This window comes from Thermobia domestica, chromosome 14 (genome assembly GCF_964235325.1).
Source record: "Thermobia domestica chromosome 14, izTheDome1.hap1.1, whole genome shotgun sequence".
Taxonomy (NCBI): Eukaryota; Metazoa; Arthropoda; class Insecta; order Zygentoma; family Lepismatidae; genus Thermobia; species Thermobia domestica.
The window spans coordinates 175,406,345-175,475,538 of NC_137467.1; the positions used below are offsets into that span (position 1 = coordinate 175,406,345).

The 69,194-nt window shown below is 34.5% G+C and overlaps 1 protein-coding gene across 1 annotated transcript; it reads left to right on the forward strand.

The window, feature by feature from the left end:
• The first annotated feature begins 12,868 nt into the window (after positions 1 to 12,868).
• LOC145670487 (uncharacterized) lies at positions 12,869 to 49,096 on the forward strand. The gene is made up of 3 exons (XM_081739209.1): positions 12,869 to 13,107; positions 18,986 to 19,528; positions 45,443 to 49,096. Exons 2-3 carry the CDS (start codon positions 19,062 to 19,064, stop codon positions 46,950 to 46,952), a joined length of 1,977 nt encoding a protein of 658 aa, XP_081595335.1. The 5' UTR covers positions 12,869 to 13,107; positions 18,986 to 19,061; the 3' UTR covers positions 46,953 to 49,096.
• Positions 49,097 to 69,194: the final 20,098 nt, after the last annotated feature.

A 69,194-nucleotide genomic window follows, 5' to 3' on the forward strand; every position in this document is an offset into this window, starting at 1 on the left:
GCAGCAGCATTAGGCGTTGATCAAACAACAGTCTCCAAACGCTTGAAAGCCATGGGAATGATTCAAAAGATGTCACATTGGGTTCCACATGAATTGAAAGACAGAGACGTTGAAAGACGAAAAACCATTTGCGAATTGCTGCTTCAACGACAGAGCAGAAAGGGGTTTCTGCATCGAATTATTTGGGTGATGAGAAGTGGATCCATTACGAGAACCCTAAACGAAAAAAGGCCTGGGTGAAACCAGGTGAACCAGGTCCATCACAACCAAAACGAGATATTCACTGTGCAAAGGTTATGCTGTACATATGGTGGGATATGAAAGGTGTGGTGTACTATGAGCTGCTGCAACCGGGTGAAACTATGAATGGAGAACGTTATCGACGACAATTAATGCGTTTGAAGCAAGCTCTGGCCAGAACACGACCAGAATGGGAGAACAGACATGATAAACGTATTGTTCAACATGATAACGCTCGCCCACATGTCGCAAAACCGGTCAAAACCTATTTAGAAAATGTCGGATGGGAAGTTTTACCCCACCCGCCGTATTCACCAGATGTTGCTCCTTCGGACTACTACTTGTTCGATTGCATGAACAACGATTTGATTGGACAGCGGTTTACTTCTTCAGAAGATATCGAAACATGGGTCTCTGACTGGATCGCTTCCAAGGATGAGGACTTCTTTCGCCACGGAATCCGTACATTGCCTGACAGATGGGCGAAAGTGGTGGCTAGCGATGGACAATATTTTTCTTAAGGTATTTATGTATTTTGTGTTTGTACTACAGCTTCAATGTGTGCGTACCAACCGCACGACTTAATTCCTAGACCAAATATAACCAACTTTTCTTATCAGCAGTAAAACTGTCATATCGTTATTAGCGGCCAGATGCGGTTTGTCAACCAGTTCGATGTTGCTGGTATTACAAAAGCTTAATCGTGCTCCCTGTCGCTAGGGTAAATAATGAAGTCTCGAACTATCCTCCTTTTTGAGTGTTGCAAACCCATAAGCATATATATATATAAAACAAGAATAACCATGTAAAATAGAAAAAAATACGTACAGGTCATTCATCAAGTAATTTTCTCTCCTATTAATATAATAATAATAATAATAATAATAATAATAATAATAATAATAATAATAATAATAATAATAATAATAATAATAATAATAATATGAAAGTTTTTACTTCGGAGCCGTTTTGCGCTATTGTGCAGTTTCGGTAATGCTCGCAAAATAGAATAGGTCCTGGACCGCATGTTTCACCGATATTGTATTTTTACCCGTATGAATCGGGTTTGCCCGATAGAATCGTATAAATAGGGTTGACCTGATAACCCCGTTTTTATGAAAACAAGCTTAATCTGTCATTATTGAAAATGATATGTTGTTTCACTTTATTATCGTAACATCTTGTAACTAGTCTATCGCGTCAAACGGTCCAAACAGGCCAAACACGAGTCAAACGGGTTTATCAGGTCTAAAGATCGAGTAAACCAAACGCAATGGGTATCGGGCGGGTACTGTTTAACCGGAAAGTTCAAGCACTAATTATAGGTTAAAATCATACTTAAGAGCTCTAATTGTTTGTATTCACTTTTCTCCTTTTTTTCTTTCTTTTTTTAGTTAGCCGACCAACAAACTTGCGGGTACATAAATATAAATGCTCAAATCAAAATTATTGCATTATATTATTGCAATGAGCATAAACGTGATTTGCTATTAGGAGTTAGCGTGATGCTCTAATTTTAGTCTTTTATAAATACTATAATAATATTATTATTATTATTATTATTATTATTATTATTATTATTATTATTATTCGACAGGCCATTTGTCTATAATGGCAATTTAAAACTTTTTTCATTAAAAAAGAAATGATTAAAAAGCATTCTATTAAGTACCTAGATCCTTATATGTATTAATGTATACAAGTTAATATCTAAGTAATAAAGCTATCATTATTAATTTCCTGTGTATGGTATCCTAATTTGTGGCTTGTCCTGTTTTTATACAAGTAACGAATCACATTAGAAAGAAATGGATCAATTATTGACCTGTCTAACTATACCATAAAGTTAGCAATAATGTACTTACGAGCAGAGCACACAAACAGGCAACATCTTTATTAACCCTATTACTAATATTGCGTTCACCTCGGGTGCTTGGGGTCCTGGGTTCGATGCCAGCCGCCGCCAAGTGAACTTTGTGGTGGACAAACACCATGTGCGTGGGTTTTCTCGGGGTTCTCCCGTTTCCTCCCACTTTCTTCATTCCACCATTTCATTCATTACTCATCGTCACCGTCTCCTTTAGCCTAACCGGCATAACCGTGGGACGTAAATCTCAAAGATTTTATTTCATTTCCTATTACTATTATTATTAGTGTTAGCAATAATAATAATAATAACTAAATTGGTGGTGCAACAGCCCTTAGAAGGCCAAGACTTATGGCACTCATTCTTGTGGGGCGATGTGTTTAGAGGTCTACACGCGCTCGGGCTGAGCCCACGGGCTCAAGTCCGACACGACCCGCTGACCAGACTTGAGCCTACAAAGCTTGTATTATTTCGGGCCCGGGCCGGGCTCGGGCTGTAAGTTTTAAAATATACAACCATATTCCTCGGACCTTTTCGGGCATAACTTTGTAAATATACTGTACAAGATATTTATTCGACCGTTGCTTCTGAAGAACTTTTAAAGCACAACTTCAAAATCAAATCTCTAATTCCTGTAAATAAAATGCAATTTTGCGTTCATTATTAAGTTTCTGTAATTCGGACTTATTTTATTATGACATGAGCTCGGGCCCAGCTGGGGCCTACATGCTAAAACATATTTAGGTCTCTAGTTGGACCTTACATAAATTCACGGGCCGGGCCGAACCGGAGCTAAAAATTAAGGCCCGTGCAGACTTCTAGATGTGAAGTCAGCAGATCGGCTACCCTCGCCGTTAATGCTGGCTTCCTGGACTGCAGTTCGCTGCTTTTTTCTTTCAAGTAGCTTCCAATTGTCCTCAGGACGCTGGGTGGACGCCGCAGCGATAACACTGTCTGGTGAGTACGAATAGTCACACTTATCATTCCTCTGACTAGACCCAGGACTGCTTGACTTCGCTGATCTCATGGAGAGTGATATTCCAGTGTGGCTAGGATGTTGGTAATAAAATAATAAATGCACATTGAAATAGTGAGGAAATTAGCTAAGAAACTTAGATAAGTACTAAACTGACTCCCTGGATGTACGGTTCATGAGGGGCTATGCCTACCCAATGTCGCAATACAACAAGCATCAGCAACTCACTGAAAATTTTCGAGTTAGGAAGATCTCGTTTTTAAACTGTGTTGCTATTCCTTTACGCAGTGCTCAAAGTGGAAGATATAAGAAAGTATACCCCGTATCCAGTATCCAGCCCTCATCTATTTAGAGCATTGTCTTTACGTCATTTATGGAAATAATATAATGCAAAGGCTTGGATCGGGAGTAGAGAAGATTTGCTCTAATCGATAACATTTACACACTTCCCAACATAATTAACATCAAAGTAATTTGTGTTTTACGCTGTAGAAAGTAGAATGAAATAGCTTTCATATATTGTCACATGACGTGGGCTGATTGCAAAGCCTAGCTACCGAAATATACGTTCTTCAATCACGCTGTAAAAGCTACAGATACCAGACGAGATAAACGCTGTACGACGCTACTATGATAACCGTAATGGGGTTAGCCATACGGAGAGCTTTATACAGTTCTACCTGCGTTGGAACGGCAACGCCGGAATCTAGTTACAGTGCAGAATTTATGGCAGGGACAACTAAACCCTTAGATCTTGACCTCCGAGAAAAAAAATAGTTATATTTTGTCGTGTACATATTAAGAACAAATAATAAAGAAACTAACAAGGTACACTCTTGAAGTGTCCCATCAGGATTCGTGGAAAGTTGATTGAAATGGCGCAATGAGTATTGTACTAATTTTGGCGACCTATTTAAGGGCCTTCATTTATGGGATTCAATCATACACTATTATAACGCTCGGACACAAAATTGCTTTTAGTTTCTTTGGGTGTAGCTGGACATGAATATGGGCATATGCAAAACAAATAGGATCAAGTACTTCTTCTCTGACACATGTTACTCAACCCAGCCGCCATCTTTAATCCGCCATATTGGATTCAACATTCGGTTTTTCAAATTGGAATAGGTACAAATGATACATCTAATTCATGTACAATTTTCTCGGAAATTCACTGATGTAGTGAATTTTACCGTAGCTTATACTATTTTTAAGGTATTACATGTTAAACTCTTCCAGGCACTTTGCGAATAGATAATGCATAGTAATATCAGTTACGCTTACGTTTTTGATGTTGACATATCAAAACAATTTCTAACTGGAAAACTGCTGCAGGTATAATAAAACTCTTTATAATATTGGTATAATAATCTTATTACTGTCGCTTGCCTGCTTGTTACACTTCGCGATTTACTCTTAAAACTGGATACAAAACATCATAATTTTGAAGTTCCTGGTCTTTTCGAATGCAAATAATAATTAATTACTTATATACAGTAAATTATTAAATTGCCCATATACATTATACCTGTAATTAAAAAGGAATATATTAATGTTTGGTCGCGAATTTTTCCTAGACCGCCGGGGCGATTTTTATAATTTTGGGCGCATGAGTTGACCTGGACTAGAAGAGAGTTTTGTTACATTACGTTGATTAAAGGGCGAATATTAAGGGTGTAGAAGGAATTTAAAATTTATCCCTAAAATATAGTATCACGAATCCATAAGGCCCGTATCCGGGGGTCTAGGGGGAACAGGCCCCCCTAAATTTTCGCTGGCCCCCTAAAGTTTTGCTGTCCCCCTAAAATTTGCACGGTAGGCTTCCAAATGAACTTTAATATGGAGATGAACTATAAATGGTTGGATCGGGCCCCCTAACTTCAGACGCGTTCCCCCCCCCCTACATTTTTCGGATGGCTACCAGCCTGAGTCCATGAAGTTAGAAAGATGAAACTTGATATATAAATTGCTCGTTAACTTCAAGGGAAACATGTATCAGTGTTTTTGGAAATGTCCGTTTTAATGGGAGGAGAAAGCACTTTCCATCCATATAAATAGAAATCATTGTAACAATGTTTGGGCGGCTATCTTCTCTTCGACCCATTTCAATGATTTTTTGGTATTTTAATGCACCCAGGTCTAACATAGGATCTGATCATATTTGCTCTACGAGCGTAGGGAAAAGGAGACGATATATAAAATAATCGAAAACGACCGAAATTGGTGTTCAGTCCATAGTTTTTGACGTCGCTGAGATGAATAGTGACCTTCGAGATACCATTTAAATGTAAATTCATCTTCTTTCGGCGTGGGGAAGAGATGACATTATGGATCTTTGTCATTACACTTCCAATCTAATATGAATTCTATGGAGTGGAGAAGGAGTTCAAATATTTTCCTTAAAACTTTTCTCTTTCTTGAGGGCATTTAATAGAGAGACGGTCGAGACAGGATTTTCCTGACAAAATTCCAGTCGAGACACGGCTCTTTCAATAGAAAAATATACATTTTTCGAGTCGAGACATCACTTTTACAGCACATTTTCGAGACGACACAGCCACAAATCTTGTCTCGTGCGCATCCCTAATTTCAGCTATTTAAATACATAAAGCAAACATCATTCAAAATATTCATATAATATTGAATTGCATATCCGTAATAATTGCAAAGATGCTTATAGTTACTTAATAACAAATATATTAAACTAATTTTCACTGGTTGCCATGGGCGCCCGAAGTAAATTTTCTAGGGGATATCTCCCTATTTGCTATATTACGTTTAGTATTACGTGGATCTGGGGGAATGAGAAGAATTGTCACTGCATTATGCATTTTCGTGAGCCAAGGGACCTCGGCCCCCCTGCCACCTCCTTCGGACGTCGTGGTGGTTGATCTGAGGAAAGCATCTGTCCACTAATCGTCAGGCCTGGGTTTGATTTCCCACCACCCTTGTGATCAGAATATTCTACATTTTCCCAGCGTAAATAAAGGTATAAACTATTTATAAATTCATGATTTAGAAACAATTTAAAAATAAAATCTTATGTTCTTGAGCTGAACCACTGAGGATTTTATATGTAAAGTTGATGTTCTTCTTGAGTTGTTACCTCTAAGATTATCTGAATTTAATTTTTGCATGATAGTGTCATAAATGGTTTTGAAACAAAATGTTTAACATCTGTCGTTTCTTGAAGACTAGTGGCCGAAAAACTGTCCATATGTTATCATTGACTTCTCCAAAACTATGTGAGGCAGCATTGCAAACAATTGCAAATTATGTTGATAACTATGCTGATACAGGTGTAATTTTGGGGGATGAAGTATTTATTTGAACAGCATCTCTGGTTTATTTTACTATCTGGAAATATCATATCCTTAAGTTAGGATCTAAAGGAATAAGGGTTTCAGGATTTTTTCCTATTTTAATCCTGAAAATATAAGAGATATGTTCGGAACTAATTTCAGAAATTAGCATGTCCGCCATCTCAGGTAAAAGTCACATAACTACATAGAAATTCCGAAAGATTGGTTACTCTGCAATAGCATTGCAAACTATCTATGTACTACTCAATTTCCTTTACCATTTAAACTTTAAATTGTACTCTGCAACCTAGCTAGCGACGCCACTAATCGAACTCTGTTGATCAGTGTGTGAATTGACTATTTTTCTCAGGAGGATTAATTTCACCCTTTTATCACCAAATCATGACATATACACGAATATATATAACGCAATATCTAAAAACTATTACTCTAATAAGGGCAATTCGTATGATTATTACTCTAAATTAGGATTTCTCAACCTGCAGGTTGCCATACCTAAGGGGTCGCGAGAGGCTTTCATTTGGGTCACGAAGATAAGCGGAACTCGTATAATTAGAATCTAATTCAGGAAAATATTTTAAAATCTTATTTTGAATTGTGTTCTAATAGGTGTATTTCTATTATTTTTTTTTACATACTCTTAAGAACAACAAAAAATAGATCTACTTAATATTTCAACAGGTGCAGAGTTGTTTAAAAATCACGATATTAAACTAATGAGAACTGCGTATTGAAATAGCAGAAAAATAAAAATGGAACAAAACCTGCATATGGAAATAAAATTAAAATTGAAAACACCATCGCCTTCTCTATTTCCTATACTGAGTGTCGACTCACCAAAAATAACATAGAGATCAGTGTACGAATATCTTTCCTAATTCCGCCGCATGAGTGTAGTATTAAGTGTAACTTGTTTGTATAAATCTGATAGCGGAAAATACATTGTGGGGTTCAGTGTTTTCGCAAATTAAAATGTATTACTGTTCTATGCCCTTTTCTAAGGTACAAAGATGTCTTTTAGAATGCGTTTGGATATCGTTTCATGAAATACTATCGCGTATTCAACTACAGGAAAATGGTTAAGTAAAATATCAAAGCATGGTGATACTAAGGGAAGTAACTGAATTCTTCTATATAGATCTGTAGTTTGTTGTCAACATTCTGTAAAAGCTTTTTTTAAAGTAAAGTTTGGAAGCTGAAACAAGACTTTGTGCCCAATGTGCTCTCTTAATATTAATAATAGACGACTAGAAAAACCACCTACAAAATGGCGAACTTTCATAGTCTCAAGCAGTGCTATGTTCATTTAAGGACTATAAGACTTCATTGAGGCTGCAATACCAGATTTAAATAAATCGGTACATACATTAGAAATATAAGCCATTATGTTTGCCTATGGTTGCCAGATTATGTAAAGGAAAAACTGAGACACTAATCCCAGGCTATATATAAAGTCCTACTCATTTGGTCAGAAATAATTATTACCTGTCTTTTCCAGATTACTACTCACAATTTTCCAGTTCATTCTATACACAGTAACACAAATGAAGCCCCACATTCTATGTAAAGAATGTGAGAGGTAACATAAGAAGAGCTGCCTGGCCCTTATTCCGAATTCTGATTTTTTGTGTTTAACAGGTCTTAAATATTGTGCCAATTATGACACACCTTCTTCACATTTATGGTTGAAGAGAGACTTTTTTTGTTCGTTGCGTCATTACCTAAGTGAGAAACACTACCTTAACAGAAACACAAATTTAGCATTTTATCAAGAAAATATACATTTACACAAAATTTAAGACAATAAACAAAATGTAAATCTCTTTAAAGACTTACACAAAGCTCCCCAAAAGTTTGACAGAAAAACAAATCCGTTATCAAATTTAAACGACATAAATTACCTTTAGGCGTTTAACTGCCACTTATGTTAGAGTAAGTTGTTATGGAATTTTAACCTGAAAAAAAGTTTAAATACATAACTATTGAATGGGTGAACAACATATTTAGAAATAATCATCCACACATGGGGAAATATACCGGTATTAGACAACTAAGCTCTGCAATCGTTGAAGTGAAATTTCACTTGAAACTTCGGAAACCTTCCGTTTTTCATGTGAGACATACTAGTTCTTGCAGGTTGATTTTTTTTTTCAATCTGAAGAAAGAAAACCAGGACAAACAGGCGTCCCAAAGCCCTTTTCGGGACAGTTAATTCTTTCATTGAAAACCGGGATTGTCCCGGGAAACCGGAACGTCTGGCAACCCTATGTTTGCCAGTTCTGCGGAAAGCACTTTGTAGAACTGTTAAAGTGAAGAAAAGCACAAATTGCTGTTATCAGAAATAATAATGAAAAAAATTTGAGAAACCACAGGGCCCAAAATTTCAGTCAGACGCACTCGCCAATCCGAAAATGATGGTCACGCACAAATTATGAAAGCCCTCCCCTCTCAGCGGCCTTTAGTTTGACAAAGAAAGAGACATCAGGACATAACATTTCAAAACTAGACAATTATATGTTGAGGATAATCAATTTTGAATTGGACAATTTATACACATTTTATAAAATATTTTACCTTAAGACTTCACGTTTGTGTACCGCGTTTTCCAAACTTCACGTTCCGTGTTTTCTTTCACTCAATTACAATTTTCGTCATTTCGTCGTGCGACACAGAAACTGCTCAGCTCTGTAAGTTTAGGCAGAAACCGTTCTTACTGAACATTGATCGCCAGCTCTAAATTTCTAGTCACCAATGGCGACATGGCGACCGGAAATTTGGCGAACTGCACTATTAACATATACAGAAAGTATAAACAAGGCGTTCTGATTTCCTTGCAAATTCAAACCCATTTCCAGAAAGACAACTGAAACTCTAAAAATGGGTATTGGACAATTTCCACTGTTTCATATTATTATTATTATTATTATTATTATTATTATTATTATTATTATTATTATTATTATTATTATTATTATTATTATTATTATTATTATTATTATTATTACTATTATTATTATTATTATTATTATTATTATTATTATTATTATTATTATTATTATTATTATTATTATTATTATTATTATTTACTAACATTGAAATTTGGAGTAATTGATGAGCGTCTAATAGATGCAGGGTTGGTGTCGGATTTAATGTTTTGCCACACATAGGCAAAAAAGCATTTGCCGCCTCTCATGCCGACATACAAAATTTTCACACAATATAATTTATATATACATATATATATATATATATATATATATATATATATATATATATATATATATATATATATCATTGTAACGTCACGACTCACGATTATGCCGGGTAGGCTAAGGGAGATAGATGATTAAGGCAAGTGAATGATGATGGAATGAAATGTGAAAGGAAACGAAATACCTCAAGAAAACACACGGACACCATGTTGTTCATCACAAATTTACTTGAAGGGGGATCGAACAAGGGACCCCATGCACCAAAGGTAAGAGCTCTACTATTGAGCCACCCTGTCCCTATATATACTTTTGTACAAATTTTATCGAATTTTCTTTGGGGGCGGCCTATTATTTACAGCACAGGGCGAACATATATATATATATATATATATATATATATATATATATATATATATATATATATATATATATATATATATATATATGCACAGTGGCGTATCCAGGATATGATCAAGGGAAAGGATAAACCATAGTTTGCCTTTTTATGTAGTGTAAAGCAGGAATGAAGCCCATTTCACCCAATATATACTTGAGCATCAAGGGGTGCTATAGCCCCTAGAGCTCCCATTGGATCCGCTTCTGTATATATATATATACACCTTGAATGGTATGAGATATACGATATTTCTTTCCAAATTCAATAATTTTTAGTCATTGTGGCGATACATTTGTTTCTGTGGTCTTGCAAAACTGACGGGAAGGAATCTACTAGACTAACATCTCTCACCTTTTTACATTTACTCATGCATATATCCACTTTTCTTTAACAGTTTTGTTTTTCATTATATATTTCGTATTTTCACCATCTTATCCTGTCCATCTTGGCAATTGCCCGCGTTCACTTCTCCTTATATTGACGTTATGTTTATCCGATTATGAAATTTAATTATTACAGTATTCTTTCTATTCGCTTTACTACTTTGTGAATTTACTATTTCTTTTTGCTATATTTCTACTTTTTACCCTTTGTAATAATTATAATCCTTAAACTGAATAGTAATTCGAAACTTTGCTCAAAATCATGAGCGCTGGGAGCATAAAAAGGAGGTGGGGTCAACTCTCCTGAGAAGAAATATAGACCAGTGATGCCAACCCGATTGAAAAGTCCCATATTGTGGGATTTTTTGACAATGATTTCTTGAAATGGGATAAAGGGAAGTTTCGCAAAAATTGGAAGTATTTATGGGATTTTTCATATCTATTCCATTGACGCCAATAAAATTGTCTATGAGCGAGGAGTAGACAAATTAGCCTTTAATAAACTTCATGCCAAATGTTGTTACTATAAAACGTACGGTATCTTAGTGTTAAAGTGACTTATGCATTGAGATATGAATCTCAACAAGAGATGCCAAGGAACGTTAATTGTACTCTGGTATTAAAAGAGTGAGTGAGTGAGTGAGTGAGAGAGAGAGAGAGAGAGAGAGAGAGAGAGAAATGAAAGGAAGAACAGAATTAAAAGAAGAGAAGAGAAACGTCTAACTTTCTAATTGTTTCATACGAAATGACTGAACATTGAAGTTTATCGAACATGACTCAACATTGGACATTCAATGTTCGATGACTGAACATTGAACATTCAGTACAAGGCGTAAAGGAAATAATAAACTTACAACAAAATGTACATATATTCATCGACATTTTCAATTGTCTATTTCAATTAAGGAAAATACTTGTTCATAAACTGTTTGATTAATATTGGCAATTAGAAGTTTTTAATAATTCAGTCATATTTTGAACAACATGTCTGGAATATTCACTGATTTCACTGTTCATGCTTTCTAAGTTTAGAAAATTTTGTTATTAGTATAGCGTGGGAAATTCAAGTGCAAAATGGGAATTTCTTCCTCTCAAGGTGGGATTTTACGTTTCGGGTTAGCACCATTGATCAGTGAAATTTGAAGTGAAGGAGAACGATAAGAGAGATCAGTGATGCCAATTGAAGGGGAATTTCCCTTGGCGCAGGGAAATTTTGAGTAAATTTTGGAGAAAAGGGAAAAAGGGAAATTGCTTGTAATCTCTCAATATTGCAGGGAAATTTGAACCTCTCTTCAATCATTTATAGATTGAATGTATTTACGTAACTGATTAATCTCATTAAAATTCAGTATAAATTCAACGCCGTATTTATTCCAAACATAATCCGTTGCACATATTTCATATAAATTCTCACAAGTTATCTTGCTTTGCATTCGTTAATATTTATCAACATTATACATCGATCAACATATTCAGTTAAATTCGAAACATTACAACAATGTTTATTTAAAATCTTTTATCAAAATTCTTCTTCCCATTGTTGAATTAAATGCAATGCAATAAGATGAAATATTTCTCAATTAAATTATCAGTTAGGTTTAAACTTTTAAAACTGTTTGGTTTTCCCAATCAGAAGGTGTTTTTCCCAACCAGAAAATTGGTTATGAAGAGGATTAATCGATGTAAGGGAAAAAAATCTGCGTGTCGTGAATGTAAATATGTATATATGGGCGAATACTGGGTCATTAGTGTGTGTGTGTTTGTGTAAGCTTGCGAATTTTCTGGTAACTGTATGCACAGAATTATAAATTCTTAAGAATTACGCATCTCTAAACTTTGATTTAGTTTGTATTGTGCTTACGAACATTCCTCGTGTACAGCCAAAGACAGTAGCAGGTAGAGTTTTTTTTTTTTTTTTTTTTGTAACTGTTCGTATTCATTTCAGTAAATACGGGAGTGCTGTTCTTAAGTAAGTACATATCAAATATATACTTAATATTTTCTTTGTACCTTAGGTTACATTAATATTAAAATCTATCATGATATCTAGGATAAAAATTAAATTTACATAATATTTATTTTATATTCTTTATGATTTATTTAGGTTGTCCGTCCTGACCGAGGTATTTATATGGTTTTCCTCAGTCATACCAGGCAAATGCAAAGATTGCACCTTTAACATAGGCCCTAGCCTACACCTTTCCATATTCTTCCCCCTCCTCTATCGCGACGCCTTAGATACCTAAACAACAAATCAAGTTCAAATTCTGCGTAAGCTCAAAGGAAGACAGTCAAGTATCTGCTTGTGTGTCGTTGTAAGATTGGGGTGAGGGGGTGGAAGCGAAAACGATTAAAAATACGCTTACTAAATACAGTGCATGAACGGTATGGATGAAGGGAAATATTCTCCGGAAAAGGGAAAACGGCTCTGAAGGAATTGGCATCACTGAGAGAGATTGATTTAAGGACATTGAAATCCAGTGATATGAAGGAGAAAGATGCGGAAAATTTAGTTTTTATATAAAAAAATCCTCCTTGAGATACACATAAAACAATATATATTGAATACATATGGGACGCGGAGTTTTCTGGGGAAGAAGAAAATAAAATAAATGAATTTATATAAATGATACATTTATTATGTGCCAACGCGAACCTGTATAGGTGCTAGTGTAGTTTCGGCGCGACAAAATTTAGGAAGATTTACAGGTAAAATTCAATACTTTGCTTCAAAAGGCAATGCCTAATTCCTTATTGCGTGCGGGTTAAGTACAGGCACAACACTGTAAATAAATGTGGACGTTTTAATTAGGTATTTCAGAAATTTTCTTGGGTTAACTTGAAAATACCCGCTCCAGCTGGTATACTTCCTTAGCAACGAGAAATAACATTACTAGTTTTAGGAAAATTGATCAAAGCTTCCCAGTCTTACGCAAACTCGATCCTATCACTATACTACTTATCTTTGTCTTACATTACTCTCCCCTACTCTATTGTTCCAATTTAATGTTTAAGTTTAGAGTTAGCCCTCCAGTTTCAAACCTCCAAAAAAGCAATTAAAACACTAAAAATGTTAGCTTAGAATAGTTTAAGTTAGTTTAGGTTAGGTTTGGTTAGTTTCAGTTAGGTTAGGTTAACTGATAAAGACTTTAGTTCGACTACAACAGTGACTAGACCCGGTTCTCATAGAAGCTTCAAATATAATTTAGATTTAGTAATCGTAATTCTTTTAACAAAAGAGACACTGACCAAAGCTAAACTTTACTTTATTTTAAATTATAATTTGTAACTGTTTCGGATATCTAGCATATCCTTCTTCAGACACGATCGAAATTAATGAAAATACAGACATATATATATATGTTGTTATAACAGAGTTTAACTTCTTTAACCGTCATATCAAATTATAAATTATAATTTAAATTATAATTACAAATTATAATTTAAAATAAAGTTTTAAGCTTTGGTCAGTGTCTCTTTTGTTAAAACAATTAATCCAAAGCCATGAATAGCCTTACTAATCGTAATTCTCATATAAATTAGATACTCTTCATTATTTTTATTTAATTCAATAAAACTCAATGCGGGAATATCACATTCAACGCATCGATTCGCCGTCCTATACGACTACCATGCTGCTGAAAACCTTCCGTGTGTTGCAAATAGTACTATTCTTTTCCGTATTAAATATAACTAATGCCAAACTTATACACCTAAACATCACATAAGAACCCAAATCATTATTTCTTACATTATTCCTCCTCTAAATTTTCCTAATTTTTTTATAAAAAACGGGGGACAACTGTAAACTAAACCCGAATTTAAAGCGGTTCTACTTAACAACGGACAGCTGTAGCGTGTATTGTGAAGTTTACCCAAAAAACATATTCGTAAAAACAAATTTCTGCAGGTGTGAAAATTAAATTGAAAAGAATACATCTGAATTTTTGGTTTGCAACTGTAGGGTTCTGAAAAATCATTACAAGTGTCTTACGACGGATAAAATAAGGGAGTACATATAAAACGTGACGTTATTAGGTGTTATTTTCCACCGGCGGTGTATTTCTGCACAGTGTACGTAAGTTGTACTTTATGTTGATAAATAGAGCATTACTTGTAGAATACTATGAGAAGTGCTATTGAAACTCGTATACTTGTCAAAACCCACTTCTTTCGATTACTGTTATTTACGTGTATACCCACAATCGCTAACTCGCCTACTTCCTTTGGACACTTCATCACTATGGCGGGAAACCAACAGCTTCGTCCTGCCTGGACTCGGTCAAATAGCATTGCTGCTTTTACTGTCCACATTGCACAAGTTGGATTGTATTTGTGCAGTAAAGTTATTAGTGCTTACATGTGGAACCCTATTGAAACACAAATCGAAAGATGATTGTAATTTTTCAACAATTACTTCCAAAGAGCTCCTTGAATTTTGTCTATACGAAGTTAGGTATTTTTCATGTTCCCACGCAAAAATTTAGGTTAATAAACAGAGAAATTAGTGGATGAATTATATTTTTGCAACAATTATGTCGAGTAACGCGTTAAAAGTAATCCTGTACTTTTATAAATATATATATATTTATAAATGACGTCATGTTTTACGAGAAGTTTTCTTACTCCTAATTTCGTCATTGTCCTCCAGTATATTTTTTGCTGGGTGATATGACAATATCCTTCTTCACATAAAAGAAGTTTACGGGATCCGCCAGAGGTAATTGTTAAAGAATAAATTATTTCACGATTTGAGTCAAAATACCGAACTCGATCGAAAGCAAAAGAAAACTACTTTGCACAACGCACAAACGAACTTGTGCTCGGTTGGCACAAAATTGCAGAAATGCTATGAAACTAAGTCAGGCATTGAATTTAGTGGATCCACGCGATAATACGGGTGTACGTTCTTAGGAGCAAGGTTATCAGCTACTCTGTCATTCACACATAAGAGAGGAAACACGGGATAGAGGCATTCCCAAGAGCGTTGGCTTTACTCCTACGCTGGTATTTAGTTCATACGGACCAGCCTTTCTGTAGAATCGAAAAAAATGATGCGATTTCACGAAGTTCTGTTAACCCTGCGTTCGGCGCGTACGTTTGTGTTGCGCCATTAGGCGCGTGGGTGACAGGTGCCACCCAATTATTAAAATGTAACTAGAATAAGTAAAATTATTTTTAAATGGCGCTTCTTTCATTTATTTGATAAAATGTTAATCACAGTTTATAGTTTTGGTTGTACACAGCGTTGTAGTGAATATAACAGACTTTTAATTCATGACTACTAGATTGATTCCAACCATGTTACACAAATGTATTTGAGATATCCTCCACTCATCCATCTCTTACATTTCAAGCATCCCTTCCTTTTAGTTTTGTTTCTTCCTTTTCCACAAGCATGCCAACGTCCTCTGGAGCATGATGCTTCTCATCATTGACCATTTCTTCTTCTTCAACACCAAGTAACAGTCAATGTTGCCCCTCTTCCTAATTTCAAGTGGAATTTGAGTAATACAGCGTAAGCGTTGTATCTGAGGTTTAATAATTTCCCAGGCAATATCCCCCAAGAAAATCTTGGTGACGATTGAGGTGAACTGTATTGAATTTCAGGGTACAAAGTGAATTAATTGCACATATGTTTAGAATAATAAAATATTACACCATGGACAATCTTGTTCTGACTCAGCGTTGTGGTCACTTGCACTCACGTGATAAATTTCATAATCTCTTTCAACAGAACACACATCCAACTTCTTCTCTTCCTCCTCAAGCCAATCCAAAACGACGTTCTTATATTTTGTTATCTCTGTCTTCCGGCATTTTGACATTTTACTTGTTACGTATTTAGGCGCGTGGTTGACAATTGTCACCCAAACACGCTGCCGCAAAGAGGAATGTTTTCTTACAAACTGTACACTTAAATTGAAGTGTACTACTGCGGCCATAACAAACATCAATAACTAACGTTCAGCTACAGAAAAGGTCGACTCCGAACACTAACGCACACTGTTGGAAATTTGAGACAAATATCACTGGGTGATACCTTTCACCCACGCGCCTAATCTAGGGTTAATATTAGTTTAGGTTACAATCAAACATTTCGCTTCCTCAATCTAAACCGTAACCTTTTCCCATATTAAAACAATTAGATATCGAAATTTAGAAATGCAAAATTTGACTTTTGCTCTTTATTTTGTTGTATTAGATTTTACACTGAAAGTATTGCAATATTTGAAAGTGCGTTACTTGTACGTATTATAAAATTCACAAGAGAACTGTTACTAATGCATGCATACAAAAAGGAAGCATGTGCAGTATATTTTATTTTCGTGTTCATTTAAAATTGTTTTCTAAACAAACATATCACCACTTTCACTTCACTACATCTATGGGTTTATTATGTGTAATCTTTTTATAGATGAAGGAATTCGACGCAAATTTCGTTACAGAGGGCAACTTTTTTGTGAAATATGTTCTCCTCAAATTAGCCTATTAGTTGCGAAACTATCAAAGTTTCCGACATGGATCACTTTGTACAATCTGTTGAAAATAATTTTCAAAAGTAATACCTTGCTCTTGGTAGTTCGTTTGTACGGTAGGCAGAAATTGAACCACTGAAGCGTTTGAAATATGTCTGCATAAAAATGAATACTGGTATTTTCTGTAAATTTCTCTTCCAAATTTAGGGGTAGTTCATCGTCCGACATATTCTTGCCATTTTTGCCGTAAAACATGGACATAGTTATCGGATAAGAACAGCAACAGAACAGTTAAGAGCATTTGCAGATCAACTAGTAACTAAATTACGATCTATGAAATCCATGGTATAGTCCAAGATTGCTAATTCCCTACAAGCATAAAAGAAAACAAAATTAATTTTCATTTGAAACATGACTTTATATGTGATCGCAGTTTTCGTACGTTCTGCTTTTATTTCTTTCTCTCGATATATATATATATATATATATATATATATATGTATGTCTGTGTGTGTGTGAGAGAGAGGGAGAGAGATATTAACTCTCTCAGCGTTAATACGAGATTAAAGTAATTAACTGTAGCTGTGATTAGTTCAGAAGATTTCTCTTTAAGTGTGAAAACAATGCAGCGAATGCACTGGTAATCAGTGTTGAGTTCCATCGGGAAATCCTGCGGTTATATTTCGTCACTATTGCATGAATTATTCACTATCGTACGAAAAGGAACTCCTATTATGGTTAACAGCTGATTGTCTGGCAACTATGATAGAAGGTACGAAAAGTCACGTCTGACTAAAACCAGTATTTATAAAAGAGGAGGAAAATAATGTAGTATTCCTTATTTGTAAAGTAGAAGAATCACTCTTTTCTGAATCCAAGTAAGTTAGTTAACGGTAATTAAATCGTAAAATCATATTAATATAAACAGTTATTCATTTTAGTAAGATATATTTTTTTTAAGAAATTGATTAGTTAAAAAGGAAACATAATTTTCTAGTCATTAAATTTTACTTTACTTTCCAAAAGAAATAGAATTCGACGAATAGTTGACACATATGCCAATATGACAGTTCGGTATCAACATTTGGTGACATTGATTTTTATGTTTTAATTATCGAGAAACATCACTACATCACAAAGGAAAATACCGTAAGTGTGGGTATCTTTATTGTAAAGTGTTTCAGTTCAACATACTGTACCGTATACATGCACTTGTAATACGTTTCTTCTTCCGTTAATTAAGGTAAGTATGCATTGAATTATAAAAAGATTAAGTGTGTATATGCCTTGTACATCCTTACGTAAAAGCTGTCTAGATTTTCTGTATTTAGTGTTTGGGGCGTCTAATCGAAATTCTGGTTTATTTAGTATAGATAAGAAAAATATAACTACATAACAAACAAGTCGTGCAACAGGAAATCAATTGACAAAGACTGGAAAATATCGATAAAGAGTAGATCAAAAAGTTAAACCATTCAACAAAATTTAACTAGAAATTGCTAACACTACCTTTATTTAAGTAAAGACGAAAGCCTGGAGAGGACAAGGAAATATGTCTTTAATATATTATAGTATGTCTTGAAAAAATTTTTTATTTTTAACTGGAAATTTTTGTAACATTAATTTCCGTATTTTGTTTACGAAATAGAAGCTACTAATGTAGCTGAGGAAATTTTAGTCTTGGCGTTTTCTATCTTTATGCAACACCGATACGTTGAAAATTCGTAACTTTATATAAAAAGAAAAGAAAAAAAAGCAAGAATCGTAATTCGATAAATTGCACTTATATACAGTAAAAAATAGTAATATACAATAAAGATAACATAGTTCTATAACATACTTGTATGGAAGGTAGAAGTAAAAGGAGGATATTTTGCTTAAACAAGAGAGAAAATAATAATAAAAAAAAAAACGGACATGGTAAATATTTCGACAATTTTGTATGAGTAGTAGGAAAATTTCTGATTTTTTTAAAATACCCGCTTCAGTACCTTTTATATCCCAAGTCTGATACCGAACCATTGCACCCACTAATTTTACCTGAAGTCCCACGTACTATTTTCTTTATTAGTGAAAGAAATGAAAAATAATTTGTTTATTGTTTTCAGATTTGTTTGGTTTCCTTGAACATTAAATGCTGAAAGTTTTATATCTTCAGGGTGGACAGTTTCTGTGTTAGAAAAAATGTCTTGTTATTTCAACTTTGCGTGTAATAAACTTGAAACGAAGACAGAAATCGTTCCTATTAAAGTTGAAACGAAAACGGAAAATGAGTCATTTGAAGAATATAATTATAAACTATGTACTGTTAACATTAATGATGATAAAGATCCTCTTGCATTACGTTTGGAATGTAAGGAACGAGAAAGTAAAGTAGTGAATGTGACTTCAGAATGTATCGAGAATGAAACAATAACAGATTGGAAACTAACTTCGAAAGCAATATGTTTGGTCGAGCGTCTTTCAATAGGTGATTTACTTGTAAATGACAAACGTGTTCAAAATAACATCAAACCAAAACCCTTTGCTTTTACACACAACACGGAAGGTTCAAGCAGTCATATGGCTACTACTGTTAGGGATAGAAACGACCACGAAGAGAAGGTGAAAGAAAACAATCGAGAAGCAGGTATCAGTGCTCAGGCGCTCAGGTATGTTTAAATGCATTTATTTCATGAATTTTATATATTGTATAAGTATCTTTTTCAATACTTTTAATAGCTCGTTATATATTCCATTGTTTTTCGTTTACCTTAAACTAAGTTAATATAATTGTAAACATTTGAATACATAAAAGAACGCAACCTATTGCTTACCTTTGTAAGAGGTAAGACAGTTCGACAGTGAAATAAATGTCCCAGTAATGTCAAGAGCAATTCTTATAACGAGGACCTCGTAAATAAAACGATCACATAGTAATACTTTAAACACGATATAGGCTGCTGTCAATTTTTTTATTACTACTTCATAGGGGTCTTCTGAATCACTGAGTTCAATCGGTAATATGTTTTATGTTGCAGGAAACAATACCTTAGAAGTTTGTCTATAATTTTCTCAAAATATTATCAGAAAACAAAATCTTGTATTTTTATACTAATACAGACACTTTAGTAAATAATGCCCAATAGGGATCACCTGAAGAAACTATCCAGTTAATTTTTAATTGTTACGTTACGGAAACATTTTACTTATTGTCATTGTTCTAATATACGAGCATGTCGTTTCACGAACGAGCTCCTACTAGACAAGTAAAAATTTTTCTTTTGTAAAAAGTTATTTTTAATATATGGTTTATTTAACTTGACTGGAAAAGTGTCTTGGCTTTGAAGTTTGTCTTGAGATGGTGAGTCTCATATAATCATCTAGCCAGCCAATGCTTACAGATAAAATGCTTTTCGTGGTACTTTTTTTTTTTTTTTAAATTTGCCGGCAAAGTAATCTTTTCTCTTAAAGAGCGCTTTCGTCGTTTCTTTGAATACTGACAATGTTACGGGAGCCACGGTTGCTCACTTGCAGCGTGATCACGTTCGACACTTGTGGCGGGTGCTTGTTCCATTGCAGATCTCGGAGAGTGTGCTTTGTGATGTACGAGTGTTTCCTTATCTCCCACTGTTCACATTCCACCATTGTCATCTGTGTGATCCTCTTTCTTTTTCTGGGTGCATAACTGTGGGACCTTAAACATTAAAATGATAATGTTGCAAGTAAGTGTTGACAAGATCTGCTCAAGGAAAGAGAATCTAAGAGAGTGAAAATTTGATTGTAGCCTAAGCCTCTAATATGTATATTTATGCATTTCAATTCTAATAATGTATTTATTAGTCAAGAGTTACGGGTTTCCAAATGTTAAGTTTCTTCAATATTAATTCTAACGATAAATAGTTCTGTAAAGAATTCTATACGCATTTTCTTCTATTATCCTAGACCTTTCTCGTTTATTTCATTCTTTTCACTCATATGCCAAGTATTTTAACTTAGTCTACCTATTTATATTATTATTATTATTATTATTATTATTATTATTATTATTATTATTATTAAAGGTAGTAGTAGTAATATTATTCAATTTATATTTGTGATGATAGTCGTGTCGAGGAGTTACCATGTAGTTATTGTAAATGTTTGTTATGGGAACAGTTATTTTTACATGCCACAGAAAAGATATTTGACTTTTCTTGTGGTGAGAATTAGAGAACCAGAGCTAGTACGAAACTTCTCATGTCATAAGTATAAAAAATCTTATTTATTCAGCAGTAAGTAGAAAAACGTAAGGAAAAAGGCTCTATCTTATTGGTCAGACAGGAAGTTTAAGACCAACACGCTGTGACCTTTTATTCCTAGTTCTTCCGAAAAAGTAATATTTGACAGAGTTTATTATATAGCCATTATAAATGTGATATTGTTAGCAAAATACGTTTGAACATCTGTTGTATATATGCGCCTGAAAATAAATGTAGATCTTTCAAGGCGATCATTCCGGATCCAGTGTATTCCTTTCCTGTTTCTGAGCAGTGGATTATTGGTTAATGAGACAGTAGACCAACATGTATGATTAACTGAAAGGACCTGTCCTGATATTTTAAATGGTATCAGTGCGTCTTACGATAATTGTATTAGATTAGATTTTAGCTTAACATTCGGTTAAGGAGTGAGGCTATATCAGACGTGGAACTAAAGCCTAACCTGGTATCCGAATGACATAGCCTCTCAGTAGTATATTCGTAACCTGAGGATACTTTTGTCCCGTGGTCCCTGCTTTAGGACCCATGCACCGGGCGTCCACTTTGGGATTACTGCGCCGGCGTCTACCTCGGGATTACGTGCTATGACGTCATAGGGTCATGCGATGTTAGGCCACACCTTTTTGCGCTATGTGGTGTTATGTCACGCTTTTATGGGGTAGTTTTACCGTGGGGGGTTTGATTTTTTTCCCTTTTAGGGCATAACATTTTGGAGATGGTTACCTTTTGATGGAATACAGGTGTATGTATAGTTTATTTTGTAGTGTTTTTGGTCTTCCCTTTATTGTTCGTGGTGGTGGCCCGGGATTTTTGAGCGTTTTCGTCCGGCTTTTTTCTCTTTTCTAGCCACAGAGGCATTGCAAAGTTAGTTTCTTTACGTTTTAGAGCAAATTCGTACGGCCCATAGATGTAGTGACGTCATATACATCATCAATATGGTATATTCTTTTAGTACACGGGTGTACCATGGTACTTCTGCGTTATAAGTATCCTATTAAAGCTTTCTCGTCCGGGTTTCTTTAATTTTTCAGCCGCAGAATTATTGCAAAGTAAGTTCATTTACGCTTTAGAGCAAACGCGTGCGCCCTGTAGGTGTAGTGACGTCCTATCCATCGGCAATATGATATATTTTTTAGTACACGGGTGTACCTCGGTACTTTGCGTTATAATTCTCCTATTTAAGCTTTTTCGTCCGAGTTTGTTTTGTTTTTCAGTCACAGAAGCTTTACGCTTTAGAGCGAATGGATACGCCAAGTACGTGTAGTGACGTAATGTGTTCATCAATATGATAATATTGTTTTTAGTACACGGTTGTACCGTGGTACTTTGCGTTATAGTTCTCCTATTTAAGCTTTTTTGTCCGAGTTTCTTTTTTTATCCGCGGAAGTATTGCGAAGTTTCTTTACATCTTAGAGCAAACGCGTGCGCCCTATTGGTGTAATGATGTCATATACATCGTTAGTATGATATATTTTTAGTACATGTGTGTACCATGGTTCTTTTCATTGTAACTCTCCTATTTAAACTTTTTCCACTGGTCTTAGTACACGTGTGTACCATGGTTCTTTTCGTAATAACTCTCCTATTGAAACTTTTTCCACCGGTTTTGTTCCTTTTTTCAGCTACAGAAACATTCCGTGTGCAGATTATTGAGGGTTGTGACGTAGGAAATTTGACCTACGAAGAAAGAAAGAAATGGGGAAATCCGTATGAACATCTATGTTTCTCAACGCAAATAAGAACAACGCAAAAATCTGTTACACGTGACCAGCACACACCACTTGTTGCTATCTGTTCTTCTATTGTGTTTCTGACTTTCTCTTCACCCGTTCTTTACCCTTTACCCTGTTTTTGTTTACAAGAGGTAAAAAGCCAATTGTTTTAAAAGTTAAATGCCTCCACGTGTACTGGGAAAAGAAAGAAGCTCCATTGTGTTTTGAGAATAAAAACAATAAATTATATTTAGACTCAATCTTTTCCCTTCTCATCCCATCAAGCCCCGTTCTAAATGTTTCTTTTCCCTTTATGCTTTGTTCATTCCGTGACTTGTTCTCGGAGGAAGTTACTGTTTCGTTGTGAGTACTTCTTTGTTTGAAGCAGTGTTTCTGTTTATAAGGAACATTTCGTGCACAATAAGTTCGTTGGCCTTATAGGGTTCCAGGGCTTGTAAAGGTTAAGTAGTGAGTTACGGAGGTCCGTGGTTCATCGGTTCGAATCCCATTTCGAGTAGGACGTTTCGAAACCTGTCATGACATCTCTAACCGCAGCTGAAATTCGTGATGCCCTTGAAGTTTTGGCACAGACGTAGAGGATGCGGAAGATGAGTTTGAGTTACAGGAACAAAGTGTTGCTACGGGATGGAAGGGGGAAGGTTTGGAAGGGGATACTAGTCAGGGTGAGAGAAGTGAAGGCGAGGGGGAACCCGAAGATGAATGAAATGCAGTAGTGCATTTGTCTCGCGGGGATAACGGTGGGGAATCTTCTGATAAACCTTCAACCAGTACCTGTCGTCGTCCAACAAGGCAAGGGTCACCTTGGATAAAGGTTGATCAGAGTAATCATCAGAATGTTAAAAATCCCCAGGTTCCACCCTTTAGTGAAACACCACGGATTAAAAACCGTTTGCTCAATCTCGCAAATATGCGACCGATTGACTTGTTCTTTCTCTTTTTTTTTCGGGGACGCGGTGGCTCAGTGGTAATGCGTTCACCTCCGGTGCTTGGGGTCCACGGTTCGATCCCAGCTCGCGCTATGTGGACTTTGTGGTGGACAAACATCGTGCTCGTGGGTTTTCTCGGAGCTCTCCCGTTTCCTCCTACATTCTTCATTCCTCCATTTCATTCATTTCTCATAATCACAGTCTCCTTTAACCTAACCGGCATAAGTGTGGGACGTAAAACTCAGAGATTTCATTTCATGTACTTCCTCTTTTTACCAAGGAAATTCTTGAACTGGTGGTGGAAGAAACACTTCTATGCTAACCATTTTTTTTTCTGAAACCTGGTAGTAGTGCAAGGTTGCAGCATGAGGCACTCATGTCTGTAGTGGAGGTCTGTATTTTCCTCGGTATAATAAGTTTGTATAGACGCAATAAGTTGAAAGACTATTGCAATAAGAAGAATTATCTTTACACTCAGTAGTACCATGAAAGCATGAGAGTAAAGAAATTTATTTGTATTCTTAGTCGCACACACTTTCAGGAAAACACGACCAGTCCCGATCCTAATTCCCCAAGGTATGACCGGCTGTGGAAATTCAGGCGTTTCTTTGACAAGATAAATAAACTATTCTCGAGAGAGTACCAACCAACAAAGTGTTTAGCTGTCGATAAGGTAATTGTCTTCTTCAAGGGACGTGTGGCATTCAAGTAGTATATTCAAAAAAAAATCGATTTGGAGTAAACGTATTTCAAATCTCTGGTGCTACTGAATATACTTACAATATATGAATATACTTACAACATCTTGGGAAATTAGGAGACATAACTCGTAGAGAGCACTCACTCAACGACGACCTCGTTATTAGGTTGACAGATGGAACAGGATGGACAGGTTGGGCTGAAATATGTTGGACATAATGTCTATATGGACAACTTTTTCAGTTCACGTGCTCTTTATTATCAACTTGAGTCCGTGGAAATCGGAGCATGTGGCACTGTGAATCGTAAAAGAACCGGAATGTCAACCAACTTCACTCCCAAGAAATGCTGACTGATGGGGAATAACATTCTATCGTTCCAAAGGGTGAACTCACCGCCATGTGCTGGAAAAACAAGAGAGAAGTCTACATGCTGTTCAAAATATATGTTCCACCAGCCAGTGGAAATTTCCTTGATCAGCATGGCAACTGACCCAAACCTACTGTAGTTTCAGATTATAATGTGTGTATTTGATAAGTAGACATATCTGATCAAATGTCAGCGACATTTGGAATAAGAGGAGAACAATCAAATGGACGACCAAACTCTTCTACATTCTCCACGTTGCTTTGTGATGAGCTTTGCGATCAGAGGCAAGGTGAAGGGTCATGATAGGTTCCGGGAAATCCTGCTGGGACTGCTTGTGGAAATTGGGAAGGCTAGAGGAGTTGGCCCGTCACAGTCGCATGTCCCGGGAAATTGAGGGAGTAGGAACAGTCAATTTCCTGAGCATGTAGCTATGAAAACTTCGTTGTGCAAAAATTGCAAGCTCTGCTATGCCCTATCGAAAAAAAAAGGATCCTGTACATATGCCAAATTTGTAAAGTGTACGTGTATTCGGCCCAAGTGGTGTATGTTGGAGGGAGCTACACAAGGGCTCATAAACTAAATACATGTTTCTATAAGTTATATAATGTTCTAGACTTGATATATGTCTAAATTTTCGAAAATGGAATTTTTCTAAAAAATTCCATTTCCTCAGAAATTTCCCTTTTTGGTATAGGGTATGAACATGTTAGTAGCACCGTTTGAAAGGCTGCTCTATTGTGAAGACAATGATATATGAGCCATGGTCCTAGCAGGAATAGTGATTTGTTAGGGAATTTTTACATTATTTCCATAGTTAGAGGAAATTTTATGCTTATTTTTTCTTTTGTACAGAGGAAAATATTTTTCCTGTTCTTTGTTTTCAAGATATCGGATTGATTTCTGGTACAAGTATCCAGAACATCCTGTGGTATTTTTCAAGGGATTTGGGAGGTCTACGTTTATACAGGGCGAGTCTAGAAGGGCCCAAATTTCGCAAGAGGGATTTTTTCCAGAAAATTTCCCAATTGGTATCAAATTTTCTCTTTCTGGTATATTGTATGGACATGTTAGAGGCACCATTTGAAAGGCTGGTCTTTTTTGAAGAGAATGAGGTATGAATCATCATCCTAGGATAAATAGTAATTGGTCAGGATATTTTTACATTACATTTTTTGTTTGGAGAACTGTTATTGTTATTATTTTGTATGCATTTTACAGTGGTAAATATTTTTCTCATTAGTTTTTAAGGTATCCCAGTGATTTTTTGTACAAGTTTCCAGTACATCTTGTATTTTTCAAGTGTTTTTGGGATGTCTACGTTTAAGAAGTCTAGCCTAGAAAGCTCAAATTTCGCTAAACGGATTTTTTTTCAGAAAATTTCAGATTTCGCCTAAATTTTCCCTCTCCTGTTGTATTGTATGGGTACGCAAGTGGTACCATTTGGAACCCTGGTCCATTCTGAAGATAATGAGGTATCATCCATGAACCTAAGATAAATAGTGACGTTGCAATAGCTGCTTAAGTGAAAGTCTGAAAAAATACTCCAAAAACCCAAGATCCTGACAGGGATAGACACAAATGTGAACTCTTTTGGAAAACTGATGTCGAGAAGAAGTTACTCATATATTCGATTTCTGTGGGGTGAAGCATGTAACTGCAGATGAAATTCACCGACAGCTAGTAGGCGTTTACGGATAGACTGTAATGCGTCGTCAGCATGTCGCAGGATGTTGTAGAGTTTGCAGCTGCTGAACAGAGCGTCAACGACGGGAAGTGCAGTGGCTGACCCAGCACAGGCCTTAGCAGATTTGAACACAGCTCAGTGGTGAAATTGATTCTGGACAACAGGAGGATCATGTTGCGTCATCTGATGGCAGGGGCACTTAGGAGGCTATCACTTTGCTTCAGAGAAGCAGATGAAACACTTTTTGACAACGCGGCTGAATACGCAAGGACAGAATTTTTCTGGGGATGAATCTTCAAAAGCACCCCGCGACGTGACTAGTGCTTAATCGGATATGGAGACTTTCTGTAAAATTAACCTAATGTATGTACTATCTGTTTTCTATATTAGTTGTATTTTGTGATTTATAGACGTTTCATTGCAGGATTTGTAACCTTACTTTCTGATCACACTCGTATTTCTTCCTTGATTTAACCATAGTTTTAAAAGTCACTCAGCAAGATCTTTCTATGCTGCCTCGTCCATGATCTACTTGCTGACAAAGATGCATTTCTCCATATATTTATCTCTCTGCGCAACATAAAAGCATGGAAAACCGTGGGATTCTCACGAACCGCAGGTGTACTAAACACGTTTGAATTTTTAAATGTTGTTGTGATATCTAAATGCAAAAGAGTAGAATAAGTAAATTTTTGTAAGTGAATTGGAAACATCCTAAATGGAGATGTCCTGAATCGTAGACAAGAATGTGACACAAAGAGAGAAGATAGATGAGCATAACGGAACCGCACAGACCCCAGGTGGGCATCATAAGGTTAAAGAGAAAAAATTGCCTTTATATTAAACTTTTTGGAAAGCTTGTGGAAAAGATGAATGTGATTGACAGAATCAGAGGCCTTGGAGAGATCAAAGTAGACAACATCTGATTGAGTATTATTATTCATACATTTAAGTGCACAGGAAAAAGTGTACTTAAATTCGCCGGTAGAACTTTTCCGTAGAAATCCGTGCTGAGAAATATGAATGCAGGGTGAGGTGAATTTAGGGAGGCTGTTCTTCATTATTTTGTCCCAAATAATAGATTACAGCAAGAAGAGATATAGGCCTTTAAGAAGATAGGACCAGATTTATATATTGGAGTCACGTGAGCTAGTTTCCAACTGGTGGGTAATACCCTTCCTTGAAGCATCTGTTGAATAAAATGAATAGAGGAACCGCAATAACTAAAGCAGTTTTGTTGACAAAGAGAGAAGCAATGTTGTCAGGTCCAAGCGATATGAGGAGATAGCGATTGCGAGAGAGCCAGAACTTCGTCCGGGATAGTAGAGAGGTTAGAGATATTAAAATCTAAGATCGGAGGTTAGAGATGTTAAAACAGATGGGGCGGAGAGGGAAAAGATGTGTTGTAGTGGGAAGGGAAGTAAATGTTTTGCAGAAGTAATTATTAAAGAGATCGGTCTTTGATGATCACTCACTTCAGTATTCTCGTTTTAAAATGTTGCTGGTATGCCGGGACATTTCGATCTAGATTTCATTGCAGACCAACAGAGCTTAGGCTGCTAACAGTAAAATCACCAATTGAGTCTATGTATTCAAAGAACTTACGCTCTGTAACTTCTTGGTAAAGCTTCTAATTTTAGCGAAACGTTTGTAAGTGTGGTCACTCGGACCTGGCTTCCGTAGATTCCAGGCAAGCTTTTTGTTTTTAAGAAGATCACGTAGTTAACTGTCATTCCGGACCAGAAAGTTCTTCGCTTTTGGTGCCTTTAGAGGAACAAAGTCCTTTATGGCTGAGTGAACGGCAGATGTAAATAGGTCCACAGCTTCGTCTACATCTCCTGCCTCTAACAAACACCAACGAAACAGTTTAGTAGCCCGACAGATGTTACTTCAGGGGGATTTCTTCCGAAGAAGTTGTGACCTACTTTTGAGTGGCTGATTTGTAGTAGCGATGGGGAGGAAATAGAAAAAAATCCAAGGAATCGTGATCCGAGCGAAAGATATTTCTGTATGGGACAACACAACGAGGTGCTAAATTTGAAATAACGTTGTAAATATTACTATTTTTGTGGGTATTATGCATATTATGTTGACAGTTAAGTCCATGGATGAAATTGTCCGTGACGTAATTGTCGTTTCAGTTTTTAGTGATGCCATGCTTACTGTCCTGCCAAGTGACGCAAAGGTTGAAATCACCCAATAGAATGACGTCACCGGGTGACAACGCTTGTAACGATGATTCATGGCAAGGTTGTAGGATATATTGGGGAGTGTTCTTGTGCAGTCTGTAAATGCACCCAATAAACACAGGGCGAGGCTTTGGAATAAAACCTTCCACCCAAATCACAATCCCGTTCAAGATTCAATCTTCTCTTGCTCTTCTACTTATTATCTAAAAAGACCATCACCCCACTTCCACGAGTTATGCGGTCTTTACGATAAATTGAGAAATTATTTGAAAGATGAATGTCACCGTCGTTTACTGACACATTCACCCACGATTCCGTCACAGCGAAGCTACCATTTTCCTTATCATCTAGGTTTATTGAGCATTTAAGTAAGTCACTTTTAATACTACGAACGTTTTGGTAATATATGTTAAAAGCACCGGTGGAATTAGGGCCGGGTGTCTACGTAAATATCACCAGAAAGGAAACCAAAAGAGATTTTTTTTTTTTTTTTTTTGCTTTTCACTCGCAGGAAACACTGTCACTGGTAGTTCCTCCGTCACTATAGCCGTACTTAAGAGACCACATGCACTGCAATATTTAAAATGTTGACTAGTGAGACTTTTTAAATTCATTTTGGTTAGATAGGAGAGCAGAGCGAGAAAAGTATTGAGATATAATTGAAGTTTTTAAAACAATTCGCAGGTCGATATCTTAGTTTATTTAGGTTTTATGACTATCAGAGTCACCTTTCCAAAGCGTCCATCTGACCGAAAGAAAGACAATGTAAATCTGGCCAATGTTATTTTCTTTATAATGTTTCTTTTAAAGTTACTGATGCTATGCAAACTTAACTTTGATGCTATGCAAACACGAATCTACTGCTTAACGGGATCGTGATTGGAGAATCGAATCCTATATCACATTTGCGAGAAATGATACAACTCCACTAAATCTTACGTTTCACTTACTTGGCTGGTTTTCCTCATATATATTCGGTCATGCGGGAGCGTGTAGTTTTTCCTTTCTCTTCCAAGAAAATAATTTCAATCGCGGGTCAATAGTAGCTACAGTGGGAACTTGAACTGGGGTAGTACTTCAGTTAACAATAACCTCCGGTGCTTGGTGTCCCTGGTTCGATTCCAGCTCGCGCCGTGTAGAATTCGTGATATACAAACACCGTGCTCGTGGGTTTTCTCGGGGTTCTCCTGTTTCTTCCCACTTTCTTCATTCCACCATTTCACTCATATCTCATCACCGTCTCCTTTCGCTTAACCGGTATAATCGTGGGACGTAAAACTTAGAAATTTCATTTCATTTTCAGTTAGCAATAACGTAAATCGCAAAAATTAAGTTGGTACTTAAGCAAAACCAACTGTTTCTTCAGAAGATCAATAATAATGGACGAGTAAAAACCAGGCCGGTACCTGTTAATAATAATACTTCTTTCTTACTAGTGATAATAGCACGTGGTTTCTAATGTCCTTTCAAATGCTGACAATTTTGACAATGAAGCTTGGTTTCGTTTGTAATTTCACTTTTGTTGTTTACTTTAGATACGCGGATCAAGATAGTAAAAGCATCCATAACAATTAACTTCATAAGCTTACAAAGCAGTATGAAAAGGTTCTTTGTACTTTTTCCCGATGTTTATTTAGGAAGCGTAAAAGAGACAAAATGAGTTTACGGAGGGTTTGATAATTCTGCTTGGTTTTGTTTCTCCGCCCAACGATCTGTACCTCGTAGGCTGTTACTATACGATATTTTGAAGTCAGAACTTGTGCGTTTGTTTATAGCAGATAGAATAGGGTTTCTTTTCCTTCTTCCTCTGTTTCCAGACCGAAATTAGTATAGAAAATAGGGCGGTTCAGTTTCTGTTTACCATTACATTTGTTTATTGTTGAAATATTTAAAATTTTTGGTTTGTCGTGTACAATAATATTGTATTTACTGTATTGTTTTTAACGAAGAACGAAGTGCGGAAAAAACGCTCAATTAATAGGCTCGTGGGAAGGATTCTCAAATAGTGCTGGAAGTGTTTAAACATTTTGCACAAAGTATATGTTAGTCCTGCAGCTAAAGAAGCCTCAATAGCTACAGGATGTCTAGAAAGAACTATTTACGCATTAGGAAAGGAAGAATAAAAGAAAATATTGACGACTTCTGCGAAGATCGTGGAAAGAAGACAAGGTCTGCAGAAAAATGCAAGATCGGTGATATATGATGGTATTGTTCAGAGTGGAGTGCGACGTAATGTTCACTCGTTACTTTTCGCTAATATTCCATTAACACTAAATGTTATTTTAAGAAACAAGTAAAGGCAAACCTTACCTAATTTTTCAAGAGGCACTTTCACATATTTTTACATTATATCCAATTCAGATACGTAAGCCGAATTAATAAGTGCGATGGTATTATACGTTAGCCTCATTGGTACCTGATGCAAGTCAAACAATTTCGAGCATTGGGTTTACCGACTTTTTTTTTTATAAAGATGAATCTTGAGTAAACGTTTGATTTACTGTGGATAAAGAATGGAAGGACACCAACATTAAAGTGCTCAATACGCTTCCTTAGAAGGTGTGGGCTCTGGCTTGAATGAAACACGAACAAGTTTACCGGGATTCCCTCTATATCACGCGAGGAATGAAAGGAGATTTTTTAAAAAATGCAGAGTCGAGATTTTTCTGTAAAAAATATACCACTAATATCCACGATGAGATATAAGCAGATACATAAGAAAAGTTGCTTGCGGAACAATTAATATCAAATATATCGAAAAATGCTTTTATTGTACGTGATAATGCTGCTAATCATAGTAGATTGTGCAAACCAACTCCAACACAAGAACAAACAGCACGTAAGTGAAATCAAACCGGATAAGCGAAAGAAGTATAGCATTCGGAAATTTCGAGGCAGGGGTAATGTCAAGTACCGAATGTTCTCACATGTATTTTGTAAATTTATTTTGTTTATTGTAAAACAAAGAAATATTCAAACTAGTGGTTTATGAAAGTAAAAACTGTTAACGTAGGCGTCACACCACAAGCTATCAATACTCGAAATTGTTTTAATTATAAGAATCTACTAAATCGTAATGGCACAGAAATTTAACCATTATGACTATCCAACATCTTAAATAGATGTAATACTCACACGTAGTTCAGCTTTGATACTCTCCAATGGACGTTTTCTCACTGCGCGATCTTAATTCCTAACTCCCAGTTCACTTCCTATCCTCAACAAGCACAACCCCTTTCTGGTATTCAAATGCTTCCTGATTGTAGCGTAATATGATGAAACGAAAGCTTTTACAAATACTGGCAGGAGTAAGGGAAAAGTATGAAAAGTACGTACTCAAACGGCAAGAATTGTCGGGAAAACAGTGACTCGGCTGTCTCTATACCTTTGTGAGGTGGATTTCATGGAATTGATTTGGGCGTAGTTAATAACTTGTAACCAATTCAAAGTCTCTGTTCGGGTGGTCATTTATTTGTAATCGACCAATTCAAGGTCTCTGTTCGGGCAGACATTTATTTATAACCAAACGGGGATAGGATTGCTGTTCGGGCTGCCATTTATTTATAATCATCCATGGTATCTGGTTGTTCAGACTTCCATTTATTTGTAAATGATCAGTGTCGCTGTTCGTTGTCCGACTAATAAGTATTCTCCTGGAGACCTGGACTTACCTGGGTAGGACGTTGAAGGACCTCTCCAAGAAAGGATTACCAGTTGTTTCAAAATCGCTCGTCGGTCTCAATGATGAGATGAGCATTAGGCGCCGAGAGGTTCGGATGTGTCGTCCCAAAAACCTCACAGACGATCAGATGGTCATCCAGACCATAACGCACACAAACATCATTCTCACAAACAACTAAAACACACTGGATTAAATAACACTATATTTGTTTATTAGAATACTATTACGAAAAAAAATAGTGAAGAAAAATGAACACAACACTCAACACAGCATATGTTTAATATCTTCATTACTAAAATCACACTTTGCCTTTTTAATGCACTGTAGCTTTTTTATCACTTCCATTTATATATATAGGAGATTATGACAGATTATACTATAAATAGTTTTCTCACACCATTGACGTACTTGGAGGATTAGCACTGGGGAAAATGTTGCCGGGATAATCCCACGTAGCAATCTAGTTGCTGCTCCAAACAATTCTGAAGAATTGAAGAGTCTTCAGCAAAATAAATTTCCAAAGTGGAGTGCTAATATTGGAGGGCGCGTTTATAACTTACATTTACGCACAAGGTATGTGAACCTGGGAAAATGTCCTTCACCGGCTAATAGCTTGTGACCCTTAACACAAAGTCGTACTTAATTATCGACGCAACGTGCGTCGTAGCTGCACACAATTTCGGAGTCAAACTCCCTGAGCGCAAAAGTTCAAGATAGGAGCTGCAGTGATTGACTGAAGAGTGTTGGCAGTTCATTCTAAAAACACTCAGTTAAATCACCTGTATGCATATGCAAACAGAATACGGAAAAGAATTTATGTTAATTTTAGTCCATTGGCCACGATGCACGAAACATTGCGATAACTCGGGCGTAAGAGTGTACAGATGAGGAACTGGAAAAGCAATATGACTGGCGCCACTCGGGTCACTTGAAGATCTGGTCAGGTAGTATTTCCATAAATGATTAAAGATAGCACTTAATTCAGTTCCAAATAACTGCAGAATATATACTGTGCATAGTAATAAGTCAGGGAGAAACAATGAAAAGGTTCGTCACTCACTGAAATGTTCTCACTAAAAAGCAATGTTTTAAATATATATATGAAAAAACAATGAGAAACTTCTTTGTCCAGTTGCGTGGGAAGGAAGCAATTCCCATCGAAGAAAGAACTTATATGCGTCGCAAAATAAACTATAAATCTAAAATATAATCACTGTCTTTACGAAATATACAGAGCGTCCACAAAAATACTTCTATAATCTGGTGGTGGTTATAAAGTTCCAATTATTTACACAATACAGTTAAAGTCAGAAATTAATATCTGAAGGTTACTACCAGTTTTCCCTCCAGAAGTGGAGCGATTGTATGGATCATGTTAGGAAATTTTTACAAGAAGTATAGAATGCCGATGAATTGAATGACTATGAAAAACGTTTTCTCATAGTACTATCATCATCATCTTGAAACTCATTGTAGTAGTCTTCACCTTAACCATTCTCTTCGAGTGTTTATGTACAGACTAAATATGTGAAAGGGATTTTTCCTTTAAGTGGAGGCAATCGAAGTTATTTAAAGTTATTTAGCATGCGTTCTTCTTTCCCCATTTATTTTATAACTACAAATCCTTCGTTAATATTCACAAATGTATTTAAAATTTCTATTATAGTGCAATGTTTCATTTAGACTCCCTGTTATTTGTTAAAATGTCATACTGTTCCGGGGGAAAATCGTATCTAAACTACCGGAAGTGGTGAGCAGTTACCCTTACAACATACTTTTATGTAACTTCTGTTTGCAAAAGGAGTTGGGTTTTTCGTTTAGTTTTTTTTTTTTTTTTTTTTTTTTTTACATAGACGAATGAGCGTTTTTGCTCGTCATATTTTCTCGTCACGTATCACTATCACCCCACTTCAGTTTCCGCTGTTATCCAACAACAGTAACACTATCTTACCCATTGCTATTCCGTAGTTTTCCGCACAATCCGCACAGGAAATTTCTATGTGAAACTGATTAACATGTTATTTACTTGAATAATATTGTTTTCTATTACTTTCATATGCTCTCTGGATTATAAACGATTTATAAACCATCATAAAAGGAAACTTCTTACACACAATTATTAATTAGTGTTTCGTAATTTCCAATTCGTCGTTCCAAGTGAATTTTCGCAAATGTGATGAGAAAAGCGATAATATATATGATATTATTTAGAGACTCGGTCATTCTTTCTGTCTTTCTTGTTCCTTCTTCGGAAGAAAAACATGGCAGAAAAAATGTGAAAATAGCACGCTCCACTTTCTCTTTACTGGAATCTAAGAGTGAGACGCTCTATACCTTTTTAAATTCTAGGGCTTAATACCAATGAAGTCACGTTGTAGGAGAAACTTGCTTTGTATATATAATAATTTCTATGAGTGATAGTTGCTGCTGTAGTCATGGCATAAATGTATATATTGATGTAAGCCTATCACGTTACAAGAATTTTATTTTTGAACGTATAAGCAGTTAACAGTGCTTCCAATTGAGTGTGAACGAAAAACTTAGTTGACCAGGTTCATAAGATGTCTTCTCACCTGTAAACAATTCACATGCAAGATCTCGTTGACGAAAGTTCACTCTCTTGTATCATATAGTTGTTTATCGATACGTGGGAAAGGAGATTGTTGAATTTTGAAATAAAGGTTTCGACTAAATTACGTAGAATAAGGTGAGCTAAAAGAAAATTTGTGTCGCTCTAGGCAAATTTAATCTTTATAGTAGTAGAAAGAGAACATATTTTTACACAAATAATGAAATCGAAATATCGGAGATAAGTGGGTCAGTCACGTCGCATCAGTAATGCACATTGCAGTGGTAAGACATTTTTAACAAAAATGCTTTATAAGAAATTTGGTAGATCAAAAGACGATAAGAGAATAACACAACAGGATCCGATGAAAGTGAGTAAACTCGGGTTTTTTCTTCGTGTCCACGCTGATATCCAGTAGGAAAGTTTTATTTCTGAGCCTTCGCGATAGGTTAATCACATAGTGAATTGAGTCTCGTATTGTTACTTTTCACAAGAATTTGTAACAGAGATAGCGACAGTTCCGTTCACACCGTAACACCTTCCACAGAATATATTTAAATAAAATGAGTATAGATCCATCACAGTTCCCGCTGATGTGTATAGAAAGAATTCCATTTTCCCTCCGACAGTAGATACTACCTGTAAGAAGCGCCTTTCCTGACGGTAGCCAAGCATTGTGAAGCACTGGAATCTTCGTAAAGAACTTGTGAAACTTGAAAATTGTGGGTTCGCGTCTCACTCTGAGATACTTTTTGTTTATTTTTTAAACATAAAGATACGATGAAATAAATAAAACTTTAATATTTGTTACACATGTTAACTTTAAATTCTACGCTTTATTGTCTATTATAAAATATATTCCAATGATATATTTCTGTGCATATAAATTTTCTTACTTTAGATCCAAAACAGATAATTGTAAGACTTTTCGCTCTAAAATCTCCATAATATTCAGCGACGCTTCGGTGGGTATAAACTTAGACAGAAATATAAATAAGCATGTAATTAGGGATTTATAAGCCCAACATTTTTTTTTATCTTGTAATATTCATTCCTACTACATACATAGTTGATAACCTATTAATAATACAATATTGACAAATTAATAAAAAATATTTTGTATAAATTTCGCTCACTGAAATAAAGGTAACTTTACCTAAGTATATTGTTTGCTCTAACGAATATACATACTCATCACTTACTCTAAAACGAAGAATTATGCAGCTTTATGAAGAATTTAGATATTTTTTTCGTTATTAATCATCTGATATAAATTTTAAAAATATTTAGTAATCTGCTAATGGAAACCTGTTCGAAACTTCCACAAGTAAGGGCAATAGATCTCTGCTGTGGCGTAACGTTTGAATGAAAATTTTGCGACTACCGTTAGAGGTCTTCCTCACTAAAAATAATTCAAAATTTACCATTTTCCTTTTGCTTGTTTATTCAAAACTGAAAGGAGTTAATGAAAATCAATTTACCATAGTTACAGATAATGTTATGCTACAACACAAAATATGAAGCTGAGGAATTTTCAGTATTGCCATCTATAGAAATTACAGTGTTGCCACACTAACAACTACCCTAAAATCTAAGTTAAGGCAGCGACTACAGGAACGAACTGAACTGCATTTTGTTTCGTATCGTTATTTTTGGTTTCCCTCTTACTGTTTTTGAAATAACATTATTATTTTGTTTTAATAGCTGTATGCTAAAATCTATTTTGTTTATTACAAACTAAATACAACTATTATTTAGAAGCACATTTTTTTAGTATTTGTGGATCTGCTCTTTCACTTTAAAATGTAATTAGAATTTCCCATATTTTTCTTTTAATAATTTTGGGATAACAGCTATGATCAATAGAAAGAAGAGGTTTTTCTGTTCGGTTCTTTCCGGTTAACCGCTTGAAACCGGTTGATGTTAGAAACTGAATCTGGGGTTTACGATTGCTCTAACTGTCCTGCTCTGCTTGCTACTCACTTGATCATGCCTTGGATGCGTGACTATATATACTATAAAAGTTTATGATTATTGTCCCCATCTTGGTTAAGGGTGCCCTACGGGTTTTTATTTAACCCATCCGGCCACTTGAGCAGTTGTAAAACGATAGAAAAATCTTCTTTACAAGGTGCATCTTCAAATACTTGTCAACCATTTTTTTAAAATTAGATACAGAAACTGAAGGCATGTAGTGCTAAATATACTCGTAAATATCAAAAGTTGTTGATATGGATTTAAAACTACTCCACTTTCATTGATACGGAAAAGTTGCAACTTCGATAATATCATTATTCTTTAACGATTATTTTCTGCGGAATTAACAATAGTAATTCAGTTCTATTTACTTGGATAGTTCTACCTTTCTTCGGGTGTAAAATCCACTGGCTTCAGACAAATTTTAAATTTTTCCATGCTTCCGAAAAGAAAAGTACATTTTCTTATGCCAGTGAGGATGCTGAGTACGCAAATAAAAATAAAAATGATGAATTCGTTCGAGTTTAAGTGTAATCGATAGAATTGTGTGTTATGTAGTGTGGACTCTTGAATTTTCTATTTGATCTTTCACCTAAGTCGCTATTGCTTGAATTCTGTTCATCCGATTATCTTTTCTCATATGTCATTCACTTCAGAATAAACCAAGCTAGCAAATGGTACTGTGCGCGTGTTTACATGGTGTATAAGAAGAGGGAAATTTAAGGTAAAATTGGGAATTTCCCGTCCAAAAATCCCTTTTTTCAAATGTAGCACCTCCTGGTACGGCCCCGGCTAAAGGCACCCAAACATAATATACCTATAAAACTACTGTAATTTATAAGTAATGCATGTGTTAAGCTTCATTGTAATACCTACAATAGTTCTGACGGAAAAAATATTTCTCAGTTCTGCTAGACAATACCAAATTTCATAAAGGAAAATTGAAATAACTATAACATCAAATGAATCTGAACAGTATTATTGATTTGAGTATCATGACTTATACGTCATTCTCTTCAGAATAAAACAGGCTTTCAAATGGTATCACGATAATGCGTGTGTGTGTTGTACGAGAAAAGGGGAAATTGGGGTAAAATTGGGAATTTTCCGTCCAACAAGAATTGGCAAGAGCAGAGTTGCTCCAGTAGCCCTGATATCGTTTCTCCATCATATATATAACTTGGTAGAAATTTTTCCCATGCTCATTAATGACTGCTGGGAAAAAATCTATGTTCGAGTGCAACATATATATTTTTAGTAATACGTTACACCCTATTGCTTGGTAGAAGGTATTTGGTGCATCTCTACTTCCTTATAGTTCTGATACCACTCGTCTCCATTTTCGGAAAGAATATCATGCAATCCTGTCCTTATTTTCTGACAGTGCATCAAATTCAGGATCATTGAGAAGTTAGCGAATTTGAGTGCCAATAAGGGTTCTTCCCTGATTTTAGTTTTAGCAATTTGTGGAAGTTAACGTAAAATATATTTGAAGAATGTTTTTATGCGTCTATGAATAGCAGCCACACATCGAGATTATCGTTTATGTTGAGTTTACTCGTAAGAGCGGTTGGGCCTACAGTGTTACGACGTAATATGTCACTTTCCATTGAAAATATTGTTTGGGAATTCTGACGTGTTCAAAACACAAAGACTTTTAGATCTTCAGAATAAGCTCCCCGCTTCTTGAGTTTGGATGACAGCAGTTCTACGCCACTTTTCTGATAAACCCAAGTAATTTAATTCGGGTTGAGTACCATATGGTGAATAGATAATGATAGTTTTTTCTGTGAAGTTAGGATCTATCGATGGAAGACGAAGAATCTGCAGCAGAATTTGACAACATGAGTCGACATTGTTTGCCTTTTGCTCTTCATCGAGTGAAACACTGGAGTAAGGTACGGGAAGTTGTGGAACCTTTAGTTCTTCAGAATATGGCAAAGTGTCGAACATTTAAAGGAATATTTGTATAGTTAGCACTCTACTTTGTTTTTTGGATAGACCTTTAATTAAAATCACTATGCAAAAAAAAAAAAAAAAAAAAAAAAAAAAAAACAGTTGAAGTATGATCTGTCGGTTCTCTCCATATCATTGGAATTCCAAATTGCACGCATGGCCTTTTTTCCGTGTAGCCAGTCCCGCAAATTTGTAGAACAACTATTACAAAATAAATGTAGTGCTCACTTCTTGTCCACATCTCCCAGGTTACAGCCAAAGTGCAAGTGATAGGCGTTCTCTATGATAGGAGCGAAATTCCACTTTTCGCTCCACTTCGTTATAAACAACAATTTGCTCTGCACTGCAAACACATTTACGCGAAGGTTTCTGTTTAGTATAGTCTTAGAACGATAAATAATAATAACAGCACCCACCCAATATCTCAACACTACTACGTCCGAAATGGCAAATTGTAACTACAAAAGAACATTACACATGTTTTCTCTGCCAAACTTTTCAATACAAATTAAACCGTGAAGAGGTTGATATTTCTATGTTAGGGGTGAAGTACGAGCAGTATGGATAACCAGAGAATACGCAGGAATTTGTTTCGGGAGGGGCCCTAAGCTTTTGAAGGGTCCAAATATAATTTGAAGCTAATTTGTATTAAAATTTGTAAAATTGCACCTGAAACTAGACTAAATTTACAAACAAGTCGGGATGTCAAGACCCGCAGGACTCACCTCTGCGTATGTCTCTCAGGATTGCGGTGAAACTAACCGTCAAACATTGGAAGTTTATCGAAATAACTAGACAGCTTCTGTTGCCACGAACCCTTAATTTACCCAGCAGAGCACATCTGGTTATAACGTATATTTTTGAAACCCGAACCAACCTTCAAAACTTAATTTCATACTCGTTATCAGCACCCTAAAAATAGTAAGAATTGGTTAGTGTTATCTCCGAAGCATTTCCACTGTTGACCAGTGTTATTATTCTTTACTTTTTACATTTTATAACAGAAATAAAAAGAAGTTAAAAGCATATAATATGTATAAAACGGACGCTTAACATCGCGAGCTACACCTCATAGATTCGCAGGCCAACGTTTTACACAGTCCCCTCTCTATATTTTGATTCCTGCAATATCGGGAATGCTGGATAGAAGAATATACATGTCAATCTACAATGTCTGGTTGCGCCTTGTGAAAGAATAATGGTATGAACAGACACAAAAATATATTTTAAAACTTGTTTCACATAAGATGTAGCGTCGATGTTCCATCAGGACATTAAAATTTGTATTTCTTAAATTCTACAACAATATCCCTAATACTACTGCTAAAACTCACACTTGAACAACAACTACTACTGGTACTACAATTACCACTTCTACTGACAATGATAATATGGAAATAAATTATACGTATTAGAAATTGCTTTCTCTCGACATTATTAATTTGATATTTCCATTGGAACATTTGTTCTTTATCGTCGCACTACGACATGTATTTTGTTATATTCCGTGTTTCGCCAGTCACGAATGGTCCACTGGTTGCGATTCCATCTGGTGTAGAGGCCTATCGTGGTCTTTGGTTTGAATTTTGATTGTCCTCGATATTCCTCATTTCGTGCCCTTGTCTTAAGAAAAGTGAATGGGAAAACGGCAAAACTAATTAACAAGAGTATTACATAGGAAAACGAATTTACCAAGGAATTTTCGGTAAATCAGTTTTAAAGGAATTTAGTCTGAAATACCAGATTTTAGTCGACAGGAGTGCCACTTTAGGATTCGAATTGTTCTAAATACCATTTTCCTTTTCATGTCTTTTCAAGTTTATGGTCTTTTTTCTTTTAAATTTGAATTATCTGGTTTATTGTTTGTAACACTTTCATATTTTATAATGACCGAGATCAGAGGGTTTCATCGTTTTCTAAAACATTGCAGTCCTTGGTTCAATTCCGCTGAATTAATTAGGAGAATTTGTATCACTTGTAATACTGGTATTTCCGATGTATAATGGAATGAAAATTATTCAATTTCTCTCGTTTTTGGTGTCGACGCCACGTTGTTCAGTGCACGGGCTGCAATAAGGTAAAATGCCAACATGTCTACAAAATGTCAGGCGTATAAAGCTTGACTCGTACTGTCCGAGAACGTAACGCTTTTAACAAACAATTGATAAATACAAGAAACACATCTTTCGTATGTGTCAAGAATATGAGTCGTGGAACGCAAGCGTTATTGTTTCCTGACAATTGTTGAATTATTTGTTGTTTTATTGTTCTACTGCTTCTACTTCTACAAGAAATAATAATATTTTCTTTCCCCGTCTGCTGCATGTTAAAGATATCGTTCGAAAATCGGAAAGAAATCTTTCCTATGTTCTTTTGTATATTTGCTCAAATGTCAATATAGTACATAGATAATTAATTTACGCAAAGAAAGGACTTTGCTTTGTATTTTGACAAAGACACTATCCTACTTATTATATTATGAGCATGGCAATAAATTTATTATGATCAGTGTTCTCCCAGATTATGGGGTCTTTACATCAAACCAATCTTTCTCGACTCATTCTATTTACCTTTAATTTTTGTTAAGGTATTATAATTTTTAAGCTTCATATCGTCAAGGAGCAGCAACCATCTTCTTCCCCTCTTTCTCCTTCCACGAGCTAATCCTTCTAAATATCTCTTATAAGGGAATTCATCTTTGGACAGTGTCCTGGCCAATTTCTCCTTCTTCTTTCTACGAACTTCACCGTTTTTCTTCATCCACTCTTCCCAGATCTTTGATTCATATTTTCTCTTCCTAGCTAGTTTTTCCATGTACATGTCGAACCTTAGTTTAAGAATTTAGTTACAGTAAAATGTGTAAAAGCAGGATAATGTGAGTATACTGTACATTTCTACATTATTACATTCTATGGAAGACTCATAGCCTGTTCTTATATCCATTTCCTTCAGAGTTTTAATTTGTTAAATATGTCATGATAACTGTTTTTGTTCATATTTATCTTTATTATTATTAATGAAATAAATTGATTTTATAATAGGAGAATAATACGTTTGGTGTGTGGCGTGTCTCCCTATTAGTTCTTACCCTGCACCGCAACGAGCTGTTTCAAACGAGGATCGCCTGGCTCGTATATTATACAATATTTACAACTTAAGAAAAATAAGTTTCGTTGTTTCGTTTGTCAATATATAACCATTCTAGACAAGTATCTTTGCGATTCTATAAGCTTGCTTACTAGAATAATTAAATAATATAATCTGTCCCACCTAATTTTGTAGAGCTCTTCAATTTCTCGTATGTCCCTTCAAAATGGAGTGAATTATAGTTGAGAATTCAACGCAAAAGACCTGAGACTTTTTTCAGTGATCCGTTTTTTTTCTTTCTTTCTTTTGAAGAGGCAGCGGGTGATAATTACTGACTGAATATGGGATGATCATATTTTATTTTCAACAGTTGTCTCAAACATTTTGTTTATGCGTTACCCCACAGAAGAGTTCCATTGTTTCTTATTTGTGTTATTTTTGGACATGTTTTCATTAGCAAATGGCCAAATATTTTTTAAGAAAAATATATCGGACGATTATTTATTGAAAGCCGAAAAGGATTGGAAATTTTGCAAAAGGATGAAGCACAACTTTAGTTTTACAGTAAAAGGTGCATGTCCATATTCTATATAGTAAAGAAAATAAAGATACGTCATTTCAGTGAATGTACTTTAAAATGTCATTTTTAATTTGACAATATTGTATGATAAATTTGTTATTAAAATATGTTTGTAGTAGACATTATTTTGGCTTATAAATTTCTAATTTTATCTTGATATGTGGTTATTTCAGCCCAATTTAACACACATCCAATTATCCTAGAGTGTCACTGATTATTGCAGAGATTTTATATCGATATGTCTTACAAGTATTTGTTTTGAAATAAAAGAAAAAAAATCATTGTAGGAAGAAACGTCAATTTTCACGCCAAGTGATTAAATTTGAAATTTACATATGTAACAAATTTTACGATTTTAATTATTCTTATGGTACTTACACAGTTAAAAGTTGTAAAATAAAACATCTGATACGTAGTTTTGAACCCTGGGTCTTAAAGTTGATGAAGTTCTTTACGAAAACTCAGTGCTTCTCACGCTCGACTACGGTCGTCAGAATTAGTTCTTGCGGTTTGTATCTATGTAAGAACGGACGAAAAATGTAAATCTCGCTTTATAGATACACATGAATTTATGGGATATACGCTTAGGTTTTCGTACTTAGTCTGTAAAAATTTTTCTATTTTTTGTAATCTGAAATGTACAATAATTAACAGTGAGGGATATGTTCCTATTTTTTCCAGTGTTTAACACTTGTTGCTAAAATTACACATTTTAAATTACTATCAAAAGTTTAAATGACGATTAGGGCTTTTGCACATATTTACCGCCTTTCGGTTTTCGTTCATACTTTCGCTAAAATAGGCAGAATAGATTATTTATCTGCTTATATCCAGGGAAACGCACTTCTAATGACGACGGTGCGACGCCTGCAACAGGGTGTGCAGAACGTCAATGGATAATTCCAGCTTCTGATTTTCACAAATCGTCCAATATATGCAATCGGGAACAGCTTCTAAGTGTTATCCCACTGGTTATGATTTGTGCATGGTCTTGTAAAATCCCCGTTGAAGATAAATGCTGATCATATTAGACAATTTCTTCTGAAACCGCTCATCTGCCTTAATTTAAACGTAATATATGACGTGTTTCGTATGTTTATTTAAATACAAAATGAAAAGCTTGGCAACGCCTCTTAGCTTTCAAAGTAATAGAGACTAAAGATGAAGTCTTTCGCGACGTAAATCCCACCAGGGTGACATTTTTGACATACCCTGGAGTAGGAGTGTTGCTGTTCCAGCATAGAATGTTTTTCTCCGGTGTCGTCATCAACATACTACAAATGAAAATTCTCGGTGTTAAACAAAATCCTACCATAGCATATTTTTTGTGCTTCAGCAATAGAACTTGCGTAATTCTGGAAGACTCTTACAGTAATCACCCAAGATCATAGGATGGGGCGATTCTTATCCTCATTATGTTAGAGTTGAATTGTACAATCATAATATCAGGTATTTCTTGTAAATGGTGGAAAGTTACAAGGTATTCAATCTGCGTTTCCCAAATGTCTTTACTTCGGAAAAGTGCTTACTAGGGATGATTCCATATCGGGACCAAGTACCTCGGAAAAAATATATATCGTCTGAAAGCTCTTACTATGAAAAGTACGAAACCCGTTTTCAAATCACGGGCAAACCCTCAACTTCACCCTATGAGGTGCCGGTTGTTGGTATGTTTGACCTTATGTACAGCCTATTTGACAATAAAAATGAATGTTACGCTTAAGCGCCTGAAGCCATCATGTTCCTTTTTGGCTCATTGCTAGGACGTGACTCGAGCAAGGGTTTCATAAAATCACTTTGCACCCAGACATACCCATTTGATCAGTGTTGCCAACGAACCGCAAATATAATGTGATAGATGGTTTCTGTACCACTGGATGTATATAACACTGAAAGCCTAGAATGGTATGGAGACGGTAACACCCAACGTGTTTTTGCTATAGTGTCGTGTGATGTTTCTGCCAAACTTGGTGAATAAACGTCTCATCGTACGAAATCTGCTTTACAACTTCTCATTTTACAATTGGTTGGCAACATGACAAACTGGGGTATTTGGGAGAGGAATATGTCCACACAATATTTTATCTATTGACGAATGATTTTTATCCCACCTTTCATGGATATACATCCAGTGGTACAGAAACCATCTTCCACCTTGCATTTATAGTTCGTTTTCAACACTGATCAAATAGGTATGTCTGGGTGCAAAGTGATAGTATTAAACACTTGCTCGAGTCACTTTCTAGCAATGAGCCAAAAAGGAACATGATGGTCTCAGGTGCTTATGTGTAAGATTCATTTTTATTCTGTCGAATATACCGTACCTAGGGTCACAGACACCAACAAGCCTGCCCCTCATAGAGTCAAGCTGCGGGTTTGCCCAAAATTTTGAAAACGGTTTCGTACTTCTCATAGGAAGAGTTTTCAGACGGTATATATTTATCCCCAGGTAGTTGGTCCAGATATGGAAGCATCCCCAGTTAGTTATTTCCTTCATCTAACGATGTTTGTGTAGTTCAGTAGACATTAAGATCGTATCGTGGATTAATTTTTTTTCATAAAAAAATAATCATATAAATGATAAATATTTTCAGTTCACGAAAAGTACATGGTGTTCTTTGGACAATATTAATAATACGATAATCCCTCCATAGTTCTTGGTTCCTGAATTTCATTTGATAGCACAAAGTTATCCAGCTTTAGTTTGTCTCGACATATGACATGTGAATGTGTAGGAATGCCTCACAATTAAATTGAAATAATACAAGTCAACCATCTTCGCATTTTTACTATATTTAAATATAAGCGTTCCTAGTCAATTCTTGTATCTTGTATGTCGTCTTCCATTTCCTTGTTTATTGAATTCATTGCAGGTTCCATAAAGATAATCTTTCCAGTTCAAGTTTGGCAAAATGTATGTTATTAACTGAAGATGAAAAGCATCATAGGTTACAAATGTGTGGAAATGTATTTATTGAAAAATCGAATTTAAGAAAATATATGTGTATACAAAAAGCTGAAAAATTCCTCAAAAGTCCAGAGTGCGAAAAGGAATTTACTCGAAGTTCAAGTGTAGCAACTTACAAGATTACCCATACAGATGAAAAACCTTACAAATGCCGAGAGTGTGGAAAGGGATTTACTCATAGATCAAAGTTAGGAAGGCACATGTATACTCACACAAAGGAAAAACCTTACAAATGCCAAGAATGCGAAAAGACATTTGTCTACAAATCCATCTTAGCAACTCACATTTTTACACACACAGGCGGTAACCTTTACAAGTGTCGAGAATGTGGGAAAGGATTTCCTTTCAGGTACAAGTTAACAAGGCACATGTTTATACATAGCAATGAAAAACCTTACAAATGCCGAGAGTGTGAAAAGGGATTTACTCAGAAATCAGACTTAGGAAGGCACATGTATACTCACACAAAGAAAAAACCTTACAAATGCCAAGAATGCGGAAAGAGATTTGTCTACAAATCAATCTTAGCAACTCACATGTTTAGACACACAGGCGAAAACCCTTACAAGTGCCGAGAATGCGGAAAGGGATTTGCTCACAATTCAATCTTAGCAGCTCACATGTTTACACACACAGGCAGAAACCCTTACAAGTGTCCAGAATGCGGGAAGGAATTTCCTTTCAGGTCAAAGTTAGCAACGCATATGTTTACACATACGCGTGAAAAACCTTACAAATGCCGAGAGTGTGGAAAGGGATTTACTCAAAGTTCAAGCTTACGAAGGCACTTGAATACTCACACAGCGGAAAAACCTCATAACTGCGTAGTATGTGGGAAAAGATTTAGTCTAAGTGAATACTTACGAAAGCACATGTATACTCACACAAGGGAAAAAATTTTCAAATGCCGACAATGCGGGAATGAGTTTGCACAAAGATCAAACTTAGTAAGCCACATGTGTTTACATACCGTTGAAACACCTTACAAATGCCGAGAGTGTGAAAAGTTATTTATTCAGAAATCAGACTTAGAAAGGCACATGTATACTCACACAAAGGAAAAACCTTACAAATGCCAAGAATGTGGAAAGGGATTTGCGATCAGGTCAAAGTTAGAAACGCATATGTTTACACATACGGGTGAAAAACCTTACAAATGTGGAGAGTGTGGAAAGGGGTATGCTCTAAGTTCAATTTTAGCAATGCATATGTTTACTCATACAGGTGAAAAACCGTACAAATGCCGAGAATGCGGAAAGGGATTTGGTTGGACTTCAAGCTTAAGGCAGCATATGTTTACACATACAGGTCTAAAACCTCTCAAATGTGAAAAGTGCAACAAGGGATTTTATGTTAAATCGTCGTTAGCAGCACACATATTAAGACACAAACAAAACGATTCACAAGTTCCATGAGTGCGGAAAGCAGTTTAATCTAAAAGCATACTTTGCAAAACACATGTAAATACATAAAGGTGATAAAAATCGTTTGCGACATTTGTGCCGAAGAGATTTTGTAAATATTTACCCTTACGAACACTCATACCAACACATGGTTGGCAACAACCTCAGTAGCGCCTATTGTGCGAAAAGCGGTTTAACAAATTCCGAAGTTAGCAACATATGTTGACATTCAAATAGAAGACGTCACACGTGTCGATACAGAAGTATTTAGGAAAATCAGTTGGTCACTTGTAATCACTTCACAAATGACAAGACTAAAAACAGTTTTAATCCAATTTTAATGTTTGGAACTAGTAGATTAACAGATACTGGTGAAAGACCTTAATTGTGGAGGCTAGAACTAGTTTTGCTACGTAATCAAATTCGGAAAGACACAAATCACTAAAAATAGGCGAGAAGTTTAGATGTGTCGAGAGTGCTGAGATTTTTACAAAGTTGAATTTTATCATCTCATGTAGAAACCATACCGGTAAAAAACGTCATACATGTAGGAAGTGACTTAACTTAGTGTTGTATTGAGCAAGATATGTTAAAAAATACAGGTGAAAAGTTTTTAAGTGCCGACAGTGTCCAAAGTTCTGTAATTAATATTCATATTTGTCAATACCCATGTTAAGACGTTCAAAGGGATTTAAGCAAAGTTTAGGTTTCGTAATAGACTTGTTCATGGATGCTTGTGAAAATCTGAGAGGAGCCGATTTTCTTGAATGGGGTTTAGGCGAAGCTAATCCATATATGTAAAAAAGTACATATTGTGAAACTTGCGTGGAAGGGTTTATGGAGATACACATATCAAAACATGCTACTGGATAGTTTAAAAGTTGAAGGGCACGATTGATCAGTGGTGAAACGTTCACCTGCGGTGCATGAGGTCCCTATTTTGATCGCAGCTCACGCCGTGTGGACTTTGTGGTCGAGAAACACCGTGCACTTGGGTTTCCTGGGGTTGTTCCCTTTCCTCCTACTTTCCAAGAGAAGGAGGTAAAAAGTAGTTTCAAGCAAGATATATTAACGTATCATATCGAAGCCAAGGTAAAGTACATTCTACTCAAATAAATCCGAAAGGAATGAACACTCCTACACAAAAATAAGACAGAAAGAAGAGCATGATCTAAAAATAAAATACTAAACAAAATCCTTATAAATAGAATTCTAGCATACTCAGCTATAAAAATGAGAGCAAATCCGCCTGCTGTATATTCAATATTAAATCATGAAACAAACTCAGATTCTTCCTCAGCAAATTCAAAAGGAGTTCGATTTGTCTCTTCTAAACAAGATGAAAATCATACTAACGCTAAAGGAAAAGTAATTCACAAGAATCATAATTCCTCCTGGAAACAACCGAAATTTAATAATCTGTATATTTCAGCCAGAAACACAGAAAGGATAATAAAATTAAAGCGCCCTAACCTCATAAGAAATAGTCTGCGCAATCACTGGTAAGCCTCTCAATAAAGAATATGAGGAACCAGAATACCAACTAGCATTTTTTGCAGTATACCCCCCAAACTAGCACAACTTCAAAAGTAGCAAATCTAAAGAAATAGTGATTACAAAGGGAATTCTTAATCACACCAACAAAAACAAGCTAAAAACAGGAGCTAAATAATAAGGATAATAATTATACATAATACGAAAAACTTGTTATTTAATAAACAAGTAAATCGCATCTGCAAAAGACTGGAGTAAACCACAAATTCCTACTTTATTAGGGCCCCGACGAATTTGAATATATCCTAAAACCTTACGTTCAAGTTATGTTAAGAAACCGACACAAATAATTAAATATTCCCATAGTATAGTCATAATCCGTTATACCTGGATTACCACATCCATTATTAGATTCTAAATCTAATGCACTTATCTACCAAGGTAATAACATTATTTTCGTTCATTAAGAATAAATTTTACTAGGTCCTTTCGTTCTAAAGTACTACTTTAGTTAAAAGATTGAAACCGATCTCGCTCACGCCGATCTGAAGTCAGATCATGTAAGATTTCAAAGGTCGAACAAACCTATATACTAAGCTTCTGCACCTAGATAAAATCTTAATCCAACATCCAGGTCGCAATATTTCTTGTCGATATAAAATCTTTAAAAAAAAAAAAAAAAGTTATACCTGAGGTACTTTATTCCACTAACCATTACTAAAGGATCATAGAAATACATAAAGTAGCTACAGAATGAAGAGTTTATCTTCTCGTCGCCCAACGCAACGCTTGACGTCGGCCAAACAGTAAGAACTACTAATTAAAGATCTGCAGAGTCTTATCGTCCTCGTAAAACGTTTAAGCCTTTTCACTCAAAAGCAAAATTCAACATTTCAAATAAAGACAGTCTTCCACTCGTCCAACCTTTCATACAAACCCACAAATACGGGACTAATGATTATGCTTCCTTCGCACGGTCAAGATACCGTGCCTGTTTAAAACTTCACTGGGCAGGTAGCACCTTATATATTAACAAAAGGGCGTATTTTTTGATAAACAGGCAGAGGAAATTTTTGCCAAATTCCTCTATTTAATCTTATACAGTATCCAAATATCACCATTATAAATTGTCCTAAATAATTCAAGACGAAAGTACAATAACAAATGAGATGTAATAAAATATAGTTTAATAATTAAATAAGTTATAACAAAATTACGAATGATGGCTACTTCTAAGTTTACATATTTTACCAAGATAAAACTACATTATAAATAATTAAAGGAAAAGAGAAAATCCTCCGTATTATTACTTACGAATAATTTATAACAAAACTAAATTATTAATAACTAGTCGCAAGTGAATTAAATTCAGTTCTTGTACAACCATATATAATGGGAACCCAGAGACAAATCACCCCTAAAGTAAAGTTAATAAATAATATACCACTTAGACTATCATATCATTTTAGCTCTTTCCATTTCGGGAAAGAATTATACAATTATACAATATTATTTAAAGTTCTCTGATACAAAAGGAAAAACGTATGTTTTATCCTCAAAAAGTAATATTCAATTATCTAAACATTCCCTTACGGTACTAATTAACTATCATTGTAGCAAATTAATTCTATACCCTATACAATTAACATTACTTCAAGTTGATTCACTTAATATAAGTTAAACAATGCAACAGTGATAAGCACATAATTAAAATAATCTGAATTGCACAGAAACCTCTTCGATGTAAATGAATAGCTCAACTAACTAGCTGTATTTTGTATAATGAAACTAGACACACCTTCCAGTACACCCACTATGTTACGACATCTCTAAATAAATTAGAGCGCCGAGCGGTGTGTACATATCTCACAGCCTTCCTCAAGCTAGGTACATAACTTTCATTACATTCAAATCCACCGTCATTTAACACTTTCCCTACGGGACTTTTAATCTGGAGAGTTCCCCAGAAAACGGGCGTTATTTTTACGCTACTTCTGATTTTAGTTACAAATCAAGTATCAATGATAGAAGCGTAATTCTTTTTTTATTGTAATATTTTGTTTTTATAGTATTTACTATGCATAGCTCGCTCTCTTCGCCTTTCATTAAATGGCAGATAAATAATACTAAAATTTATAATTTTTTTTTTCGGAAAAAGTCCAACAAATACTTATGCGCAATAAATGGAACAAAAGAAATGTTTGTATGTTGTCTGAGTAGCTTTATTCTGCTGAAGAAGAATTGAAAGGCATGTATGTACATAAACAGAAGCTAGGAATATCATACGTGAATATCTTTTAAATAATATTTAGAAAAAAACTTACCACGTAAAAAATGTAGAATTCCGTAATGCAGACTTTCTTTTAAAAAATAAATACAGGAAGTACTTTTACATGTGAATAGGGTATTGTGTTTGACTAATGGCATTTTTTAGTTATACAATCAAAGAGTTCTATCAAAGTATAATAACAACACTTTTGCTTTATTTGTATAAGTAATTTTTGAACACACCTCGTGGAAATATTTGCAAAAACTTGATAGTACTTAGAATGGAAAATGATTTTGCGATAAAATACTATGTGGATTGTGATAAGAGTGAGGAGGGGAAACAAAAATACAAGACAATAATATAACACGTGCATACAACTCAATTCATTTCGTTGTTTTCATGATGTTATTACGCAGCTACCGTTTAGTTTTTCCAGCTACCAATTTTTTCTATCGATCCTTGTATCTTCGGCCATCAACTGGTAAATACGGTTGACAGATGGCTCTTGCCAGGACATTTAAATTTTAAAGGACAACTTGTGTCATGGCGTTCATGACAATCGTCACGCCAGTGTTATTACCCCCTGTCAATACATTATTGACAGCCGTATTGAAAGTGTTAAACAATTTATATTTATATCCATACTAAACAGTTTTTTGTAATCCATCTCCTCTTTCCGATAAGCTGCACATCCGCCTGAAGTCCTTCCTATTTAGGATAATAAAGGTAACTTATTTCTTCTTAATACTATTAACTACGGTAGTGTATAAAATGTATATACAAGAGCAAGTAAAATATATCGTGGATTGTCGATTACAAGCCAGATTCCTCTGAATAGTCTAAGCTACCGTCAAATCCTTTGAAATTCAAGAACATAACTACTGTTACCAAGGTATTGCAATTTACATTATAAATAACAGGGTATCTAATCCTAGTCTAATAAGTAATTTCATAGTTTCAAAGAACTCATTCTTTACCTTAAATAATAAATTCACCTAAATATAAAAAAGTAAATTCTTCTCTACAGCATGCATAACTACACTTTAACCGACATTTTAAAACTTCCTTTCGATACCCTCGTCTCACCGCGGCAGCTGGCACGAATTTCGCTGAGTCTCTAATAAACTTTGCTTCAAACATTAATTGGATAGCAACTAGGCAGACTAGATCAAGTAGTATTTTCAGTTTCGAGAAAAATGGAAAACAAAATTCGACGGCCCACTATAATTCGTAGCGAACTTCAAATCGATCGATACTTGTCTACAAAAATTCATATATTTGACTTTTGATGGAACACTTTTGGTGGAGCAATAAAATTATGTAGGACAAAATAAAGATCAAGAAAAATGATTGTAGTGACCAATGGTCTGCTTTGGCTAATCAATTTGGTTAGTAATATGAATAATAATAATAATAATAATAATAATAATACATTATTATCGGAATGTAAGTATTACAAAATGTAAATGGAATTTTAATGCAGATTCAGATAATAAGAAAATATATGCACAATAGCCAATAAATACTTTTAGGCATTCAGATTCTCAGTGTGGCTTTCACACATTCTACACGTATGACAATGAAGATTTGTTTTCTCATTAGTCAGAATCGCTATGTGTATCCAAGTATTCATACGGTTCCTGGCGTTCTTTGTGATGAGGTAGTTGTCTGAAAAGCTTATGACATGTAGGTGAAACAAGGGGTAAAGGGCTCAATAAGTCTTTATACTTATCCTCAGTGATAAGAATAGGTTGTTTGTACGATCAATGGACACAATCGCTTCCGTCCTTTTCTTTGTGGGGTGAAATCCCATTCCATCCACTTGTTCTCACCAGGCGAAGTTTTCACTAATAGTTTGTGACTTTCTTTGATAGCCTTCCACACACGGAGCTTCATCACCTCAACTGCGTCACCATTTGTATACTTCTTCCATACAGTTAAAATACCTTCTATATCAATAGTCACAAAATCCTTGTGTATCATCCGCTTCACTGTGAATGGTTACTTAACTCGACAAGTTTCTATAAGTTGTATCCAGCCATCTGCTGTAAAGTGATACATACAGGTTTTCTTTTTCTTCTCTTATATCGCTAAAATGAGAATCATTGGGCAAATAGCTACGCCCTGGTTCTAGGAACGTATGTTCCCAAGTTTCGTACCCCAAAACTGCAGTAGCATAAAAGATCAAGAATATCATAGCCTTGTTTCTATTTTGTCCATCGCAACAATCACTAAAGGAAAATAAATGTTTCACATTTTTATGTGCAGACTCTTTCAAAATATTTAGAATGCATGTAGTCACCTCAGTACTGCCACGTTTACCTTCACTTTCAATCCACAAATTACAAATACCAGTTTTGTTTGAACGCACATTGATACCCAAGTTGTACAACCAGAGCTGTCTTTTATAGTACACCGCATTTGTATTGAGATATAAAATCGGTTGCGTTTTTTTCTAAATCGAAACTGAGTCATTATCTCTGGATAGCCTTTAGCTTTTTTCTGTCGTTTCTTTAATTCTAGCCCTCGCTGCCGTTGCCCTTTCCAGATGCTGCTTGTGAGCTTTCACGGTTGCGCCATTATCTTTTGCTCTCGCTGAATTTTATACACATCACATGTTTTGCATGTGTCTTTGCGAGGAATATAAAAACGTCCCTCTGGAAATTTAGATTTGAATATAGCCTTAAACTTGGATAAAGACACTGGTCTAGGAGAGGTTTCGGCACATTTTTCAACATACATCTTGTACATTTTTTGCATACTAAGATCCGGATGCAAGTACAGTCTATTAGAAAGTGAATAATGCGATTTATACAAGGGAAAAGATGCAATGTGGTTTCTGTTGAAGCTAGTTTCTTCATTAGACAGCCGATTGCTAGGCACATGGACTCCTCTTTGGTCATTTATTGGAAGACCTTCCACGGACACTTTCTTATGAAAGGCCCAGTTTACACGACAACTTGATATACCAAGAGTTTTTATAAACACTGTCTTACACAGAGTGACGTTTTCAGGACATATATGCGATGGGACTTTCTTTTTCCCTGTCCTTTACGAGTTTTAAAGCATGACACTATAAAAGACGTTTGCTTATTCCACGATCAGAGCTCATAGAAGTGTTTGAAAATATTTTTCCTCATCTCTACTGATAACTTGGAACAGCTGTTCCGCTTGCTCGAGCACAAATACTTTTGTAAAGTTTTGCCTTGTTTCACAACTCCTTTCCTGTTAACATACAATTCTCCTTTAGTTCTCTTGTGCTTCTGTTGCTTCCGAGAGGTGCCTCTTCTCTTACGTTTTTTGTTCTTATTCACAATTTCACTACTATTGGTTTCACCCAACTGTTCAGCACGAGATGCATCTAATTCACCCGTTTCTAGTGTCTCCGCACGTTCATCACTGCTATCATGTTCAGATACGACATCACTCTTGTTACGATCACCACCAGGCACCCATTCATCTTCGCTCAAGTCACTTAATTGTAAATGCCAGTCTTGATCATCGTCAGACATGTTTAACAAAGCTGCCGTGTATTGGTGGGAAACCTCTGTACATTTTCGCGACATTCTTAATAAGGTCAGTAACCAGCAAACACCCATGCGGAACCACGTATCTATTCATAGCATAATGTTACAGTTCCTTCCACGAAATGTTGCAGAAATACGTTACTAACGAAGACATTCAGCATTATTTTAATATTCAAATACATAAGTTTTCTAGGCTGAAATAATAATATACAAATATTAAGACAATTTAATGCATTGCTGCTTAATTCAAAATATTGAGCAAAGTTGTTCTTACATACTGTGGCCTACTCTGACATATACAAATTGAACATCTTTTCAACGGAGAAAAACGACAAAGTAGACCAGCCTCACGTAAATAGAAAAAAATGATAAATGAATAGGGCAGACTATATTACACGTTCCAGCTCCAGAATTAAACAATGCAGAGGTAGTCTACTTTGGCACATCAAACTTTACCATATTTTACGTCTGTTACAATAGATAACTCAATTTCCATAAAAATGGTAGGTGGTCTAGTCTTCCTTGTTGCTATCCAATCAATAAACAATAATAAATGCAGCGACCTTAACATTTTCTCCACTTCGCGTCGCCACCCTAAAGACCTAGCAGCCACTTTTCTCACTCAGCCCCAAGGTTGCATGTACAATTAGATATATAAAGGAATAATAAGCTAGGATAATACTTTACCACGAAAATATAACGTCAAACTAAGCTATTAATAATTAATATTTAACCTTAACAAATATAAATTAGTATTAAATGAAATCTATATCTCCCACGATATAGGATCCTATTTTGTCTTTTCCCCATCAAACAAAATTGTATTCTATACAAGTATATTTATTCTCTCTGTCCAGATATGCTGTGAAAACTAGCACATATTGGATACGATAAGCATATTATTAAACTTTTAGCGGTTATTCCAGGCTAGTTAGTAGGATTTAATTGACTTTCGATTTTTGATTGTTCTTATAATGTATTGTTCCTATATTTAATTAACTAAATATAATTGCTATCATAGTAAACTTGTGTATAAAGATATAAATAACAGTTAAATAAGATGCCTGACTAAAAGGTTATCGTGAAAGGATAAATCAAGTATTTCAATATACTCTTATTACATCTAAAAGAATTAAACTTTCACTTCTGACATCAAAAATCAATGTGCGCTATACACCAAAATGTAGAAAAATAAGGTAAGACAAGCTAGTGTGCTCATACCCCACATATGAAGTTTTACTCTTTTTCTAATGCTCACTACTCCTAAAAGGCTATTATTCACCACAACACTCATTTTATGAACCCTTATTTCTCTAACCTCATCATGATTCGGCACTGAAATTGGTCTTGAGATTAATCTCTTATCTTTTAACCCCCTAATTTCAAACGCTAATAATCGACATCACATCGAATTTGCTTTAAAATACTTTCTAGTTCAAGCCTTTGCAAGCTCCCTCGTATTATTAGCGATTATCTTACTCTATATGTTACTGTAATGTGCACATTTCCTATTCTCGATTTCTTTACTATTTGAGATAGGAGCAGCGCCACTTCATTTCTGGATACTAGAAGTAATAGAAGCAATATTCTGATATGACTGCATTATTTTAATAACTTGACAAAAGCTAACATCTCTAGGACTCGTTTCACATAGCCTGTCCCCGATCTATCTAATTTACATTACCTTAATTCTATCGTTGCTAGTATGCTCAATTAGCGGGTTGAATCAAACATTCCTTCGCAAGATCATAGCATTCTCATCAATTAATCATACTTTCTAATTACTTATGGCTCTATTTCTGAGTGATATGAGATGATCTCTATACCTCTTATTTTACGCCCTACTTTTAGCAATAGCCGTCACTCTCTTTGTAATAAACAAAATATTTCATATCAATCAAACTTTTTCGACTAAAATCAACACATCAACAAAACTAGCTATTTTCACAAGCCTTCTATCCCTAGGTGGCTTCCCCCATTTTTAGGCTTTCTGCCGAAGTGAATCATCATTCTGAAAACCGCTGAACGAATATCATTTATTCTTCTCACCTTAATAGTAATAACAGCAGCTATTACCTTGTTTTACCACATGTGAATTGCCCATACAGTGTTCATCCTAAATCGTTATGCACAAACATGAAACGCTTACTTAAAAAGGCAAAATCCATTAGATCAAAATTTATCATCTCACTTAGAGGCATAATTGTTTCACCACTAATAATCAATACTCTTTAACAAGACTTTAAGTTTTAAAAACTAATGGCCTTTAAACTGCAAATAAAAGGCAACTTAGTATATTAAACATCACTCAGGAATTGTAGTCTGACATCATAATATGTTGACTATAAGCACAGCTATCTCTCGGAAGGCCCCGTCATAGAAACTTGGCAACGCAGCGAGAACGTCCTAAACGGCTGGAACATTTGCCTTTCAGTAAATGGCGAAAATCGCACACTGTGAGTAAGAGGCGTTGGTATTTAGATGCTGTAAAGTGTCACATTTATGGGGATTAGAGGACAGAATGCCAGATAAATCTATTACACCTGGGTATCAACGTAATTACACTAAAACAATTAAGGAGGAAGAATATGTAAAGAGTTTCCGATTTCAAAAGCATTCCATTCTCAAGCGAAATATTGGATGATTAGGAATTTGTAAACAGTAAATATTAGATTAATAGTTTGTTCCTTGAGTTTCTAAACAAAGACTATTTGAGTAATGTTACATAAGATGATTCTGCATTTCTGTACGTATGCGTCTGTACATGTGTGTTTCAAGACAGCACACAAACTTAACTGTGATGCGTGTAATGATATTTTGGTACATGAAAAGGATTCAAAAGATGAATATTTCACTAAGATAAATCGAAGCAAATTGTCGGTACCGCCATATTTTATTGCAAGAGTATGCAAAAATGTATTTGCAATTATGCAAGTGTTATTATCTAAAGAATATGAAAACAAGTTAATTTCAAACAATAATCAGAAATTAAGTCTTGCATCGCTTAAATGTATTAGGGATAAGCAGAGAAAATAACATACTTGATCGTATAATATTATTGTACATGCATGCTACCACGACAGTGAAAAATTGGTAGGAACATTGCGTAATATTCTTTTAAATAACTATTCAAAATTAATGAAGCAATCTGTTATTTAAAAAAATAGGAATAGAAGGAAGCTAGACATCTTTTCAGCATGAGAACGGCTTTCAATAGACCTAAAATTTTGACAATTCTGCCACACTTAAGAACATGGGCGTCCGAAGAAAATTTTCCAGGGGGACATCTCCCTAGTTGCTATATTACGTTTGGTATTTTTTAAAATTTATATTAAGAAAACCTTAAGAAATTTAAAATGAAATCTTTGAGTTTTACGTCCCAGGGTAATGCCGGTTAGACTAAAGGAAACGGTGATGATGAGAAATTAGTGAAATGGTGGAATAAAGGAAATAGGACGAAACGGGAGAACAACGAGGAAACCCACGCACACGGTGTTTGTTCACCACAAAGCTCACTTGGTGGGATCTGGGATCGAACCAGAGACCCCAAACACCAGAGATGAATGCTCTACCACTGATCCACCGCGGTCCCTTAAGAAATGTAAGTTATTATAGTACACATTTTCGTGAACCAGGGGGCACCGGATTCTCTGCCCCCATCTTCGTGCGCCTATGTTTTATGAATACTTCTGTAAACGTATATAAAACTAGAATAGGAATTTATGTATATATCATCGTCATTCATACAGATAGCCTCAGTGCTGAAAAGGATGCTAAACTTCAATTTAATTGTCAATTTTGTTATGTAAAAGCCAATCCTACTGTTCGTTTACCCTTTCTTGCTTTGACTTACATCTTTCAATGTGTTTTGTAATCTTATTTTATGAATGTATTTTTTATATTATTTTAGTCAATTTGTTGTCATGGTCCTTGTACTTTAAACGTATCTTACTAATTATATTGTATTAGTCAATCATTCTTTGATTACTAATTACTAACTTTGGTAGCCTTCGTTATATTAGTATCTTGGTTATTACATTCAACATTAATATTGTATTTGTTTATTGGACAAAACAATCACAAAAAGTTAATAAAAGGAAGTGAAAAAAACAACCTGCAGAAAAAGATTTGTCCTCGTGTTGCTCGCGATGGACGTCGAGTAGTGTGGGGAACAGCGTTGCCACACCGAAGGCCGGGGCCTTTCTAAAGACGGCTATGCTATAAGACCTAATTGGAGGTTCATTGCACCATTAATAGATTTAAAAAATAACACTTAATACTTCGGTCACCCTATTCACTTGCAACGGTTACTATTTTCTACAAATCATAAATACATTGGTAGAATATATCTAATTTTGGTGCTTGAGCAGGAATAATTGGTACCTCCCTCAGCTTACTTATTCAAGCAGAACTTGGTCGAGCCGGTAGTTTAATCGGAGACTGCCAAATTTATAACGTAATTGTAACTGCCCATCCCTTCATTATAATTTCCTTCATAGTGTTGCCTATTATGATTCGTGGTTTTGGTAATTGACTAGTTCCTCTTGTACTAGTAGCACCTGACATAGCCTTTCCCGTCTAAAGAATGTAATTCTGATTACTTCCTCCTTCACTAACCCTACTCTTAACTGGAAGAGTTGTAGAAAGTGGGGAAGGCACAGGTTGGACAGTATATCCTCTTTCTAGAGCTATTGCTCATGGTGGAACCTCTGTTGACCTTTACATCTTTCCCTTCACCTAATGGGAATTTCTCCAATCTTAGGAGCAGTAAATTTCATTACAACTGTAACCAATATGCAAACTCCTGGCATAACCCTAGAACGAATGCCATTATTTGTCTGATCAGTAGTAGTTACTGCCGTTCTACTTTTACTATCCCTTCCTGTGTTAGCAGGAGCCATTACAATCTTCCTAACTGACCGAAAACTTAATACTTCCTTCTTTGATCCCTCCGGAGGTGGTGATCCTATTCTCTATCAACATCTATTCTGATTTTTTTGACACCCAGAGGTATATATTTTAATCCTCCCAGGTTTTGGTATAATTTTGCAAATTGTAACCCAAGACAGTTGTAAAAAGGAAACCTTCGGAGTATAGGTATAATTTATGCAATATTCGCAAGTAGTCAAAAAAGTATTGAATATGTTTTTTTTAAGGCAGTAGGAAATTTATACAGAACGGAAAGGTGAGTGGAAGTGATTTATGTGAGAAATGAACGTGAATTGTTGGTAACGAAGATAGAAACCAACGTGCCATGCGGGGCTCTAACCCGCCTTCATTCGCTAACGCTCTCTCTGCAATGCTGTCTGAATTTAATGTTGATAACGTAATTTAACGTATGAAACCATAAAACAACCGCATCGGAATAGAATATCGCAAAAATGTAGGTGCAAAAGCTGGCCCCAATGCTGAAGAACAGCCAAAACTAGGCAAGTACTAATTTACAAATTATGAAAAGGAACAATTTTGTAAAGTAATTTAGAATTATGTAGAATTAGGGATGAATTAGGATTAATAAACCCTGAACCACCATTAGTAATAGATGTCGGTCTGTCTCCTCTCTCTGACTCGAATTTCTGAAGAGGTACTCGGAGTTCTTTTACATGTGAATTAACGTATGGAATTTGGAGAAATAGGTAGAATTTCGAGAAATAGGTCGTGTATGGCAATGTTACGTGCTAAAATATAAAGATAAGTAAGTATCTTGCAAATTTTGTGAACTTAAATATGTATGCGCAAATGTTGGTAAATTGGTGAGACATGTATCTTCTAGTATTTACCCAATCGAATTCGTTTATAACATTTATAAATTTAATGTGTTTATAATATCAGGAATAGAGTCAAGTTGAGCAAATCCACTTACATATAAATTTAAACTGTTAGTATATAATTTTTTCACACATATTTAATTGATAGAACATATTATAAATAAATATACATTTATGAGTACTCTCTAAATACAATAAAGTGTTAAAGTAGCATGTTACGGTTACTACGAGCGCAATTTTGACCATTTTTTGTGACCAGATTATTTAGACATAACAATTAATGAAGTTGTACTATGCGCAAGGTATTTCCATAACTACAATGTTAAAATGAGATTGAGTTGGCTTTTGACATTTAAAATCCTAAAAACTTACATCTAAATCTACAGCTCTTCTAACTTATAACATCGCAAGAATAACTTAATATGTAGTTTATGTTTTATATATATTGCTTTACGCATAGGTTGTCTTGTATTAAATACATCACTGGAAAATTATATAAAACAATATTATGATTTTTAGGGTAGGTACAGCTCCAACCAACGCTAGTACCCTGTGGATGCCATCCATTCTATTGCATCACCCATCCCCATTCAAAAAACAATATAAAAGTAACGTCTATCTTAGATCCATTTCTTCAGATTCATTATTTGATATTATATCCTGTAAATTTGTAATTTGAATGTTTATATTATCATATTCTTGCTCACATACTCTAAGTTTTTCAGCTTGCTCTTGCATTCGTTTTTGAATTTTTCTAATATTATCTCTAACTCGTTGTTTCTTAAGTTTCAGTTGTACAATTTTCAATTCAATTTGTTCATTATTAGTTTGGCTAGTAAAAGAATCTAAGAAAGAGCTTACTCTTGTATCTGTTGCTGTATTCATTTAAAGACGCAGTCTCATATTCGTTCTTATATATATGTTTGCCGCTTAAAAAAAAAACAATGAAGAAAATTAAAACAAAAAAGTTACACATTTACTCGTTACATATATAGATATATCTGATGCTATGTTCATTTAAAGACGTAGCTTCTCATAGTTGCTCTTATATATATATATATATATATATATATATATATATATATATATATATATATATATATATATATATATATATATATATATATATATATATAGATAGATAGATAGATAGATAGATAGATAGATAGATATATGCAGCTTAAAGCAAAAACAACGAACAAAAAAGGTTGCACATTCATTCGCTACATATATAGATATATCAATGTTTCTTCTATACGCATGACTCACATAACGTCTAGAGTTGCAGTATGTTTCTCCTTTTTTAGCAGCTTTTAGGCTTCTGCCAAATGTATCTCGCGCTTTTCTTCCTGGTCAGATTTAAGAAAACTTACCTCCTCCACTTTTCTCTGGCGGAGCATCTGTCTGCTTAAAATAGAATCACGACCGTCAGCGCAGAAAATTTTTGAGCGGACAACTTTGACTGCGAATGCTAGGTTTAGCTGCGTGAAAGAGAAGCTGATTATAGAAACCCCCACCAGATGTCAGCTAAAGTCAATCATCTTATATCTTAAGTAGAAACAGTGTTGGAAACTAATTATTTTTAACGTTTTTCCAGAATTGTTCAAATTACGAATTCAGCTTTGAAACTATTATCAATGAATTACCATCAAATAAGGTAAACATGATAATTTTTTGAACACGATAGCCAACCCTGTCATCAGTGGTGTATTGGAGGGTGCTATTTTAAAATCGTTATATCTCCGTTGTTTATTAACCGATTTTCAAAATTCAAACGGAAGTCAATAGAGAAATAAATATGCTATCCTTTGAATGCATTGAAGGTTGCATAACTCTCAGGATACTACTTTGAATTGTTAGTACTTCGCCAAATATTAACCGATTTTCAAAATTCAAGCGGGAGTCAATAGAGAAATAAATGTGCTATCTTCTGAATGTAGTGCGGGTAGTTTTCGTCAAATATTAACTGATTTTGAAAATTTAAACGGCAACCAATAGAGAAATAAATTTGGAATTTCTGAATGTATTGTGGGTAGTATAACTAAGGATACTGTTACAAAACTTAAATTAATCTCTTATTTATGTATAGAACTTTAAAATCGAATAACAGCGCGGTGTATGTCTAAAGATCTCAGTTTTTATAGTCTTGAAACAACAAAAACACTTATACACTTAGAACATATTTAAAACTACAAGTTAGGATACTGATAATGGAACCTTCTGTTAACCTCGTATTCTATCGGAAACAAAGATTTCTTAAACTCTGTCCACTGATCATATTTCAAGCTGAATAGACAGCCGTTAATATCAAAAATACTTCCGTTTTAGTTTGTACATTTCTCACAATTACATTAAAATTACTAGTAAGAATGAACTTCTTTTGGGATCCATACTAACCACTCCATTTTTTTACTTCAAAAAAAATTTTTTAATCATTTTTGTTACTTCTTAGAATCATTTTTAAAGAACAGTTGATGTATTTTGTAACCATTAGAAAGATTCTTCATTCCATTATATCTCATAAACAGTTTCTTAGTTTTCATCTCTTTCAAAACTTGAAAAGTATCTTCTTTATATCTCTGTGGCAATAAGGTTTTGTATTTCTCATTTAGATGTAGTAATACCCTTTCCCCAGTGTATTTTGTTTGTATCCATTTCCATGAGGTTATTTCGTATGATTTTCCTTCTTCCAGATCTTGCAATTTAACAAGCTTTAAAATCTTAATATTGTTTTTCTTGTTTAATTGTGAGGCCATTTCTGATTTATTGTATAAAACGTTTAAAAATTTGTTCATTTTAGTAGTGATCTTATCTCGTTATATATATAGTTAATTCTATCAACAATGTATTTTATATGTTCGTCTGTTAATTCTCCATTCATTACATTAATAACATTAAGCTCATCCTTAAACATAGCAATTTGAGTAACCATATTTTTATAATACTCTTTCTTCGAAGCTATATTAAATCGTGTTGATAAACCAGTGATAACAGCAGAAGCAGATGCAAATGCTGTTTTAACAATTGAATAGACTGTAACAGGAATAAATATATTGATAAACACCGTTGAAGCAGAAAGTAGTATCGAAAATGCAATAAGAATAAGATAAATGCATTTTAATCTCTTAAATTTTCTCTTATTTTTTGCTACTAAGTTTTATAGTGTTAATATAGTATCCTCAATTAACGCAATTATATTTTCTCGTGGAATGTTATCTGGAATATTCATTTTATTAAATAAGTTTTTATGATCATTTTTAAATTATCGGTTTTATTAAACAAAGTGGAACAATTCGTTCCTATTAAACAAATTGTTCTAGTCATTTAGTTTAAACACAAGTGGAACAATTCGTTCCTATTAAACACAATCATCATTCATCTTAGCTCAAACACAAGTGGAACAATTCGTTCCTATTAAACAAATTATTCTAGTCATCTAGCTTAAACACAAGTGAATCAACTCGTTCCTTTTATACAAATTATTCTAGTCATCTAGCTTAAACACAAGTGGAACAATTCGTTCTTATTAAACAAATACACCATAAATACTTAAAACAAAGGGGGACGATTCGTTCCGTTTTGTACGGTTTGGATCGCAATCTGTTTATCTTCTAAGTTTTTATGATAATTACCATAAAAACACTTACAAACAACATATAATTGATTTATATCTTCTCGATTATTTTTTCTTTTTGAACATCATATTCAAGGTTTTTCTTGCCAATCAATACAACAGATCGTTTTATCTGGTACATCGCTTTCAAAGTTAACAGTTAATTTCCAATTGGTTCTATCATTTACAGTTACTGATTTATGCTTGCTTGTATTAATTACGAACATGGGCCTATTTTCTAAAAACTCTTTAGGATAATAAAACATCTCAGTATTTCCAATTGTAACTCTCTTGTATATTGTATACATTTCGTAAGCCTTGAGATACTTATGTTTTTCAAAATCTAAGTTCAAAGAATCTAAAGGAAAAGACTCATTTCTAGAATTACGAAAATGGATATTCTGTCCTTTACAATGATCAAAATAACTTGAATCTCTTTCTTGATTATCATTCCTATCAGTTTGGAAAAATGCAATCACAAAATTAGCCATATCAAAATCACTTGAGTTGAATTGTGTGGTTAGATCAAATTCCAAATATTTGCCTGTAACTGATTTTTGTAAACATTGATATGTGTTGAAGGAAATAGGAATCTTACCCTCTTTTAACATGTTAGTTCTAAGCAAGGTACCATATTTAGGTTCATAATTAACAATAGGCATTCTCAACTCCATATTTGTAATTTTAACTTTACCGGGATGTGGTTGGTCATTCTCATATGTTCCATCTGCCTTTTTTGTTTTCCAAATAACAAATGCATTATCATCAACACTAATTCTTTTAAATGTATATTTCAATCCCCCTTTCCACATAATATCTTTAAAATCAGAACAAAATCCTGGTAAAAGTCTTAGTAAAAATACTAATTCTTTATGTGTTCTACGCCATGTAATTCCTTCCCATCCACATTCATCATAATGATTTGCTTCTGGTTTTGAAATCGTACATGTGTTTACAGCTGTCGAAGTTAAACCAGGATAATCTATAATGTACAATATCGGTCCATGCTTATTAACTTGTATTTGAGAAAACAGATGTGGTAAGAAGTTATTAACAAGTCTAATTTTTGACTAGCAGCATACTCTCCATAACATCTCTACCTCTAATTTCGAAAGTTACATAAATATCCGCGTAATAAAGATGAATGAACCCATCTCCAACATCTATATCAAATTCAATTGATCTGTTTGGTTTATTTAAACTTTTGATTGTCTTTTGATTATGTTTAAAAGATTGTATTTCATATGTCTCTATTTTATCCAAATTTATTATAAAGAAAAAATATTGTTATCGTTTTATGAATTCAACCCATAAAACAAACTTAGATATAACTTCCAGATATCCTTATTTCTATTCACCCGGCTAATGATTTCTGAAAATCTATGTCCATCTGTAAACATTTTTAATACTACAATACGTAAATACCCACATTACCTCGTTAAAATGTTGTATACGATTGCTACTGTACTCTACATTATGACCAAGGTATTTTAGAGTGTCTTTGGTGGATTACCTCCGAATGAATCAAATACATACTTTTTATTTCCTTCTTTCCAATAACAAATATAATGTGTTCCTATATTTTTAGATTTACCAAAGTTAACAATTCCAAACTCATTCTTCTTTGGTTTGGCAATTCATCACTCATAAATACACCTATAAATTTTCTTATCCTAAGCTTTTTAACAAGATGAATTAGATCCAAATAACTTACGGCCTTGATTTTTTCTTTACTCTTCGAGGCTTTACGTTTTTTGAAAACTTACCATCTTGTTTCTCTTTCATTGCTAAGTTATGTCTCCTTTGTTCTTCTAATTCTGCTTTATTGTTTTTACACCTACCAGTAAAAATGTAATGACTACAGTAGCAACTCCAGCAGTAGCAGAACCAAGAGCGCCTATTAAAGCTAGAATGGTTGGAATTGTAAATATAAAACCTCCATAATGAATTTTATTATCATTTGTCTTTATTTCTTTGTTTTTCTTAACTTAAGGTATAGAGAGAGTTAAATGCATTTTTGTACCTTCTTTCATCTTTTCGGCTTTATCATTTAGCGGTTTCTTAGTTAAAATGTGATCAACATTTAATTGTTTAAGTTCCTCGTTAGGAATTGTAAATGTATAACTACTTACCTTCATACTTACATTTATTATAAAACTTTTATGGTAAAATCCATAAAAATTAAACACAATACTTATAAACCTAAACCAAACCTTAATTTTGCATTCATAACTAAAGTAGTTCCCAAAGCTGGTAATCGTTGTTATCAAGCTTGCATCTTTAGCAAAAGCTCTTTCCCATGCTTTATTTTCTAATTCTTATTCTACAAGATGTCTAGAAGCTGTATCTTTATTATCTCTGTAGTAAATATCATGTCCTCTGCAAACTTCATCTACTGAGTTAATACCTTTATCACCTCTTTCTAACCTTTCGTGTAGCTTCGTAAAAGGTCCACAAAATTCATAACTTGGAATATGTAACTCTGGTATTCCCTTCATGTTTAAAATCTTATTCAATATTCCTTTTCCATACTTCGTACCATTCCAAAATTTTGGTGGTAACGTGTTCAATATCTTTATCAAATAACCTATACCCTTTGGATCATTAGGAATAAATTGTGAGAGTTTAGAATTAATCATCTATTATGCTTACTTTCTCATTGTAAAACTTATCATTTCCAGCTTTTTCTTCTCCATCTATAAATATTAACCTATCTATTAACTTTCTCACATCATCCATCCACATATATTCTTTAGATAATTCGTTGTATATTTTTATTCCTTCTCCAGACTTTATTGTTTTCTTTCTTGTTGGCGTTGGAGGTAAAGTTGGTTTTATATATCTATCCCAAATAGGTTTAATAATTTCTTTATATTTTTCGCTTCTAGGAGATCGTTGTTGTATTTGGACCATTGTTATGAAATACTATATTAGGATCAATGACTATTTGTGTATATTTTTCTACATCATCTTCATTATAGTTCTTTGGATTATGTTTTGTCAGTAGTTCCCATGAACCTTCTGTTCCTGTGTAATGTCAATTATTAATAACTAAATCATTACCATGAATTTTAACTTTCGTATCCCCAATCATATGTATAATATTTCAATTTTCATCATATGGTTGAATTCCAAAACTTTTATCACCTCTAGTGGCATAATATCTCGAAGCAATCTTGCCAAAATAGGTACCTGGTAAAGATTCTATTCCTTCTACTTTATACTTAATTTGCTTTTTCATATGTTTGATTTCTTCTGTTATAGGTGTATCACTTTCACTTATTGAAGTGTCATACATAGGAGGTGTTACTAATAAGCTTGAATCTACTTTCGCGCTTTTATGTACAAGTGGAACTAACTCTTGAATTAAATTTTTATTTTCTTCTGCTACTTTTGATATATCTTATCCTAAATCGTTAATTGCATCAATAACAGGTTGATCTTGTTCTTTATATTTTTCGTATTTACTTCGATTAGCTTGCTTAATTTCCTTAAATCTTTTAACAAGTTCTTTTAACTTTATATATTTCTTAACTACAGCAGTATCTAACTGGCTTATTTATTATATAAAAAATAAAAAAGTGTAACCTAACGTAATACAACATACACGTTCAATCACGTTCCTTCCAGCGTATACTTTTAAAAAGACTTTAATTTTATTTCTGTATTTGCAAGTATTCGTTTTTCTAGTCATATCTATTGTTAAGAAACCATGCTCTTCTTCCCAACACTTATTGCATAAAGATTGTAATTTTTTCAAACAACATATCTGATCCAACAAATTCATCATATATGTGTTTTAAATTTGTTATCCTATCTAAGGATGCAAAGAAAATTCAAGTTGAATAAGTTGAATTGTAGTTGTCTCTTATTAGCTGTTTTGGTACTTTAGAATATGTTTGTCCGAGATAGAAACAGCTCAAACCTTTATGACGACCTCGAGTAAAATATTCTCTATCGTGGTTTTGTTGTTCTAAAATGAAATCATCAAACACTACCACAGAATCGTACTCACATTCATCTAATGGAATAATCTCTTCGTTGTTTCCTCTTACTACTGCTTTTGTATCTTTAATATTATATTCTATATCTCGAAAAAGTTTTATTAGCCGTTGGTATTTAGGTTGATGTAGGCTTTTAGAATAGATATATACATTTGCATATTTTAACCATTCAGGTGCTAACAAAAATTATCAACCATTAACGTTGTTTTAACACACCGTTCCTCTTTTTCTTTGTGGCTTTTTCTGTTAACCTTACTTTAATATCCCAATTATCCATTTTATTATTTATCATATAATAAATAAAAGTATTTAGTTTAAATGGTAATTCATCTGTATTAAACATGTCTTTGCATTATCCATTCAAAAAACAACTTAGAAAGAGCTCTTGCAGAATTTTACACAACATACTTAACTCCAAATATTACAGAAAGATATAATAAATTAACATTTTGTAGTAACCTTCCTGACTATCTTACAAACAAGAATAAGACACTTTGTGAATCATGTAACAAATACTTACTAGATATAGAAAAACATAATAATACTAAAACACAAAGAAAATAGTAAAACTAAAATTTGTAAGGAATGTAAGAAAGGAAAATATAAAGCTCAGTTTAGATATATAGAGAAAGATTCTCTTTGTCGTGAATGTCTGTACGAAACATTATCACCCTTAACATGTTTAATGTGCCAAAAAGAATTTATAATAAACCCAAAATATCCAAATGCTAAAAAATGTATAGAATGTAAAAAAATAAACCAGACTTTAAATATACTATAGTTAAAGGTACTTATTTAGAAGGGCTACAAGATGTGTTTGATTATGTAATTATTAATGGAGAAATTTATGCTGTTCTATCACCTAAAGAAGAAGAAGGAAAAGCTGTATTAAAATTACCATCTAGATACGAAAAGCATTATGAACATCTTAAAAGAAATATTAAAATCGGAAAATTACATATATACCAGAATGAATATAATCGAATTTGTTATATAATTATATTTATTAACTCCAAGTCTTTATGCGGCAATGAGAATTGTTTAAATTGTAAATGTATTTTCTAATGATTTAAACTTTATGGTTATAACATCATAAAGTCCTATGCACAGAGCACCCTACTCAATCTCACTTTAACATTGTAGTTATGGAAATACCTTGCGCATAGTACAACTTCATTAATTTTTGTCTAAATAATCTGATCACAAAAAAGGGTTAAAATTGCGCTCGTAGTAACCATAACATGCTACTTGTTAATAAAGTCACATAGTACCGTTCAGAATATACATTTTAAAGAGTCCTCTGTGGACAACATTAATCATATGCTGTGATATAAGAATTAATTCAACTTTGAAATCATAATATAGTAATAGAATGCAATTTTATTTCTAATTGTACATAAATTCCCATTTTGGGAATCTTCCTCGGGAATATTCCCGAAAAATATCTTCCCAGGAATTTACCCATCACTATTTAAGAGGCATACCTCTTCGATGCTAAGACTATCCTGATTCCTACACCACAAGAAATATAGTCTCAAGTGTAGGTTCATTCCTTTGTTTTGTCGCTGTTTTAGGACTC

What these genes read in the sequence shown, in the direction of transcription:
- LOC145670487 (XM_081739209.1), top strand. Translation starts at nt 19,062, where the DNA reads ATGTCTTGTTATTTCAACTTTGCGTGTAATAAACTTGAAACGAAGACA. An exon ending in ATCAGTGCTCAGGCGCTCAG is followed by an intron (nt 19,529 to 45,442) that starts GTATGTTTAAAT and finishes AATTCATTGCAG; the next exon opens with GTTCCATAAAGATAATCTTT.